Source organism: Notothenia rossii (assembly GCF_949606895.1).
Source record: "Notothenia rossii genome assembly, chromosome: 8".
NCBI classification, from domain to species: Eukaryota; Metazoa; Chordata; class Actinopteri; order Perciformes; family Nototheniidae; genus Notothenia; species Notothenia rossii.
In genome coordinates, this window is record NC_136906.1 from 20,131,998 (window position 1) to 20,192,337 (window position 60,340).

At 41.8% G+C, this 60,340-nt stretch overlaps 2 protein-coding genes across 4 annotated transcripts; both read right to left on the reverse strand.

The window, feature by feature from the left end:
* Positions 1–3,574: 3,574 nt before the first annotated feature.
* lrrc4ba (leucine rich repeat containing 4Ba) lies at positions 3,575–31,511 on the reverse strand. The gene is made up of 3 exons (XM_079643583.1): positions 31,330–31,511; positions 10,491–11,027; positions 3,575–7,730 (listed from the first exon to the last, which is right to left on the reverse strand). The coding sequence occupies exons 2-3, from the start codon at positions 10,734–10,736 to the stop codon at positions 5,796–5,798; spliced, it is 2,181 nt and encodes a 726-aa protein (XP_079499709.1). The 5' UTR covers positions 10,737–11,027; positions 31,330–31,511; the 3' UTR covers positions 3,575–5,795.
* A 7,347-nt stretch (positions 31,512–38,858) lies between these two features.
* Positions 38,859–55,219, reverse strand: med25 (mediator complex subunit 25). 3 transcript variants are annotated; one of them, XM_079645938.1, is made up of 20 exons: positions 55,067–55,219; positions 53,523–53,659; positions 53,397–53,442; positions 53,164–53,288; positions 52,952–53,050; positions 52,115–52,235; positions 51,345–51,501; positions 50,504–50,628; positions 50,279–50,354; positions 49,395–49,648; positions 48,676–48,777; positions 46,640–46,722; positions 46,487–46,544; positions 46,292–46,399; positions 45,409–45,585; positions 40,948–41,055; positions 40,674–40,745; positions 39,914–40,084; positions 39,686–39,806; positions 38,859–39,392 (listed from the first exon to the last, which is right to left on the reverse strand). In XM_079645938.1, exons 2-20 carry the CDS (start codon positions 53,645–53,647, stop codon positions 39,289–39,291), a joined length of 2,232 nt encoding a protein of 743 aa, XP_079502064.1. In that variant the 5' UTR covers positions 53,648–53,659; positions 55,067–55,219; the 3' UTR covers positions 38,859–39,288. The 3 variants fall into 3 exon arrangements, with proteins under 3 accessions (XP_079502064.1, XP_079502063.1, XP_079502065.1); XM_079645937.1 differs by having other exon boundaries at positions 46,640–46,725; XM_079645939.1 differs by lacking the exon at positions 40,674–40,745 and having other exon boundaries at positions 46,640–46,725.
* Between the last annotated feature and the right edge of the window lie 5,121 nt (positions 55,220–60,340).

The window sequence follows — 60,340 nt, forward strand, 5'->3', positions numbered from 1 at the left end:
TACTATTTCAATGACTCTGTGGATTTTCCTCAGTTTTCTTCTGAGCAGCAGCTTCCAGGCCCACTGACCCACAGCTGAGTGACACAGAGGAGATAGTCATCTGGGATGAGACACCACTCATTATTCTCACGTCACAGCCCACACACACTGACAAGGCCCCTCAGCCCCACATAGCTCAAAGCTCGCAAGACGGCCAAAACGGACATCTTGTGACCAGCGACACAGTTACCAAGGCAACACGGAGCGAAGCCATGTGCTAACTTTCTGGCCATTCTCAAATGAAGGACACCTACACAGTACATAATCCCACATGTGTGAACTGAAGCACAATGGCAGCGGTTGAGAGGTTGTGTTAACCTCCACTGCACTGAGCTGCAACTTGTTTAAGAACCTCAATCTATAAATCACTCAGTCAGTCAGTGTTGGGAATGGTGTGTGTGTGTGTGTGTGTGTGTGTGTGTGTGTGTGTGTGTGTGTGTGTGTGTGTGTGTGTGTGTGTGTGTGTGTGTGTGTGTGTGTGTGTGTGTGTGTGTGTGTGTGTGTGTGTGTGTGTGTGTGTGTGTGTGGTAATGTTTGACAAGTGACACAGAAACATTTCTCATCTCCCCACCATGCAACATTGCAGTGGAATAATGATTTATATTATTACAGAATGACCAAGGTATCTAAAAACTGGTGCCATCAAATCGACCTAAGACCAGCATGATGGTAAAAACTAGCCTGTCTCTTCCAAACATCCCACAACAGAGAAACAGAGAATAGTGAGGCAGGGGGGGGGGGGGGGGGGGGGGGGGGGGGGGGGGGCTTGGTGACACAGTGGCACACAAAACAGTGCTGCACTTAACAGAATCACGGCCATCATGTGAGGAGACAAGCTGCTACGTTTGGCTTTGCTCTCACGCTCTATCCTTGATGGCTGTGTGAAAAATAATAGCAATAACGATGCATATAAATTACATCGGTTTGATGCTCTTGGCCTCTGCTGCGGAGAGAGAAAATTAGCACTGGAGCCTAAGCACATGCATCATTGACACCATATGTATCAATAATGCATCGAGCTCTGCTGTCGCTTCACTGCTATTTTTAAAAGGGGGGGTGGTAGCAGAAAATAAATTAAGCAGTGTCAAGCTCACACAGAGCTTGTAGCGCTGAGGTTAACATGTGTGAGACACAGCCCTCAGGGAATGGTGCAAGTGTGGCCACAATGAGACACTGAACCTGAATGGCCTTCATATCCATGCTCACAAAAAACTCCATAAAGAACACCATAGGAGAGCAGCAGCCAATCCTTTCGTGTGCATCGTTATGATTATGACTAAAAGTAACATCACTGTCAAGGCAATTAACAATAAATACAGCCACTGGAAATGCACATTAAAAATCACTTAAGCTTCACCAACAGGTGTTACTCTTGAATATCGCTGAGCCGGGGCTAAACAATACAAAACAAATGGTAATAATCAAAATGGGAATGCTCACCTTGATAAGCTAGCTTAGTAGGTACAATAAATAGAAGCTGCCATTAAACGCGACCCTTGAACCTCAATTTGTTGTGGCAGATTGACAAAGACCTAAAAGAGGCTGGGGGCGTTCTCTTTAAATAAGACGTTGGTTGGCCTGATTGAACCGACCTTTTATCCGTTGGGTTTATCCCAATATGCACAGAGAGAAAAAAGAGGGATATAGAGAGAGAGAGAAAATGGGGAGCTGCTTAAGCAAAGGAAATAAAATCCAGTTTTTACTTTAAGTGTCAGTGAGAGGATCATAAAAGTAGCCTGAAGCAGAAGGAGACAGACAGATCCGGTTTAAACTGGGGATTTAAAATGGAGGTCTGACCATACCTCCTCCCTCTTTCCCTCCTTACACAACCTGGCTAGCATAAACACACCTGAACATGCACACACAGTGCACACACAGTTTGTGTGCACACACAGTGCACACACAGTGCACACACAGTGCACACACACACACACACACACACACACACACACACACACACACACACACACACACACACACACACACACACACACACACACACACACACACACACACACACACACACACACACACAGCACACACACACACACACACACACACACACACAAACTAAGCAATATTACATCGACAATGGTGTAACACCTTTTGCCATAAACAGCGTACTGCTTCAAATGGCCTGATTTCCTTGCCTTATACAACAGGCATTTATTAATCCAGAGGTACACAAGCATACACATTCACAAGCATACACACACACAAACTTATATTCCAGTGTTTTTCACCTATTCCCTGAATGGGTGAACGAGCGGGTCCCTTCCTACACCGTAAACACCAGCATTTCCATTAGAGTGTTGGGAGTGTGTTCAGTGCTCTGTGACTCAGACACTGCAGCACTGTGACTGTGTGTCTCAACCGCTGCTCTCTCTACCATCGAGCCTCAATAACATGGCCCTCTGGTTGTGCCACTTCACAGGAGCTATAGGGGCTACACAATGCTTTCTAAAGTGATGAGCTAATACAGGCGATATTCAGGCCACACAGTAACTGAGGAATTATGAGTAAATCGTTTTTTTAACAGTCCTTGTTTTCAGTCACTGAATAACTGACACACACACCAGTATGCCCACATGATAATTTCTTAATTATTTGCAAGCACAAAGGCAGATGAATATGTAAATCACTTGTGAGGGGAATATGGATCCCTTGTGCTGGAAAAGGAATATGTTAATGACCGATGCAGGGTATGAGTGTTAATCACAAGTGTAGGGTGCATAAATGTGTTTAGCAATGGTGTGGGGCCTATGCAAATTAAATGCATACGGTATAGTGGCATGTAAATCGCGCAATTCACTGACAGAAAGTCAGTGGAGTACGAAATATAGCTGCTGGTGTAAACAAATCAAATATATTTAGAGGAAACAAGGAAAATATCTTTGAGATGGATGAACGTGCACACATGGGTTAATTCTATACTGTCTGATCCCGTCTGTTTAGCATTCAAAACCAAAATCAAGACACTGTGATAAGGGCTGTCGCAGCAGCAACAGTTGCCAGGGAAACCTGATGGCAGGATGCTGAGGCTTGGGGAGGTTGGAGGGTGGGAGGGAGGGGGGTGTTTTATGTTAGGACATGGGGTACAATGCTCAGGTTGATTTGCTACCATTGAAGGAACACTGCCCTGCTCTTCGAAATACTGCACCTAAAAAGAACATGACTGACAAGGGGCAGTGGGGTGCCTTATGAGGCGCTGATGCTGACGCCATTGGCGCACTTGTCTGAGTGTGTAGTCATGGCAACGAGGTGTTTACACAGCGCAATCGCACTCTGAACACTGTGATGGCGATGACATTCAGGAAAGCACAGACAAGTGTGAGTGAGCCTGTAAACCAGAGCAGGGCCCTTCCTGTCCCCCTGTGCAAAAATAAAGAAAAAGGAACCAGTGCTGATCATTTCACATTCGCTACGTCTCATCTCAAGCTGTGCCAAAGGGATACAAACAGTGAAAGTACATTAAAGTTGATTTTAACAAAAGGAGAAAAAAATAGCCACCAAATTTCACAGACTTCAACTGCCATTGTATGTGCCAGGTTTTTTTAATTTTCAAAGTGACCTCTGCTAACAGAACATCTCTCATAATTATAACCAGTGTAATTAGCTAATTATAATAACAATAACAATATTACAATAAAGATATCACTTGAAAAACAGAAAAATAATCAAACTAGATAAAAACCCAAAATAAAAAACACTTATCATAATAATTTTGTTTTTTTTAAAAGAGATCTATAAGGTTCTATATTTTTTCATTGAATTGTCCTTTTTCTTTAGAAAAATGTATCCCACCACTGTATACTGTACTGTATGTCACCTCCACCTTCTAACTGAACGAGCTTAGCTTACCTTTAAAAATGCTTGGCAATGCCTGTCGTCCATTTAGCTCCCTGCTGCCATGAAATCCACTCATACACGATAACACTGAGATACAGTTGTGAAATAATCCCCTGCAAAGGAGCAGTCTTGATCAAAGGTTTGTGTCCTGTCTTTAATGGGTGATAACATTAGGGGTCCTGACTGCTTGAGAAATCAGAGCAGACGAGTCAGTATGGGCTGGACTGAGGAAGCCATTTTGAGGTCCAGGTTATTTCCTGCTGTTGCATGTGGAGTTCATTTAGTGGCACGTTGCGTCCATCCCACGGCCGTGCATTAGACAAAGTCCAACAGGATCAGTCACAAAACAGTGTCATATACAAATGAAAAAAATTATAATTTTCAGCTATTTGTAGGCACAAGTAGTAATAATAATATCCATATGAATGATAATAATGATAACATAATAACAATAATGTGTCGTATCATAACTACAATACATTATTTGTTAAAACCGAATTTTTAGCCAATCTTGAGTACATTTTTGGAGAGGGTCCTAAATTAGCATGTGTCAAATATTGTAGATAATGAAATGTGTTCATCATTAAATAATCAATGATATGACAAATAAAGCTAAAGCTTGTTATCATTATTACCATACTGATCATTATTATTATTGCTCTAGCTACATTGTATACGAAATGATGAAGTGCTGTAGTTTTTATATCTTAAACCGAAGACGTAAATACTTCTCTTCTCCAATGACCCTGTTTATGTAAATGCAACAAGAGAGGAAAACACTTTGTGTGGCTACAAAAAAGTCGAAACCAAAATAAATTCACTTTGCCAGGATTTTGTTTTAGCTCCCTCTGAGCAGATGCCACTCTCCTATACGTGTCCTTATGCAGCACAGTAGGAGCGGCCATCTTGTTCCAATTTTGGAAAAGTTGTTACGAAGCGCTACTACAACAGCTGTGTGTACTTATTTTTTTAATATATTCTTCAGACATTGTAGTTTTCAGTCAGAAGATTAATAAAGATTCTTTATAATTTATTTCTTTGAATGAAAATATATTTACGGTATATATAATATGTACTTTCAGTCCTTTTTTATCTCTCAAAGTCCTTTTTGCCATGAGATTCGACATTGTCCCATTATAACCCACTCTGTTTCGCTTATCTTTCAAAGAAGACATTAGCCAGTAAGGTGTAAAAGGGAAAAGAGTGAGAAAGTGAGAGTGAAACCGTCCCGAAAAAACAATAGTTTTTGATCTGTCTCCCTTTAAAAAACGAGCCTGATACATGCGTTTTGCACAGAATTGCTTCCTGGGAAGCACTAAATGCTGGGACTGTACCGCGCACCCAAACCATTGTTTGTTATTCAGTGGCTCTGCCAAGCACTAATCTGACAACATGTTCAATGGCCAATATTGTGTCTCCTTCCAAATATATACACTGTATGTGCCTGGAAATATATGAAGCAATCGGTCAAAAACCTAGAGAGGCTCATTGCCTGTGTATTATTCAAAGCTTTCCACTGTGGTGTGGATGCAAACGACACATTTGCTTGATCTTGGACTTTGGCAAAGACTATAGCAGGCTGCACAGAACACAGAATGATTCTGATGTTTGTGGTCAACATTATATCGTTTTTTGTCTAATTTATTTGAAAAATATGTGTGGATGCTTTTGCAGGGACTAGTGCTGATCTGCCATTGTACTCTGTCTCCTTCAGTCCTCCTGTTTGCTTCTCTCTGTCAACAGATTGACAAGACAAAGCAGTGACTATGTGTAATATAATCTTCTCTGGAATCTGTCCATGAGGACAGTAGGCTACTATCAGTCTCATATACTTGGTCTCACAGACTCTTTCTGTCTCACTGTCTATACCAGCATCTCCTGACCTCTTACTTTCACTCTCACTTTAATCAAATTTGAGTCTCTTGCACATTTTCCTTTGAGCTGCTCTTAAAAAGCAGTGGCTCATTCTGGCATTTTCCCATAAGGCCTTTCAGAGAACTGTGGAGACCCAACTGGGGCACAGGGGATGTCAGGGTGCCACCCATGGGTGCTCCTCCACTGGTTGGAACCTGGGAACAAGACATGGAGGTGTTCTGAGACTGGGAGCAAGGCAAGGGGTTGTTGTTGTTGTTGAGTCCCATGCCCGTGCCCATGCCCAGGCTCATCATGTTGTTGTTGAAGTGATGAGTTTTGTAGTAGTGGTTGAGGTGCTCCGATCGTGCCAGGTTGGGCAAGTTGACCATCTCTGGATGGTGCAGCCTGAGGCTCTGTCCCCCTCCTATTCCACTACTTCCACTCTGCGTCACTGTGGAGCCTCCTGAGATACCGCTGCCCCTACCACTGGCTCCGGCCCCAAGCTCATCCTCCACATTGATGATCTCGATGGCACGAGCAGGGCCATGGTGTTTATGCAGCTGGTGCTGCTTCCTCAGCTTGTAGAACACCACCAGCATCACCGCTGCCATGAATGTGATGGCTACAAAGCAGCCAATGATGATCTTTGTGGTCTTCATCACATCATCCAGGCCTGAGAAGCCTGGCTCAGTGATGGGCACAGTGAACGTGGGTCGGGTGGAACGAGGAGAGGAGGAAGACCAGCCTGCGGATAGGGAGGAGGCTGTGGTAGAAACACCTTCACGCCACAGGTGGCTCGAGGGTGTGGGGACATGGATTATTGTATGATTGATTTCTGTAGGATAATCTCCATCTACTGGGGTCTCCACTGTTTCCACTGTGACTGTTGTAAAGTATGTGTAGTTGACACTGGCATCAGCAGCAGTGACATTAAGGACAGCAGTTGCCGTGGTATTGCCAGCAGCATTGGTTACCATGCAGGTGTACTGGCCCGTGTCACGCAGGGTCACATTTGTGAAGTTAAGTGTGCCATCATGCAGGACAGATATCCGCACCTTGTAAGAGCCATGGGTCATTAGAGTGCCATTAGGGGTGATCCAGTTGACAGATGTTGTGGAGGTGCTTGTGCGACACTTGAGCTCAGCGGCCATACCCTCGGTAACATTGAGGTCTGTAGGTGGCTCCACAATGACCGGTGCATAGCAGGTGAAGTGGCTCTGGTCAAGCTCTCCAATGTACTTGCCCTTTAGGAATGGGGGAGCGTGGCAGCGGGCACAGCAGGTGGTGTTGCTCGGCACCGTCTCTTTCAACCACCAACTTAGCCAAAGGACGTCACAGTTGCAGATCCAGGGGTTATGGTTAAGGTGTACCCTCTCCAGCTGGTGAAGGGGTGTGAAGAGGTCATGAGGCAAGGAGTGCAAGGAGTTATGGGACAGGTTAAGCTCTTCTAGACTTTTTAGGTCATCGAAGGCGTTGCGCTCAATGACTGACACCTGTGAGTGCATAAGCCACAGCTTGCGGAGAGACACAAGGCCCTGGAAGGAACCGGGTCGGATGATCTCCAGTCGGTTTCCTGACAGCTCCAGCTCCTCCAAACGCACAAGGGCTGTCAGTTTGGGAATGTCCTTCAACCCGCACATGCCCAGATTAAGGTAGCGTAGATTGATGAGGCCAACAAAGGCTGCATCAGAGATGAAATCCAACTTCTTGAGCTCACCGAGGTCCAGGCGCCTAAGTGAGGGCACTCGGTGGAAGGCATAGCCTGGTAGAGTCTCAATGGGGTTGTTGCGCAGCCACAGCTCCCGCAACTTGCTAAGGTACTCAAAGGCGTGTGATGGCACCAATGTGAGGCGGTTGTCGAAGAGCTCCAGTGTGTTGAGGTTGGGGAGGCCATTGAATGCTCCAACTTCAATCTGACGGATCTGATTCTTTGAGAGCTGGAGAATCTCGAGGTGCCTCAAGTGCTTGAAAGTGTCTGACTTAATAACCTGAAGGGACAGAAAATCCTTAAGTTACTATACAAGTAGAATTATTTATGTAGATCACAAACATACAACTAAGTGTGTGTTACAAAGACAACTATGTGGTGACATTTGACATAGGAAGGTTTTGGAAGTAAAAAAGTGTACTATCAATTGTTTTTGTGACACACTCAGCATAACTTAACTTTCACTCTGTGGAATCAACCATATAAAGTGTTGTATGCTGTATAAGCTTGCCTAAAAGAAAAACATGTTAGCATATAAACATTGACAGAAATGAAGCTCTTATAGTGATAGATTATCTAGTAAACTAGGTAAAGACATCGAAAACACCAGAAAACCATGTGAAGAATAAAAAAAACATTGTCAATTAAAGATTTACTGGCAAAATAGACAACATCTATGTTAAATAAATTAACTGTGCAAATATGAATTATTAATTTCTCTGCTCATATCGGTTACAGTTGACCTTTCCACCCCACTGATTATTGCTGCTGTGTGCAGGGGAAGGTGGTCGTTTCAGACTCCCACTGCCTGCTGACAGCGACACCAGCCAGTTGAACATATGCATCTTACGGCCTTGGTTTTGACACTAAGGGTCACCCTGGACTCCATATTGGAGATCTCATGTTATGGACACAATAATATGTATCAGATGCTGGACTGAGAGTTATACTTCCATCATAAGAGTATGATGTATATACTTAAGGTTGATTGTGTTTTATTTTGTATTTCTTTTACTGTTTTTATTTTGTATCTTTTTATTCTTGTAAAGAACATTGTGATATTATTCTAAACTTAAAAATACATTACTTACTGAAAGAAGTCTGTACGGTAAAACCCAAATCCCTAACCGTGTCCCTTGTCTTGTCCCTTAGCTCTGGGTGAGTTTCAACCTATGGTTTCAACATGATAATAACTTCTGAGACCTCAAGATTGTGGCACTGCTAATCTTTTGGGGCATACAGATGGTGAGCAACTCTCACACTTTATTTGTAGTTTAATGCTTTTATTAAAAAAAGAAAAGCGCATGTTAAACACTAGACTTCAACTTTAAGAACTGTGTTAAACTACTGTAAGTCCTTTTATTGACCTTAATTCATTGCCTGCATGCTCCAGGCTCCAAATGCTTTTCACACTGTGACTCAGGGGACTTTCTACAGCCACAAATAATCCCTTGATAATTAGCTGATTGTCAGTGTTGACCAATACATGTTATTCTGCAGGGAGACATGATTACAAAAAAATTGTGCTACGGGCCCTGGACAGCACACACGAGCAATAATGGGACCAAACTGGAGCTCAGTAGGCAAATATTGCATGCATATATATCCATGCAAGAAAGCAAGACTAAAACCCCTTGAATCTCAAACTGTTTAAGATCATACAGTCTATGTTTGAGAATTGTTTGGCGAAAGCCCTCCGTAAGACACACGGATACAGGCCACTGCCTCTTCTGTATGTAGAGCAGGAGCGAAGAGCGGAGAGAGAGAGGGAGGGGTGGATATGTTAAGAGGGGGTGGGAGCTGTCAAGGCTTTACTCTCAGGGTACTCAGTGAAGGAAAAAATAAGCCAGAGAATCTAGGATGCCTTTAGGTGTTAAAACATTTTTAGATTTTTAATCATTTCAAGAGAGGCTGCAGGATACAACAAACCAAATCGGAAATTGTAGGCTCAAAACGAAACCCAACGAATATCCTGCCAATTTCTTAAATGTGTCTTTCATGTGAATAGTATCCCTCAAAAACTCACAAACCAAATCTTGTGGCATAATGTCCCTTTAGTGCTCTGTTAACATCACATAATGTTTAATAAGATGTGTTTTACGAGGAATAAAGGGACATAACTAAGACTGCTCTGTCCAACGAACGTGATGAAAGGTGCACTGGAGAATTTGAACAACGTTTACCATACTTGTCACTTGTCATTACAGAAAAAAGAAATGGTGGGCATTTATTTAAAAGAAGACATTGCAATATGAGGAGCGATCCAATTACTTCAAATGCTGCTGCAAAGAGTAAAATCGACCAACTCTGTTCATAAATGTAGAGATTTTCATTGCATTTGTGCTTTGTATTGATGGTCTGTGGGTAAACGCTCTCTCCAGCGTTGTCTAGGGACACTAGATAAATTGGTAATGCATACAAAAGGGGAAATGGTGTCATGAAAAAAAGTCTTGCCTTCAATTCATAAAATATTCCCTCAGTTCAGCTGGGGCTTGAATTTTCTTTTCTACCATTATCGCTTCAGCCTTTTCTCAGAATTAAAGTTTTGAAGAGAAAACTAACAAGTTAATCCTAATGTCCACAACTGGCTGCAAGAGCACACATTACCTCTGTATATAAGGGTTAAAGACACATTTATCATATGTCTCCGTGTGAACTTATTTATGCATGTGTGCTGTTTGAATCCGCTATCTAGGATTTATCTCTAACTTTATGAATAGCAACAATGATAACAGAGAAAAATATGTAAAATAATCTGTCGACATTTGCATGTTTTAGTTTGTCACTTCTGCTGTGATGCAATTCGTAATTATAAAAAAAACACAATTTAGATTACTTGTTGGGACTTACATTGATAATGCAACAAATATATGTATTTTCTCTGAATTAAAAGCTGGGTTTGTTGTGATAGCAACCTCTGTATATTATGTGCCCTAGTTGTATGTAATTACATACAACTATTTTCTTATGTATTGTCATGCCAAGTATCATGTTTACTGTGCTCAACAAAAATCAACAATGACAGTGAGACAATTTGTACCTGTATGGAGTTTTCCTGCAGGTTGAGGTATCGTGTGTTGACTGATATGCTTTCGGGCACCTCATCCAGGTTCTGCCTGGTGCAGATGACTCGGCTGGCCTGGTTGGAGCAGGTGCAGAGGGAGGGGCAGGCGGAGGCGGCTCGCACCAGCTCCGGCCCAGCGTGGAGGAGCCGCAGTAGCAGCTGGGCCAATAGAAAGAGGAGGGGGGAATGGCCGGGAAGGCAGGTCAGCGTGGCGATGCGCATGGCAACTGGGACATGACCCTGCTCTTTAATCCGAAGGTACAGGTGAGGTGACTCCACGCTTGTGGATCTGCGGGAATTTTTTTTATTTACCCTTTGGTCCTCCAGTGGCAATTTGTTCTTTCTAATTCATCATCCTCTGAGATGTTATTTGTCCTCTGCCAATCCCTGTGTTTTTTCCTTGTGTTTTTTGAACATAGAAACATGCAGATACACAGAGGTTTCTCCCTTTTTCCTGTGTTGTCTGGAGATTTGAGTGAGGATTTTTGTGAAGTGAGAAGAACCCAGGAGTTACTGTAGAAGAACAAAAGAGAGGGGAAAAGGGGGAGAGAGGGAGAGAGCAGATATTAGAGACAGAACACAGACTGTGCTACGTGTTTCCACAAACAAATGCGCATGGCTACCTATTTGTTCTAACAAATGAATAGAACAAATAATAGGTAGACATCTACAGTGGTTTATAATGGGAGGGTTGTCAAATAATCTTTGAAAAGCATTAGGACTTCTGTGTCACTGCTCATATCAAATCCCACATAATCCCTGAGCAGACGTTTTGTCAGAAATAAAACCCTCACCAAGGGCAGGTGAGCCGATTCCTGTAATGAATGGTTCAAGCTGGTGGTGCGGAAATAGGGAAATTATGACATTGTGTTTTTATCTTAGCATGCAAACATTAATAAATAAGAGACATTCATTTTGAAACATTGGTGTAATTGTTATCAATTGAGTACTATCACACGCAGTCAAGCAATGAATGGCTGCATTCAGGTTCCACTCTGGTTTCCAGGGCAGATATTTGTTTTTGAGTTTAGGTTTATGAATAAAGATATTGGAATTATTTATTTAGAAAACTTCTAATTAATGGATTAATTATACAGACAACAAAATGGTCATTGCAGTCCTTTATTCAGACAGATGCATAAGGACAATTATATAAAAGTATTATAAGAAGGAGCTGATAATTGTTATCTGAATTCAGTAATGGGTCTAATGACAGTTAATTAGTTTAATGATATGATATGAAATAAATACATTTGTGAATTTCTGACTAACACATGTTAAATACTTCCACATCAATGACTTTAATGATTCATTTATTCTCAAAATAGTCTTAGATAAATGTTCTCTTAAATAATTGTCTTATCACTTCAGCACTAATTAGGTTTGAAAAGATAAAATATGTACAGTATATAAATAGAAGGATAACCATAAAAATTAATGTTTGTCATCTGTAGAACAAAATGTAGAGAAACAAAGAACATAGTTTCTGAATCAATCAAAAAAGTATTTGGGGAGAAGAAGGAAGAGTGAGGAAACCCATGGATCAAATATTTCTGGGTTTAAAACGAGAATTCCCTGTTTACAAAGTCTGAAACAACATTACTGAGGGACTTGCATTCTTGGAAACAATTGGTTTCTTGCAATGGCCAATAATGGAAGAATAGAAGAAAAAAAGAACCTTCTGTTCAGTGAAAACAAGCTCGTCAGTGACAAGAAGCAACAGGGTTTATGGGACGTGTGGTCTTGATTTTGACAAGCATTTATAACACTCCCAGTGTGAGATAGAGGCTTGCACTCATCTCAGGAATGGCTTCATCTTGTAACGCTAATTATACCAGATATGACTATTTATACAGCCACAACATTGATGTTTGAGCATGCTTTCAACTTTTGGTTGAATCAAACTCATAAAAGCAAGTCCCAAACATTGAAGACAACAAGAGGCTGAATCGGTAAGCAGTTCCACTTTTTTTGTTGCAGTAGCATAGACGCGGTGGTTGGACCAAAATGCTAATTCCATTCCGGCGCGAGCACAGCCTTGCATGCTCTGGGGGCTGGAGAATGGTAGCGAATGGTGCAGTCTGCATTAACACTAATAGATGGCCGACTCAAGTCAGGCTCCACCAGCCGCTCTCTCCCTCTGCAGGTTATTTAGACCTGAGTAACCTTAATAAGGGCATCCAGCAATCTAGATACGGTTATTAATGATGATGGTTGTAATGATAGGACTTTGACACGCAAACTCATTTGACACGCTTTGCATCCGCACTTGGCACAGTAAGAAAGCGGGGAAGGGGTAAAGAGAGAGACGGAGAATGAGAAGAGGAGAAGGATTATTAATCTGATAGATGACTGTATGGCTGCAGGCAGAGAAGGGAATTATCAACACTACAGTAATAGATGAATACTGAACAGCTGCAGAGAGCGGACCCGAGAAAGAGAGAGATAGAGAGAAAGAAAGAAAGAGAGAGAGATATTGAGACAGATGGAGGGAAGGTTGAGTGAAAGGGATGATGAGGGATCAAGACCCAGAGCGAGGTATAAATAGTGGGAAGAGCAGAAAAGAGATCAGTAGTAAAAGAAAGATAAAAAAGTGGAAGAGGTAAAATACGGAGGGGAGAAGAAGAGACACATTAATATTAATAATCTCTTGCTCAGTGAGAGAGTAAGAGAGGAAGAGGGGAGGAAGGCTCAATAGAGAGATGAATATAAAACAGACAGAGATGGAGGGAGGGGAATGACAACACAGAGACGCATATAAAACAGAAAGCGACAGAGAGATGGAGGTAAGAGACAATACAGCAGGAGGAATATGAAACAGGTGGATATATAGACAGAGAGGGAGGGGGGAGAGCTGGGGCGGGGTAGGTGGGGGCGAGATTGATCAATAATGCGTACGCAGTAGTTCAATTACATTAAAACACACACAAGGACACTGTGATAAATCATATCGGCAGCAGCATCTTGGATCAGACCGAACAGGACACCATCAGGACCAGCAGCCTGCAACGGCTCCTCATCCGGATCCCGACACAGATGGCGGCACCGACGGATTAAGAGTCAGTAAAGTGTTATTTTTGGATCGACTCTCACCTTTTAATGTTTTTTAATTTCTACCCAACTTTCTTTTTTTTGTATTTACCAGCGAGAACTAAGTGCTAGAGCTATTTCAGGTAGACAGCATCTGAGCAGAGTGGAAAGGTGAAAGAAGAAAAAAAAAAGTGAGCAGGTGGAAGCAGAGGCTGAGGGGAGGATGGTGCTCAGATGCTGAGGGGAGGTGACGAGCGAGGGTCCACAGAGGAGACGTAGACTAGTTGGATGTGACAGCTGGTTAGAGGCGGGTTGATTGTGTTCGGCCTCACTGCTGTCACTTTCCACATGTACACAAGTCTCACCTGTAACTGTTCCTCCTTCTCCTCTTTCTGAACTTCCTCTCTCTATTTCCCTTGATATCTTCCTCCACCTATCTCCCATCTCCTTCTATAAATGGAGGAACACTCCTCATCTCTCCAAACACTTTGTGCACCCCCGACACTCCTCTCCTCCCAGCTGCCTTACACCTTTTTCCACCCTACTAAAACTTGTTTCCTGGACCTCCAATGCCCCCCCCCCTCCCCTACACGACACACTGTAGGTTTGAATCGAGGGGGTAAATGCAGCAATTACCTCGCAGTTTGATGAAAGTTCATGTCCATGATGCATATTAACCTTTAGCCCCACCCCCCTCGTTCTCTTTTCAACCACACACCCACCCACCCACCCACCCACCCCCACCCCCACCCCCACACACACACACACACACACACACACACACACACACACACACACACACACACACACACACACACACACACACACACACACACACACTTCCTTTCCCCCTTTTGCTCTCTCTCTGCATTCAAATCTTAGCCGACTGAGTTACCATGGTTACCTATTCACCACAGTATCCCACTCTGTCCAGCTGTATACCAATTCCACATCCACCCCTCTCCACCGCTTCCTCCCCCGTCATTAGCACCCTATACACACTCGTATACAAATGGCACGGACCAAACATGAGTGTGAATGACATCAACTATCCAAAAAACCTTGAGGCTTGATTGCAGCAGGCCTTTACTCTTTTTAGCGCTGACGATGATGATCCCGTGACCCGCAGTGGTTTACAGTGAAGGTGAATTCACTTTAATTTGTCCTGTGTGTCGCCACAAATGACAAGTGCCCACAAATCACCAGTGCAAAGGTCAAGGTCATCTCTCCTCGGTGATGATTAAGGGCCAAAATAAAAGGTAAGTACACTGAGATTGTGGCTAGTACAAAACATTTATTTCAGTAATTTAAAAGAATAAATATAATTAAAGAGCTAAACAAATGTGTTTGTAAGAGTCGGCTCCTTAAACGACTTGAACTAAGCAACAAGTTTTCCAAAAATATATAATTACACAAACACAGACTTTACTATTGGCAGGACAAAGGATATAGATGGAAATTATTCTTTAAAAATAAACAACGCTACAGTAAGTACTGGGTTAGGTTAGAATGAAGTTTTTAAATAAAGAAGGTGACAACTTCCTGCAGGGGTTACACTTTAATATAACTGATCATATTTGCATATTTGTGTGAAATTAAATAAGTTGTTGTTTTATTTGTGTGTGTGGAAAAACTTAATGAAACAGATAAAAACATTTTTAATATTTCTTAATACATGTTAGAACAGAGTATAACTTTGAATCTAGCTTATTTTGTCACAAAAATGGCTGTTATACAAACTATTAACTAAACCATGTTTCCTATGTTTCCATTAAATAGGTACAAAAATAAATTGTTGTATTATATTCCATCATAGACCTCTTAAGTATGCATTTACTTTTAAACAGTTAACTATCACGGCCTTGATTTCATTTGAGCTCAGATTGTTTTCAAATGGTCTCCACTGCATTACCACAGTCATATATATATATATAATCATGTTATAATAGTTCAAATAATATTTTAATATTTAATTGTATATACATATTCATGGTTTTCTCCCCTTTAATTGTCGACCAAGAATGTTCCCAGTACTCCTGTAAAATGTTCCCTTGAGCTTCAAAGAGTAGCTTCGAAGTTGAATAAAACATTTTCCCACACTGTTGGACAGCATTACATATACAGTATATTCTCTGTTCTATAAGATATTAAATTCAAGACCACTTTTTTAAAGCTGTATGATTCCATCAAATAAAAAATTCTAGACGCCCCATGAATACTTTTACACATACAGTACTTCACCGTAACTCAGTCTGACATATTTTATATCTTTAGGGTCTTGACTAGAATTTAAAATCAACTTGTGTGCATCTATGCAATGCTTGGTTGCCCTGTATGCTTAACTTGCCAAAGGCTCTTTAGGGTTGAAGAGGGTAAAAGACCCCATCTTTATGTTTTTTATCCTAGCTGCTGTGATGTATCCTGGGAGTTTTATTTCATAAAGATTTATGTCAGCCTTTAAAGGTAGGGTAATTAAGTTTGGATAATGTTATCCTCCGGTACATCTCTATCTGCGACCACAGAACCATAATGTCAGAGTGGGGAAAAGAAGCAGAGTTACTGCACAGCAGATGGTTGGATGTAAACTTCTCGAACACATACAAAGAATGAGAGAAAGGCGAGAGAGAAAGATGTGCTGACAGTCGAACAAGCGTCAAGTCGAACAGACAAGAGTACGCTCTTTCTCTCCGGTGTCCTGTCTGCACATCAGCATGGAGGCACATCAATAATGACACAGCACACGGCAAGATGGCAGCTCATGTATCCAACGTAGAGAAATGCTCATCATGTCGATGTGTGCGTTGGGAATAGAGTCATGACCTTTCCTGATCGCGGTGACATCTCAGAAATCAGGGTTGTGGCTGTGAGGCTTTAAGACAGGGGAATATCTGCTCTCTCACACCCCAATTTCTGAGACATGTAAGTCATTTAAAATAATAACCAAAGACAGATTTTATACAACCACGGCAGAGAGCAAGTTTACTGTATCACAGCTGCTGATACTTCTGTTATATGTGCCAAACATGGTGATTTCTGGCAGCTGATATTCAGTCAATTTACTGAATCAATTCAATCAAATCACTTTTAAAAATCAGCTAGCACTGATCCATGATGGACCATATCAATATTGATCAACAACAAAAGCTTAAGCTCTTAATCTTGGCTCAATTAAATGATCAAACTCCACAGAAAGCAGTTAGATATTTGTTATTATCTTGTGTTTCAGTGAGTTTTAGTACTGTAGCTGCTGTTCCAGAGATTTTACCACTATAAAAAAAAGGAACTCTGAGGGAAATTGGCTCTTTTGGTCTAAACAGCATCAATGAAGTGGGTGTCATGAAGAGGGCAAGGGTAAGAACACAGATCCACCTCCTGTTCATTCCAACCCTCTCACACTTTAGTATGAATGCCAATAGCAAAGAGAGGATGTCTCTAAAAAAAACTGACACAGGCTTGGCACCTCGAGGCATCGCTAGGGGGTGAAGTCTCGGGGGGAAAGTGAATTCCTTGTTTCGAAAAGAGGATCATCCCCCTCTTTGGGAAGACTCTTTTGAACTCTATTCGTAGGACTGCAACACATTTGGGGGGTTATATTATTGGTCATCCCACTGTATCCAATGTGTTTAGTTTTAAACACTATGTAAGTGATAAAAGGTATAACAACTTTGAATAGTCATTGATTTCAAATGCATTCAGCAATGTTGAAAATGATTAAAATACACGTCTTTAATTATCCCAGTCATGTGTATAAGCACTGAAAATACTGGATCTCAGTCATCTGGTATTGCATAGTGCTAAAAGTTCCCCATCACTCACAAGTAAGTGTAAGTTAACTAAAGCTCTGGTTGTGTCTGCATGAACTCTTGGAAGAATATATCGCCCTCTTTAGCCAATAAATGCACATTAAAGGGGCTCGGAATATGGAAGTTAGGGTTAACAAGAGGGTTTGGGAGAAATAAATAAGGTGATATGTTGGCAAGACTAGATTGACTGAAATGTTAAATTACATTTGATGGTGAATAAAAAGGATAACATATGAACAGTTTTCTTTAAATTAAGCTATACTAAAATATTAACACTTTTCTTTGACAAAGATGAAAATAAAAAGGTCAGAATTTCAGTCAACTAAAAACTAAAGTTATGAGGCTTAATATTATAAATATGATGATGAAATAACAAGAACATCTGACACAGCATTAAGACAAAAAAAAGCAGTCAATATTCACACTATTTATACAGGAATATTAAACTAGGTTTAGCTATGATATACGATAAGTTACTGGTCATACCAGACCAAGTGAGGCTGTATCGTTATTCCCTCGAGGGAATATAATTCACCAATGGAGCATTGAATTCAACTTTTTATTTCTACAATTTGTCCTTTCTTTTGTGAAAAGTCGCATAGTGTCACTTTGAAACTTCATAGAGCTAAGGTGAACCTCGGAGTCGAGTTAAAATTCACAGTGGGTTCATCATTACGTCATGTGATCCAATGTTAATAAAGCCAATAAAATATTGATGATTGCCGCTTTTAGTTTCAACATTTGTCAAATACCACTGAATTACAATCAAAACTCAGTCACTTTTCGTAGTGCTAAAAGTTTACTTTCCCTATGTGATAAATGTTAAAGTGGCGGCCGGCCCATAGGGGCGCCAGGTGCGCTGCCCCCATCTTCCAACATTAAAAATATATATATATATATTTAGGCCTATATATTTCAAAAATATTTTTTATTTTTTTATTTTTAATAAACAAGGTAAATATTATATAATTGGTATCAGTCAAATGTATAATCTACAATAAAATCTCGTTTAAAATTGTGTTACGATGTCTAAAGTTACTGATAAGTCACATGTTTCCTGCCTTGCCTTGCCCGGCGTTTATCATTACCCTCTCTCGTCTGGGCGCTATGCACAGCGCCCAGACGAGAGTGCAGCAGAAGCCAACTGTTGCTATCTTTAAACTATGCCGCCAAAACATAATTTCAGCCAATCAGCGTCATCAAATCTGATGGTCACAGGGCGCCTACGTCAGCGCCCGGTGCAGTCTGTGAGTTGTTTGGACTCGTATCCAAGGAGACAAAACAGGAGGCTGTCATTCACTCTGGAAGCTATCATTAATAGAAGCTAATGAAAACTCAGTTTTTGACATAAAAATGGAATTATGGATTATCAATACTTTTTTCAAAGTTACAGACACATTGGATTAACCTATGGATTAACCTTCAGCTGCTTTTTTCTCGTTTTTGATCAGAATAACAGCAAAAGGTGAGCATATCTCCGTGTTTTGATACCTAAAGCTACGTCGTGTGATGTCTGTATTTGCGTCCCCTGTCGCGAATTCTGATCGCTCAGTGATGATACTTATACTTCTAGAATCTGTGGAACCTCAGCTTGTTAGCTAAGCTTGTTTGTGTATATCCGATAAGTATATCGATTGATTTATACCTAGAGCGCGTCAGCATTTTTTCGCTCAGGGCTCATTTTTTCGCTCAGGGCTCATTTAGACGCTTATTGTGAGACTTGTGTTTTGTTTCGGTAAACATGGTTCATATCGTCAGTTAGCTTAGTTTCTTCCTGTTAAATTAGTAGGACACATTAATAGTTTATTACATTTTAAGAAGCCCGGAGACACAGTTTTGTGAAAAAAAAACGGGGGAAAAAAGCCCCTTAACAGGTTAAATGGGAATTAAATCATTTTAAGTAATTTTGAGTGTTTCCAAAGCCCCGGTGTTCTGCAGTTTGTGTGGGCCTACTGTACTGTTGCACAGTTTATGCTGTAGAAACTATGTCCAGGACAAGGTGTTTGGAAGTTTTGGAAGATTCATAGCTACAGTAACCACACTGAAGATTATGGAGGTATTGATCAGTCTTCTCATATTCCTTCCCCCCCCCCTCTAACATCACCAGAAGTCATAATTTAAGGGGTCTTTTCTCAAAAAAATTCGGACCCCCTTAGTATTGTTTGGTCACCATTTCCACAGCCCCATCTAAAATATTTTCCACCAGCCGCCACTGGCATGCAATATCCAACAGTTTACCAGGAGACGTGGACGTTTTCAGATTTCTCATAATTCAAAAGGCATTTGACCAGCAGACAAATGTCCTCTAAATACCACATCAGCTCAATCATAATTTATGAAAGTGATTCAGATTTCCAAAGAGGCCGGCCCCTCCAGTGAACTGCATTTGAGCACAAGGCGTCAAACCAAATCAGTCTCATCTCACTGCTTCTTATTAGAAGGGAATATGATGGACCACAATACAATCAAGTACGATGCTGCAGTGAGGTCTTTCACTTTCCCAGACGTTCATTTCTCCAGGCCTTTGAGGGCCGAAGAGGAGCTGCTCTATCACAAGTGTGATCTCCACTATCGCACAGCTCTTATGGAACAGACACATTTAGGATATGATAAATCAGTGCTAATACCGTCCCTCAGTGTCTGCTAGTTAAAATAACTTCAAATGTTTTATTTGGCAGGGGTTCCTCACTTAGCTTGCAATATCTGGTTTATCCCAACCTCAGCAAAAGAGCAGCTCATGCAGAATAATATAGGAGACTAACCTAAACTAAATATGAAGCCACCTAAGCAAACATGTTTCAATAATTCAAATAATAGCATTTTATTTGTTTCAGCATAATTTGACAGTCATCCAGCCATAGATACAGTTTCCCCTTAATCAGCCCATGATAATCCCATCCAGACCTTCTCCAATCTGCCACAAACCAGCATTAATGTTTATCCCATTCTGCTCATAGCCTCATTTTTCCTTCACACTCAGCCCTGTCCTGGTCCCAGGGTAGTCTATCACACTTAAAGCTTACACTCTTCACAGGCACTTATAAACATTTAAAGCATTTGACTAACCGCCAGGCAAAATTGACTTTGGGATGAAAGACATGGGGGCTTTTAAAAAATGAAAAGGGAAACTCTGCGTCGAGAAACAGAAGCCCTAATTTAATGGAAAACCAAAAAGAAAGCATTTATATTCTGCAGAGGTAGCCGAGTCACGCAGAGGGTTTTCTCTTTTTAATGATCTTTTGGGGGTTGGGGGGGGGGGGGGGGGGGGGGACTACAGGGTTTATGATAGAAGGTGCATGTGAATAGTTTTCAAATGGGCGTTGGAGGGGAGGCCACTGTGTCGTATTGTGGAGGATGGGACCGAGGTAGTCCCTCGCTTCCTTCCTTCTATCTGTGTCTCCTCCCCACTGTTTACCCTCCAACCCAGTCTCATAGCATTTCGTGTTCACCAACACGATTTTTAATCTAATGATTCGTGTTCACCAACACGATTTCCCCCTTTTTTTCGTGTTGCACAGCACGATTTTAAAAGCAATGTATTTCTATTGGTAGTCTCACGACATTACGTGTTATAGGAAGACCGGAAGTCAGAGTTGACGCGTTACAGTTTGACCCACACACACACACACACACACACACACACACACACACACACACACACACACACACACACACACACACACACACACACACACACACACACACACACACACACACACACACACACACACACACACACACACACACACACACACACACACACACACACACACACACACCAATGTGACTAATAGCATATTAACGTCCTTTGTGTTGCCTCAGTTATACCTGATTCATGTCTGGCTCCCAGGGGAAGGATCCCCCCCAGGTTATTGAAATATTCAGACGTTAGATGTTAGTACAGGTGAATCAATGATGCCAGTCAATAACTCCCCCTCCACAGGGATTTAAGGACAGGGTTGTGTAATACCAGCATGCTAACAAATGAAGGTGAAAACATCACTATTGTACTTGATATTGATTTTTTTCTTCTAGTGTACACAGTGATTTCCCAGCAAGTATAAGTTTAACACACTGAGTCTACCTACCCATTGCCTCTGATAGCCGATATCATTTAGTGGCTGGTATGTTGCAATGAGGCACACAAGGGAGTTGGGGTCGAGGGTTTAGGGTCAAAACATGTTCCTTAGTATTGTTAAGGTAATAAACCTGCAGTTTAAGGACGTGAATCACTTTGAAGCAGAGATAAGTATCTGCAAATATGTCACACGGACAAACATGGCATTTCCTTTCTGCATCCTGATATACGTTTTACGGTTTTGTTATAAGGCCCGAGTCCTTTAAAAAGTATATGGAACAGATTAAGTTCACAATTCAATAATTGTTCACTTTGCTAAATAATAAAACTATACTTCAATTTAACCCCAGCTGCAGTTAGTTAAAAATTAGGGAAATAAATACAAAAACAAAGTGTTTTCTTTTATAATATACTGCATGATTGGGATCCTAACTGTTCAAGAACAGGAACCATTATATTTTGGGGAATATATTTTTCAGATTTTGAACAAAATAAATCAAAGCTACTGAATACAAATACTACTGTATGATTTCCATATATTACATTACATTGCATGTTACTTGTTAGATGCTTTTATCCAAAGCGACTTACATATTGGGCAATCCCCACAGGAGCAATTTGGGGTGAAGTGTCTTGACCAGGGGCACAACGACATGTTGACTGCAGTGGGGTTTGAACCTGTGACCCCCTGATCCGAATACCAAGGCTCTATCCCAGGGCCGGCCCTTGGCATAGGCAGTATAGGCGAATGCTAAGGGCGCACCAATCAATGGGGGGCGCCGAAAAGAAAAAAAAAGAAAAAAAAAAAAGCTAGAAATTAAAAAAATATTTTTATTTTTTATTTCATAACAACACAATTTCCCGATTTTGGATCAACAAAGTACATCTTATTATCTTATACTAACAGAACTACGCCTATATTGCGTACAGCGCCCATACACTATGGCGCACTCCCCCCCCCCCAAATCAAGTTGAACCGCCCCAGCCCCAGTAAAAACCAGAGGTTTATGTGAAATAGTTATTTTTTTGAAATCATGGTTTTAGTGTGCAATTATAGGTTTTCATTTTGTATTTGTGTTAATTTAAAATAAATCAAACTCCCAAAAAACGTATACAGCTTTTATTAACATTGGAATTTACTGTGTAAGCGGCCGCGGGGGGAGAGCTTTAGAGAGCTCTCTCCTGAAAGACTGAGAGGCTCTGATAACCTCAGCTCAGTGAGGTAAAGTCACACCTTTAAATGATCATTATAGTTATACAAAAATAAGAGAATAGATTTTCATCTATTCCCTGCTGCTGCTGCGCCTGTTAAAATCTTGCCTAGGGCAGCAAATTGGTCAGGGCCGGCCCTGCTCTATCCACTGCGATGCACGCCACCCTGGCGTATATAACTTTGCAAGTAATTTTTTCTGAAACTGGATTCAGTAATGGCCCTGTAAATATAAATCTATAATGTAGTAATTTAAATACAATGTTGATGTCTTATAACGCCTTGTTACCAGTTGAGCTAATCTCTTATTTTGTGCTCCTCAGAACAGAAGGTCAATTGAGCTTATGATATTGTGATAAACAATTAATTAGACAGAAACTCCTCCTCATTTCCACTCTGTTTACTTATTAAGCTTCTTAATGTCATCTCATGACAGGACATCCAGCCTTAGATGCATTTACACTACCACGCTTTTTTGGCTTTAACAAACTGTTCAGTCTTATTATTGGAACATTATTACAATATGCGCTTATTTTTAGAAAACAGCACAACAGCCTGATGAGGTTTCTTAAACTGGAGCATTCAGTGTTCCACATTTTAATCACCACTCATCCTTGTCAAATAGGATATACTGCAGCCCCCTCTGCACTGTTTCTGTCTCCTACCTCGTCCTCCCACTCAAAGTGTCCAAAGACGCACCGTTGCTCTCATTAGGATGCAGGATGCGGAGACAAGCCATGATCTATTCAGAATTGCTCCTACAGGAGCGGGGACCTCCTCCCTTTTAGAGGGGGCCAAGAGTTGCAGATTAAAAGTCACTGTGTTCATCACCCTGCTAAAGCACTCTCATTAACAGACATTACATTACCTACCCCACATGTTCAAATCCCTAACTGGGGGCTTCATACTGCTTGTCATTATGCTGGGATAAAAGTCTTTTTAATGTTAACATCTTCCCATTCACTACGCCTGCTCTCAACTTCAAATGAAATCCACTTATTACTGTCCATTCAGTGGGCATTGCCTGGTTGTGACGCCGATTTTGTGAACAATTAATCCGTATTTAATGTTGTTAAGTGTGTTGATACTCTCAATTCCTGTGAGCTGAGGGGGAAGCCAGCAGCTAATCAAAATGTCTCTCAGCCATTTACAAAGCAATGTAAACGGCACAATTTTTGGGTTGCTCTAAAACCTTTTACCAGTGTTTCTGAGCTGAGCGTTTGTTGCTCCCAGCTGTTTTGGAGAGGAGGACTTGGTTCAGCCTTTTTTCATTTCATGCTGCCCTCGCTTTCCTTTTTTCGTGCTAGGGAGAAAGACTGAGAGTGTGTGTGTGTGTGTGTGTGTGTGTGTGTGTGTGTGTGTGTGTGTGTGTGTGTGTGTGTGTGTGTGTGTGTGTGTGTGTGTGTGTGTGTGTGTGTGTGTGTGTGTGTGTGTGTGTGTGTGTGTGTGTGTGTGTGTGTGTGTGTGTGTGTGTGTGTGGAGGTCGAACTGTAACGCGTCAACTCTGACTCCATGTGATTGTTTGTGTTTGCATCCTGTGAAGGGGTCAGACTGAACTTCAGTCAGTGTGTGTCTCATTATAAAAGTTACATGTCTGAGAGTAAAATATACAGGACTTGGTGTTTAAGTCTACATACCTTGTTTTAAAAATGTTTCCCTTAGAACCAGTAGATGCATATTTGATATAGGTCAGGTTTACTTAAAGATTAAATGGATTACTTTCAGAAAGTTTCAGTACATGAGGGGAATCTTTGTATATATCATACTGAAATCAATGTAAACTATTGAACAGAGAATGTTTTGCAGCCACACGAAGATCATGGGGCTTTGGGTCATTACAGCCATGGCAACTACTCCAACAGGAGCTTTAAAATACAAATATTTAACTAAAACAAATTGTTTGTGCAATGCTCATTTTAAATATTCAGCACTATTTTAGACTTCAGTTAAAATGTTTTCAGACTCTCTTCAGAAGAATTTAAAGAAACTCTGCTTCAACAACTCTGTGCAACAGCAACACTTCAGAGTTGCAGGTGGCATTTTTAAAGTTAACAAGTCAAGTCTCTCTAACTTTCATCAGGAACACACAATCAACTGCTCTACCTGGGCAAAGTGCACACACATTTCTTTTGGTCAGAATGAGTAAAGACATTGCAATCATAAGTTTACAACTCAAGGTCAAGGTCATCAATTTAGGATGGCACGAATGGAGCTATGGCCCTCCCTCACACTACTCATTTTAGAGAAATTAGTAGTTTCAACGTACTGAAAAAAGTAATGGAAACCCTTGTGTATAAATAACACAGTTACGCATCTGTAAATCATAAGTGTTTAAAAGAGAGGCATTTCAAAGAAGAATGATAATATCAATGACATTGTAACTGCTAACAGAGGACTGGCTTATCTATAGCCAGTTGAGTAGCACTGTTTTCTTCAAGGTTGTAACTTCCTGGTCGAATGTACTTACTGTAAGTCGCTTTTGATAAAAGCGTCAGCTAAATGCAATGTAATGTTATGTAATGTAATGATGTAGTAACATATTGTTGTGACAGTCATATTGCCGTACATGATGGTATATTGCATTGAATGGACCAGATAACATTAAAGATATGCAGAAGAAAAAGTACAGCAACATCAGCACTACTCTGCAGTGAACAGTAACTGATCTTACACTGTAACAGAGCTTCGTTTTTAATTAGGATTTCAGAATTGAAAAAGATGGAATAAACATTTAGAGTGTGGTGCAACATGTGGAATAGAGGGGGATACGCTCAAATGATGTTTCCAACTGTCTGTGCATATCTAGCTCCATGACTGTACACAGCACCTGACGCTTTTATGTTTGAATGGCTGTCTTTTCACAAACAAACAAATGGCGTGATAAGCAACACTCTCTTGGCCCAATCCATTCCTGCCTCGCCCCAGCCTTCTCTATGAGTGACACACTGACTAATACACAGACAGATAAACACTCACACTGACAAACACGATAAGGCTTTGACCACGGAACACTGACATGGACTGACTGATGGACGTCTCCATGGAGACCAGTCACCAAGACTGACACAATGTCTCTCGCATCCGAGCGCTGTGCCAACTAAATCAGAGAGGTGAGGGAGAGAAAAGAAAAAGAGAGCAAAGGAGAGATAAAGAGTGGAAACACACTGTGCGGCAGCAGAGTGATTACAAAGCAGCGCTGAAATATTCCAGAAGATCTGGTCTAAAGGGCCACGTGATCGTCTCCCCTGCCCCTCGATCTGCTTCTCTCACACCTCAGTCGCAACCCATCACTCACACCTCTCCATCACTTTTTTCTTTTTGATACACCTCTCCTTTTCTTTCTCCTCTGCATCTGTTCCTCTCTTTTCCCCCTTTTCGTTCCAATACCTTGTTTATTTCCACATCTCACCTCCTCTGCTGATTTCTCCTCCCTTCTCCTCTCTGCGGGTTCTTCTCTCCTCCCCTCTCTCCTTTTCTCTCTCTCTCTCTCCCTTTCTCCCACGCTGTGCGAAATGGAAGCTCTCAGAGACCTGAGGTTGCCATAGTAACCTGCCATAGTAACCACTCACCATCTTGCGTGTCTCCGTCACGTCGGCGGGGGTTCGTGGCATCCTTGGCCCTGTTCCGAAGCTCCCAAAACTAATGTAACGGGAAAGTTCCTGGATCTAATCTGTGCGTACCTCACCGAACCTACAAATGACAACCTCTCTGAAGGATTCAGACTGATTCCTGACAGAACAATTGTTAAACGCAGGTCAGTTTGATGTATTATTAGACATAGGTCACCACAGTCACAAAGCTGAGAGGGAAAGTGTCTCTGAAGGCTCAAAAATACGTTTTTTTTTAATCATTTCTAACTTTCTCAATTAAAAAAAGAATAGATCAGATCATGACTCACTTGGGGTACAGGCAAATAGTACACCATACTGTACCAGTAAAAAGCCTTTATTTCAATAGTTTACACAGGGAAATTTGAGCCTGGGCGCCTCACCGCTGCACCGCCCAATTCAAAGCTACCACAAGAGAAAAGTGCAAGAGGGGCAAAATATATAAATAAACTAGTACAACTGAGTCAACACTCTACCGCGGAGAGTCCAGGGAATGGGAAAACAAACAGTGGAGGCATGTGCAGGTTCACATGATGGCACTGAGAGTATTCGTTCTAACCATACAGCTAAATCTGTGATGTAGCTATGGCGCCTAGCTTCGCTAACTTCCTCCACTGTGTCTCCAGGGACTGCTTGCATGTATCGTCACCCTCCTCTGAAACCCCCATCTTACCATGACATCACCACTGCTGCCCCTAAAAAATATGATTAACTCGAACCAGGAAAAAAAAAAGGACATTTGATTACGTATCATCTTGTGCGACAAGCCGTGGCAACCAAACCTGTCTGTGTCAGGCTTGAATCACAAGTGGAAAAATCAACAAGGAAATTAAAAAAAAACCTGTTAAGCATCACACTTTGGTCATTAAGGGTGTAATTTCATGTTTACTGCGATATGTTTCTTGCTATGTACATCATCAATATGTATACTGTCATCATCAGCATCAGTATGCTACTACTGTTGTGCCTCCAGCCAGCGCAGTCAGTCAGTGAGGCAGACAGAGGAGCCAGACTCTGCAATGCTGTATTGAGCTCTTATGCTATCACTGACCCGAAACAAACTCCCTCAAGACTCTGTGCCTAGATGCAGCCAAGCCAACAGTGGCAGCAAAGCATGGTCACTGAGGCTTGACCGCTTTCATTACCCAATCACATTTACTAATACTTAATCTAACCAGGGGAAGATAATATCGCTACTCTTTGCCAAACTCAATATCAGACACGCAGGGCTGACCGCTCTCTCTGGCCAGCTCATTTCAAACGGCATAAAGCACCCCGACTGTTTCAGTCTCTCTCGTTACTGATGACTCGCGAGCAGGCAGCTTTCTTTCGACCTTCTTCACAAACGCATGATCAGATATTTTTCGCCAAACTCCGCCAGACAGCTCTCCCACGGCGCATTCAGGAGCTCATGAGGAGGGAGTGGAAAGGACTCGCCTCAGTCAATTTTTCCAGCATCCCGCTCCACTGTAGGTCATGATGAGAATCAATTCCTCTAGGGAAATCTCACCATTTCTAATTATGTCAATTCAATGGATTATGGCATTCATTTTTGTGTCATTAACCATTGCCATTCCTCAAACTATTATTTAATAATTAATGCCCGGACAGTCATCATGATCCCCGAAGGGCCAACACCCAGGCCTGGGCGGGAGACTCAATCAAGCCAATCACTGCTAATTATATCCACCGCGCCGTCATAGGCAGCTTAGCATTTCTGCTGTGGACGGGTCAGTGCTCATGCATCGCCAGCCCCCCAGGTAACTGAGATTATAATTTTGCCATATCATGCGCACAAACAGAAACTCAGATCTCCGTCCCCGCGGGTCTGGCATGGCGTGAGCACGTGGCGACCGGCAGGGACAGGGATGGGATCCCAGTGTCTCAAAAGTGAGCTTGTCATGCTGCATTATTCAAAAGGAACTGCTGGAGGTTTTTCCCACAATTTTCAGCCTCTCATTGTTGATCAGTGACTCTCTCTTCACCCTTCAACCTGTGTACACCAGCAAGTCTTGCCGCCATCAATCATCGACACCCTTGCCCTGTGAAGAGATCAGCGGCCAGCTTGCCCTGATTAGAGCAGTTTTAGTGTCATCTATAATCTCCGTTTCTCTCCGGCTCTTCCATTAACAGAAATTAGTGTTTGTGCATGAACTCAAGCATGCACAAATGCACACTCATACAGACACCAAATTTAGGGCAACTGTTACTCTCTTCGCATTCTAATGTAGCAGCAGAGACGTCCCTCAGAATTAATGCAGTCTTTTGTCCTTTAAGGTACAGTAAGGGGACAAGGAAAGGCAAGCTACACTTTAACCAGATCACAAGCATTCTGGCTTCATTTGATTCACAAATCAGTGACATTGGGAAATATTTTAGGGGGTAATCGTTTTTATACTGGACTCCTGTCGTGCCCTTTCCCACCCCGTGTGTTTGTTTTGAGAGGATTTGTTGTTACTTTTCCACATCTCCTCTGGATATAATCTGCAATGGCTCCATGATTCCAACTGTGCTGGAGCGGTGGGGGGCTGGGCATTATCTCAAAGTCACACCTTCCCTCTAGGCCAGGTGTGCAGGTGTAATTTACCATGTCCCTGTTAACCTGCTTGCTTGTTTTCATCAAGCTCATCGGCCATGCATAAGTGGTGTGCCTCGGAAATTAAAGAGCAGCCTGGCCTGATTCCTCAAATGACTTGAATCGCTCAGCCGGTGCTTCATTTGCAACACAGTAAGGAAACAGCAGCACCCACTTTTGTGGGACACATGTGACTATGTGTTCAAATTAATGGTTGACAGTTAAAATGTGTAAACGGTGATCAGAAGCTTTCCTTGCTTATTATCCTCAGAATCCTGAAAAATATCAGATATCCTTCATTTATTTATTCTGCTGACAGGTTGAAAAGTAATTGATGGGACATGCTTAATTGGGAAAAGGAGGCTGGATGATTTGAATTTACTTACAGGGAAAAAGTTGGATTTAAGTAAAGGACTTTCCTCTGGCCGACCACAAAGAAGAGCTTGAAGCCATCAGTGAAACAGCCTAAACAGGGAGCCTGTTACAGGGGCAGACTTGAAGGGGGAATAACCGGAATAAAACATTCTAGCACCCATTGACTAATCTGTGTTGACTTCCATTTGAATAATTGAACCATTTTATTTAAATGTATTTAAGGTCAAGAGGTGTCATGCCTTTGGTCCTTCAAGACTTAAGGAGATTTGACCTGAGTTGAGCATGTTTTCCTTCTATTTCCAGGAGTTTACTAATTTAGTACAGAAAAGAAAACACAACAAACAAGTGTGCAATTTTCTGGATTTCCTTTGAATTACCAGATTCTCAGGAAATGTCTCAACATTTCAACTTGGGTAACTCCTTAGTTGGGGAGTGGGAGGATGACAGCCGCAAAGTTCAAGACGAACAAATGTCACTGACATTTTTGCCTCGCTTTTGCAGCAGTGAGATGTCTTGATATTTGGAAGAGCTGCCCTGAGCTCGAGGACCTTGCTTTTAAATGTGATATCATGTGACAAGCCACTCATGAAGCCGGGGCCTTGAAGTGACTGGTGCTGTTGCATTCAGTATATGATCAGCTGGTAGAGACACTTCACTTCCTCACTATTTAGCATAAAACCGAGAATATAAAGGATAACATACAAATCTTTACAGGAAACATAAAAAGCTTACTATCCTCTTAAAGTTTTACTTCTGTAGCCCTTTTTTGGATCTATTGGAAAGAATATTCTCAGACGCAAGGGCTCATAAACCGTATGTGTCATGGTCACTGAGCTACGATGGTGGGGAAGTTTACAGGTAAGCGTTAAATGTAGTATCTGTGTGTGTATAAAAATCACAGAACATAAAATGCAAGCAGCCAAATAGCAGTGATTAATTGGTATGTGGGGATAAGGAAATCTGTATAATGACACAGGCCATCTGACAGCTATGTGTTAAACAAAAATGTCTTACATCAGTCCAACATTTCCTATATATAAATGATCCTTGATATTCTCCCTTCCTCTCATGCAAATCTACCGAAACTTGAAGTGTTGGAGGGGTCTCTCAGTGCTCCCCCCCCCCCAATCCCTCCTTGTTAGACCCCATACACACAGCAGCTCAACATTACCCCCTACATTTGTCTTGTCTAATCCTGCCCCAGTGCCCCATTTCACCTTCCAACACCCCATTAATAACTTATTCTCTCTCTCATAAACTCAGGAGATCATCCAGCTGGTCCACAGCACACACACTGCCAGCAATCTCCCCCCGCCAGTCCCAGCCGCTCGGATTGCTCTGAAACACTTCACATTAGCATTCAAATCCTCTCATAACCGTATCATTGTGTTGCAGATAGAGGCAGTAGATCTTCATTCATCAGTCCTAATCTATCTGCTCCTTGTTCTCAGCCGAAAGGGGCCCCAGGCTCTGACTCAGAGCTTAACCCACCGCGAATAAGCCGCAAGGTGCCTGCGCATTTTCTTCCAAATCTGGGGTCATCAACAGGGGCCAGCGGGGGGAAATGAACCCCAACACACAAATTAACACTGCAATGGGGTCCGATTAGACCAGTTTAATTGAGTATATTTAAGTGAAAGCGGCACGTTAACCGGATCAAGTAGCCCTGTCAACAGCTTGTGCTACAGTTAATGCTCCTCTTATCGCCAAGGTTAGATTAACTTGTATTGCCAAACAAATATGAGATAAACAAAAAGAATAACAAACAGTCGATAAAAGAAAAGTTTTAACTGTGCATATGGGCTTGGATAATCCAAATCAATTTATTTCCCCAATTTTTTCTCACACATGTCTCTCTCGTCATACATGTAATTCGTGGATATGAGCCATGCAGTCAGTGAAGAGGCCTGTTCCAGAATACACATGAGGAGAGTTCACATAACATATGAGGTCATGAATGCGTATTTCCATTACAACGCATTTAGTAGTTTGTTGCGCTTGCAAAATGCACAAACTGTCCGCATGCGCGCGCACAAACACAAGCCAGACAAACAACAAAATCAGAGCTCCTGAATTTGCATCTTCACTGTCTGTCTGTATGTCATCGAAAGCAACAGTGAGTGAGGAGGGACTCACCTTTATTTTAGGATGCAGCGATCAAGTCCTGAAACACATCTCGCTCAGCACGCGCCGGCCGGGTACTCCGAGAGCTCTCACCTTCCCTCAAATAACAGCTATTCCACTGCAGAGCCGCCGCCGACGCTGTCTTCTTCTCTGCTCTCCCTCCCTCTCCCTCTTCTCCCTCCTCTGTCTCCCTCACTGTTTCACCTATCTCTCTCTTTCTCTCTCTCAGATTGATTCACCCCTTCCAAGTGCTGCGCTGCCACCGCTGGTAATGAGAATTGTCTCAGAAATCTTCAGGTGGATGGAACCACTGGCCGACGGCAAGGGGACGTCACGCTGCTGCTGCTGCTGCTGCATCAAATATGGAACTTTTTTGTATTGATATATTGTTATATATATTTGTCTTTAATACTTGCAAAGATAATGCAATGGTTTCTGTTGCAATCTGCAGACATATCACCATGCACGTTGCACACAAGACCCAGACAGCACTTGGCAAAGGCTTGATTATTAATCACCTCAAATAAGATGACAGACAAATGCATCTAATAATCAAACGATTGATCTTTTTAAATTATTTTAACTCAAATTAGAGATGTTTTTCTACAGTGCATTATTGCTTTTCAATGCTCAAAATGTCATGTGTTCTTCGTTTCTCTCGTTTTTCTTTTGTAGACTTCAATCCAGAGGCACAGACACATGTGTCCATATGGTCATATAATCTCTATAATATGATGATGGTGGTGTTTACAGCTTGTTACAGGAACATTTGCTGCTTGGCTGGTTCCCTTGGCAACGTTCAAGCACACACAGTGCTGAGCCCCACCTGTACAGCACTGCCTCATTGGATTGGAGTCCTATACCTGCCATTGCAGCTCCCATCATATATACGGTATGTATACAGAACATACAAGTATGATTGATATGCAGAGATGCAGGTAGTGACGGCAGAGGAGAGGACAGAGACTGGATTTTTCAGAGACCAAACCAAAAGAGAAAATATGTGATCTTAAAAGCATCTTAGCTGACTCCCCATGAGATAACAGGAGGGGGTTAATTAAAGGGGGAGTGAGGTAAGGTTTAAGGTCAGGTTAAGGTCACAGGTGTGATCAGGGTATAGTTGTCGTTCACCTCAGCAGGATATTAACATGAGGAAGTGAGAGAGTGGTCAACTGTCGGTCAGATAGCTGACGGAAAGAGGAGGGAGGAAAGAAAAAATGTGTGTGTTGGGGGTGTAGGGCTTTTTCAAACGGGTGATTAGTGCTGGATTGATAACGTTCTATATCGGGACTCAAAGGATCGCTCTTTCTTACATCCTTGTACCTCAACGCCAGCTCTCCATCACAGGCACGTGTTCTCACACACATACTCCTCACACACGTGTCTTCCTTTCTCACACTCACAATCACACACACTCACACGATGGGAAACACGGTAATAACTGACCCGTACATATTCAGCCTCGATGCAGCAACAGGGTGGCCAACCTGTATCTCTTTATTATACGAGGCAAAATGCACACTCTGCACGGCCTTGGATGCCCTTTTCCACTTTATGCTCAATATGTTTTCACTAACTTGACCCCCCCAAAGCCCCCCACTCTGCAGTGAGTGGCTAGCAGTGTCCACAGCCTGTCCCAGTCTTCTGTAATTCTAACAACGGCTCTCGCTCAGTGCTTTTGCATTGCGTCTTCCTCTCTCTCTCTCTCTCTCTCTCTCTCTCTCTCCCCTCCCTTGCTGCCTCCCTCCCTCTCTCTCTCTCTATTAAATTTCCAGTCACACAACAGTGCAGTGGATATCCCTCCCTCCCTCTCTCTAACTCTCACACACTCTCAACCACCACATCCCTGCCTCCTTCTCTCCCTCCCTCTGTAGTCTGTGGAGTTGTTGTCGTCGTCCTGGATCTCTCCCTATCGCTCGGTCTTGATATTGACAGTTCTCTGCCTCCTTTACTTTGAACCTCTCAATCTCGCTCACGCTTGATACAAGGCTGCTCCCTTTTCACCTCTAGTTGTCTAATCCCTCCTACCCCCTTTGCCTCATTATTTAAAAGAGCCCCCTCACATTTCCTCCCCAACCCACTCTGTTTGTATCTGTGTACTGCAGTGCTGCTCAGGCTATACGCTGTGGAGAATTACCTCCCCTCCTCTCTCCTCCTTAACTGTGGTGGGTGTGCAGGTCTCGCACCGCCAGGCCAGCCTTTAACTGACTGATTGAGTGGACACCACAGGCCGATGAATGAATAAAGATGGGAGCCACTGTGAGGATTAATGCGTCTCACATGAAGACAGAAAGCTTGCCGTCTAGTATTTCTGCCCCTGCCCTGTGGATGAGGCTGCTCTCTCCGCCTGTGCTCTGCCTTGTGTTGCTGTGTGTTATGCTGTGCTGGCATATTGGCTGAGAGACGTTCAGGCGCTCTCTTTGCCCTGGGTTATGTTCAGGTCCCGGGGCCTCGGTGGGTGAAACCTCTGCTATCGCCATGCTGTGCTAGAACGCCGTGATGAGAGGAAGTGGGGCAAATACGTTGTGCTGTTGAGAACATGCCACCTGCCTTTCTCCTCCTGCCGTTTCTGCATCTCCCCCCTCCTTGCTCACGTGCTATCTCAAGTCTGAACTCTCCACAGCCTCCGAGGCCCTAACTGAGCCCTGATCCGTATCTGATGGTGAAACAGCACGCCAGGGTTGAACGCTCCAACGCTTGTGTACACCCTAAAACGTTGTGTTTTCCCCAACAGAGAGAGAAGCTCTTCTAAACGAAGAGTAAACCAAGCTTGTATCTCCTCCACTAAAGCCAATACTCCTCCCTTATCAGAAACAACCTTATCTGGCAACTGCATCCATTAGGCCTGATAGCACCATTGATCCTCCTCAACCAAAGCCAAGTGGACCTCAACCAGTTTCGGAAAACAAATCCAATTTGAGGTGTTAAATGCTCCTCTGAACCCGCACCCTCGTCCTTAGTCTTTCCATGGGCTGACTAAACTCTTCTACCTCCACAACCGTGGAAAAGAGGCAGACAGGTTAGGTGGGGCAAGTAGCGGAAAAATAAACCTATCAAACTAACTATATAGTGGGGAAAGCCTTGGTGAAAAGGTGCGTTTTGAGGGCTTTTTTGAAAGTGTCCAGGGTTGGGGCGCTGCGGATTTCGGGGGGGAGAGAGTTCCAGAGGGTGGGGGATGCTACACTGAAAACTCTGTCACCAAAAGTCCGCAACCTGGTGCGGGGGGTTGAGAGGAGATCCTGTCCAGACGATCGTAGCTTCCGGGATGGAGTGTGGTGGCGGAAAAGGTCAGACAGGTATTGGGGGACGAGGGCATGGAGGGATTTGTAGGTCAGAAGAAGGAGTTTATACGTGATACGGTGCTTGACTGGGAGCCAGTGGAGGTGGATGAGGGTGGGGGTGATGTGCTGCCAGGGCTTGGTGTGAGTGAGCACCCTGGCAGCCGAGTTCTACACATACCGGAGCCTGTCCAGGGCTTTACTGGGAACCCCGAACAGGACTCCGTTGCAGTAGTCCAACCGGGAGGAGACGAATGCATGGATGAGGGTCTCGGCCACGGAATCGGAGAGTGATGGTCGTATCATCTGCGATCCACTTGAAACGGGTCCGTGACCCACCAGTTGAGAACCACTGGTATAGACGGTTCGTCAACATGAGGCCGACACGGAAACGCGGATAACGATAACGGCTCCCAAGGTGGGTAGATCTGCGGACAAAAAGCTCTGGGGGGCCAAACCATGGATGTATAATAAGAACCAAAGGGCCAAACGGCTCCATGTGTACACCCTATACGTTCATTTCCTGATAACGATGACGCCATAGCCCCGCCTCTCCCCACCTCTGCTACTCACTCCCGCGTCACCTGCGTCATTACTGATGTGTTTCGCCAACAACAACAACAACAATGGCGGATCACAGGGTTGCTTTCGTGCTCCAGACGCTACTGACCATGATACAGATGTTAGTGCAAACATCTACAGCTCCTCTACCACCACAACCATCAGCAACAAGTGGACATGGAGAACTACATGAACTACATGTTGCTAAATCCACCGCGGAGAATAAACAGAACGGCAACCAGGCAACCATGGCAACCATGCTCGGGGGGGCTTATTCGCTGCATTTGGTGTATTTTTGGGCGGAAGTACAGCGCCACTTACAAGCCCGGCATATGTACTACAGCGTCTCCAACGGGTCGAGCGGTCTCGTGTGGACGGACACGTTTCCGGTGCCGATTCCGTCTGGACAGAATACTTTTTTGAAATCTCCGTGTGGACGGGGCCATATTCTCTTTGTGGTGAGGCTTAATAATAAGAATGTCTCTTCTATCCCTCGCTCCTGTCAACACTTCCTCCAACAGGGCGTAAAACAAACTCTGCCACCAGGCCTATAAACCCCATTATGCTGAGCAGCACTTCTGCCATCAGGCTGTATAATCTTCATTTCTTGCCTATAGTCTCCCCTAACTGGCCCTCTAACTGGTCCACTGCCTCTGTCCTCATGCGAGGAACAACAAACAAAATGCCATACAACCAAAATGCCATACAACCAACACGCAGGAGCATTTTAATTTCAGGCCACTGTTGCTCTGACCTAAACAATTCCACAGTAAAGAGCAGCCAAACAGCTCAGTCTTTGGTCAAATGTGTGTTCAGGGATGTAATGGGAAAGTTTGGGGGCACATTTGTTATGCAAATGTCATAAATACTATTCATACGTAAGGACACACTCTTAAGCTGGATGCTTAATGCATGACAGGAGGTATTTTGTTCAACTTTCTTATTTTACAGCCATTTCATTTAGTGATTTCCATCTCTGTGCTGCATTTTTCCACTACTACTTTAAAGAATACCTCAATGTTGTTGAATTATGTGCTACAGGTTTAAATATTTAAGTTAGAGCAACAGTTTTGCTGTATTGCATTTGGTTTCAGAGGAGAAATCATTGGGGTAAAATTGGTCACCAATAGAAGTCATAGAAATGTCAACCTTACAATGCAGATGCAGGGGGGAGACAATAAGCTTTGGTGTAAAAGGCAGAATGGTTCAACTTTTTTTTTGTGAATTTTCACTGTCTCGTGCTTGGCAATTATCATTAGAGTTCCACCAAACCCATGCAGCTAATAATGGTCAGATCAGAGTTAATGGTATCACAAGCGGCTTGAGTTCAAATTTGAATTGCATGACCACATCAATTTCCTCCTGAAGAAAAATAAAGCGTGCCTTGATCTTCACACAATTATGAGAAATGTATACAGTAGGATCAGGACACTTGGAGATGTTTATGACATAACACAAACCCTTAAAATGTGTAAATTCTATAGCTAATTTGGGGGAAAGTAAGGTAGCCTACTTCTGAGAGTCGTTAAACATTTATGGCACACTTGGGTAAACATAGTGAGTTGTGGAATATCTAAGTTGCATCTTGATTACTAAATTAATTCTATTTGAATTAACAAATGTTTTATATTCACTCAAAACATTACTAAGATGCTCTTCTTCTTAATCAGACTTTAAGGAATCATTTTGAAATAAAGGACTGATATTTGTAAAAAATACTACATTTTGATAAAGTCGCTACTCACAGCCAACTATCTTCAGCTCTCCGAGTGTATAGACCCTGATGGCTTTGATGGCTCATATCAACAGCCTCGCATCCCCATACTCTCACAGCAACCCCCACATGATACCCTAGGGGACACCATCTCCACAAGTCCACAAAGCACATGTAGACAGCTGCCTCCACAATGGAGGCTCAGAACATCGCCCACTCAGTCACAATTTCTTCAGCCTACCCAGAAAGGAATGAAAATTCTTGTCTGAAAACGCGCGTTGAAGCCAACCTGAACTGGGACCAGCCAGACATTCCCAGTTCCCCCTCACTACACTTCACAGGTCTGTCTGTCATTCCTGATATCAATATCAAGAACATTATCTCACAATCATGTTTTTCTTGGTATTCATACATTTTTGTAAGCCATAATTTTAAGACTTAAAGTAACAGCTTTGAAGTAAAGCCTCAACTTGTCTTCATTAAATCGCTCAGACGTTAATATTTCTAGCCTATGTTGGAGTAGACAGTATCTCATCCAGTTATAGTGGCAGCCCTATGAGAGTCCAGTGCCGGGGATTCAAAAATGGGTCAAAGGTTGACACTTTCGACAAACATTAAACACACTGTCGTTTATTTCTATCCTGTCAAGTTATATGAATGTATTTCAGAACATTAAGGATTTCTACTTGTAAAAAGTGTGTTTTTTGATCAGACCACAGGTTAATTCATTGAGTTTTTGAGATGTATAAATAAAATGTGGACCTTATGTACACAGTTTCACCATGAAGACTAATAACATGGGCCAGTTAAATACAGTATAATTGATCCAACTGGAACCAGAATTTTACTTATAGAGCGTCATACAAATAATGAAATTAATATAGCCTATGATGCTAGGGTGTAATTAAAAAAAAAAGAGTTTAAATATAATTCATTAAATATTGATTTCAAAAAGAAATATCATGAAGTATATTTGCTGAAAGACCGTCTTGAATGGAGGTCAGTTTAGACCTCAATTTATTTACAACAGTTCATCACATGGACCTGTGAACACTGTTTTCTGTTAATAAAAGAGATACTGCAAAACTTATGAGCTCAGACAGGCGCTAATAGCTGGATAGTGAGATAGAGGGAGATAGATGGAGAGAGGGAGAGAGTGAGTGAGAGAGAGGAAGATAAAGTGAAGCTAAGCCGGGCTCCGAGGGCCAGCCAGTGATTAAGTGATGGGAGGGATGAACACCAGCCACTGAGGGACTAGTGTCTATCTGTTTGAGTCCATGTGAAAGCGGGGTTGAGGAAAAAGCTCAGAAACAAGAACCCACTGTCACGGTATCTTAGCAACCGTCTCTGTCTCCCAGGTGACAGGGACTGACATCACTTCCTGTTGGTGAATGTGTGTGCATGTGTGTGAATACACAGTGTCCAAGTAAAAAAAAAGAAAAACCCACAAACCTATAAGTAAATGTGTCATGAACGTTAGAGTGAGGTTGAGCAAAGTTCCCTTGTTTCTCTCCTCGTGCACGGACATCTCGGCTCTGTCTCTTCAGCAGCACCCATCAGTCACCATCAGGTACAAGGATAGAGTTTGTTAATTTGAACTAGCATGGATCGTGTGTGAATGTGAAAGCACCTTTCAAAAGGCAGACTGTGGGCATCTTGGAGTCTGAGCCATGTGCGCATGCGATCAGCCTGATTGTACGTTATGCCAAGAGAAACATGGCCAACTGATGCCATCTGGTAGGACTACTTGGCACGAGGGGACTCTCTATGGTTCCATGACATATTGGAGTAGTTAAAATTAACACTGTGACACTATTTGGCAGAAAAAGATACTGAACCATCTATTACTGTGACTATTTCAGTCTCTCTCTTACCTTAAGGGTCCCAGCAGCATTCCCACAGGGGGGAGGAGGCAGGACTGGCTGAACATCAGGAATGTGCATCAAGAGGAAAGAACTCTTCACAATGATGCCACTTCTTCAAAGAGCTATACTTCATCATTTTATTTTCATGAGACAACTTTATCAAAAATAAGAAAAAGTAAAATCTCAAAGAAAAAAAAATAACACTTTCATATTGTAATGATAATATTCTAAAAAAAACATGTATAGAAAAGCAGAGTTTCCAGAAGCATCACATAATTTACTGTTTCAGATGGTTTGGCATCTTTAAGTGAGAAGCATGGAGGATTAGCATGCTGTTGGTTTGACCATTTCCATGAAAAACGTTCATTATATGCCCCTAATTAAATTCAGCTTTTCAGTCCTGTAAAAGAAAAAACTTAGAACTATTCACGATCCCTTAACTTTGTTGAACATTTATAGCAATACAAATAACAGAGCGGATGAATGTGTCCAAATTGGAAAATTGATGCAGAGTTTCAACAAAAATGTCAGTTCCTGACTCCACAATGTTCAATCAGATAAGGTCCATGAGGATTTCATCATCCATTGCACTGGAAACTAGGGGCATCCCGGGCTGGGGGGCCGCGCCTCTCTGACCTCCAGACATCAGCATCTGACCTGCACACAGGTTGGAATGGGGGGAAGAGGAACAGATGTTTAAATTTGGGATTCCGTAAACTTTTTCAGAAATGATCATTTCTGAAAAGAATACTAAAAGTATTGAAATGGCATCAAGTGGTTTTGAACATCAAAAAACTAAACTACCAAGACTTGGTCAATTTTAGAATGTTTGGCTATGAACCTCATTACCCTTTAAAGAATACATTTTCAGGCCTATATTTTAAACTTAGATTTTCACTTGAGTCCCTGATGTCTGAACTCTTTCCACCTCTGTGGGGGTGCTTGCTGACCTGGCAAGGGCTGCCTCCACTGGCTCTGCATTTGAGCCCCCCCTCCTGGTGTCGGATGGACCAACTGCTGCCCTAAGCCCTGGTGAGACATCATGCCTTGCATGTGAGACACCCCACCCTGCTGCAAGGACACAGAGACAGAAAAGTGACATTAACCTCCAAAAGACGCAAGACTTCCAGGAGAGAAGTTACAGTATGAGACATCCTGTGGCTGCTGTGCACTCTTACTGGCTGCTGTTGGTTGAGGAGGAGGCTGCGGAGCTGCGGGTTGGCTCCTGGGTTTGAGAGGCGGAGGATGGGACCCTGGGCTTGGGCCTGTCCGCCTTGTGCCACCTGGTTGGGTGGAGCACCTCCGACTGACGGCTGTTGGTTGGTTGGTCCGGTTGCTCTCATAGCCATCTGAAGGGCATTTTAAAATGTTGTATTCCTCACATGTATTATGAATATGAATAAACCATCATGGGCTGCTGGTTTTGTGCTCTTCACCTCATGCACACTGCAAAGAGTTATGATACATTTAAATATAAAAACATGTGCATGCATGTTATCAATAGAATCTGTGCTTCCCAGTGCCGTGCATTAATTGGACAGGAGCAGGTAAAGTCAACACATGCTGTCCACACGCCAGATGCTGAGTATTGGGAGTAAAGGGATATGTATTTCTGTTTGTATGTACAACACCAGGTTCTGATGAGGAAACAGGATGCACACAAGACCTACATTCTGTTTAATATCATTACAATACATTTTGAAAAGCAGCCTACTGACTGGTCATGTTTATATACCTTTTATCAGCCAAATAAAAACAAGGACAGATAAAGGACATGGAGAAATGGGCAATGTGCTGGTACATGTGTTACAGGCTAACCTTCAATGACTGAAGATTAATTATAACTAAGAAGTATATAATACTTTAAAACCCTTACCATTTCAATGTATTGCCTATGGAAACCCTAAAAACATGGTGTTTATATGTTGGGGGTCTCACCATGTTGTTCTGCCTCTGCTGCTCCTCCATCATAGAGACCTGACTAACAGGGGGCATGCCCACCACCACAGACTGGACCCAGCACAGATCAGAGCGGAGGAAGGGGTGGTGGAAGTGTGAATAAAAAAGGAGGACAGTAGAGGAAAGGGTTACCAGTAAGGCATGCAGAAATCAGCGGGCACCTGTGCAGTAAAGGTTTCAACAACAGGCAGCGTGAAAAGAAAACTAGTGCGAAACCTGGGCAGACATGCCAGCACAGAATGCGTTCATTTACCTGCTGCTGAACGTTGCCGTGGGAGACTGGAATTGGGCCAGGAGGTCTGTTGAGGAAGTTCTGGTTGGGGGCGACCTGACCAGGCTGCATCGGACCTGCACCACCCAACTGTTGCATAGAAATGGAGAGAAAGGTATGTAGGTCGCTCTGGATTAAAGCATTATCTAAATTAAATGTAAATGCATTGTAAGAAAGTGAAACAGCAGCAAGCATAAGAAACATTTCAGAACCTTTATTTATCGTCTCAGTTTGCATGCCCTTCATTCTCACAGCCAGTCACCTTTAATCTTATTTTATCTTAAAGTTGTCCAGAACAAATGCATTGTTTTTTCTATTGTTTATGTTAAGAGCTTAATGTGACTACACAACTTATTGAGTAGGGGAGAGCAATAAGGTAATTTCACACATTCATAAGCAATAAATAAATACTCATAAGACGTATACATGAAATACTTTACAGCTAGCTGCAAATGTTCTCATACTAGCCGCAGAGAAATCCCTTCTTTAATCAAGTTCAATGTGAGTGATGGGGGACTAAATCCTTGTTTTGTGCAAAATTGAATTCTGTTGTTCAGCAGAAGCGAATATGAGGCTTGAGCTTCCTGAGTTGGACAAATGAAGTGGGCATCTTCTGAGGTTAAAGTCTTTTCAGTACAAACGTTGCTGTGAATTCTTGCAGAAAACAGTGTATTTTGTCCAACATCACTTACACATAACTCTTTCATGATGGCTTGTCCGGATTTATTTTTTTAAACCAACTAGCAAATAATGTTAACCTGTCCTTTATGAAGTGTATAACCAACAATCCTCTTATCAACCCTCTGATCTAAACATATATATGTTGGACAGACTTACGTCATAAAGTCTGATATCCGGATATTCTTGTATTGTCATAATCAATCACAATCTGTCTTTTTTCGTCAACATTGTTATGCCATGCAAAGGCTGTTACCAAACATAATCAACACACATATTTATGTTGTGCACGAGTGTGCAGATGGAAGTAAAAACAAACATAGTTTGGATACGATGATGCACCATGGATACTAATCGTTAAACACCACCTGCTTAGGTGTTTGGAGTTCTCATTTTAAACAAACTCAATCTTGATGAATAAAGTGGTTAGGACAGTCGGGAGGGGGATAATGTAAGATAAAGTATCCAGTCAGAGTGAACTCTGAAGAGAAAGACAGGAAGCAACCTGTTACAGCGCCATTTTCTGCCTACACAGCTGCAAGGTAGGTTCTGATCACTCAGAAACATAACAGCTTTAACTGAAGATACACTGAGCACATTTCATTACACTTCTGTACTTAAAACAGCAATTTGACACCCAATGTACCTAAAGGGGATGGGTTACTGTAACCTGAACAGATACTAAAGCTGTCAGATAAATGCAGAGGAGAGAAAAAGTACCATACTTTTTTCTGGAAGCTAGTCAAAGTAAAAGGTAACATAAAGAGAAAATACTCTATTAAAGTCAATGTTCCTCGAATTTGTATTTCAGTACAGTACTTAAATACTCAACATTTGAAACCGACTCAGTGCTCCGGGGTTTGTGTTGCTGCGGTGGCTTTTGTTAGCACACTGAGGGAGAGACTAGAGAGATGAGCACAAATTATTAACTACAGACTCAGAAATGTATTGGAGAGATATCTTCATCTTGCATAATCAGATTTACCCTGAGTGTGCTAATGTACAGTGTGTTTTTCAACCAATGATAGTGCAACACATACATGTAGGTATTTTGAGGGAACGTACAGAACGGTTGCGGTTTTTTCTCCCGTTTAGGATTTATCTTCTGTCTTTAACCCACAAACCTGTCAAATCCCGGATTAGGGCTCGCATCCCTTTGCAGAGAGAAATATGAAATGTTTTCTTGTGTAAAAAGAAAAAACAACAATCTGGTTTCCAAAGAATGCAACTCCAGGGCTTTGCACAGAAAAACCTTAACTACTGGTCCAAATTGAAATTGTAATTACGTTAAGATTGCCGTAGCGCTTCCCTATTAGCAATGCAGCACTGAATATGTTACTCAACAGCCAGAAAGAAAAAAAACCTTCATTTCAATTTCATGTCCTCTGCTTTTCTCTAAATGCACCGATTCTCACACACACACACACACACACACACACACACACACACACACACACACACACACACACACACACACACACACACACACACACACACACACACACACACACACACACACACACACACACACACACACACACACACACACACACACACACACACACACACACACACACACACACACACACACACACACACACACACACACACACACGTTACATATAGAGCTCACGCGCTTTTGCAAAGAAATAAAATTAGTAGGGTGAGTAAACAAGCGCTATCACTGCTGATGAGAGCAGGCTGCAAAGAGAAATTGAATTTAACTCATGTAAACCAGATAACAAGATTCATTTGGAAATGGAGACATGCTGAGTTCCTGCGACTGGATGCTGCATTGTTTCAGAGCGATGCAGCATCCCTCCTCAACGGATGCAATAAGTTGGAGTGGAGCCCTGTGATGGAAAAGCCCGCTAATACAAAAGACACATTTTAAATCACCCTGTCTGCAGGGATGAGGATGAGCAGAGAGGGAAAGTGACATTTCTATGTAATGTGGACAAGGCAGCAGCATTTGTAACCTGTAATGAACTCAGTGACGAGAATTGGTCTACCTTTAGAGGGAGGTTGAAAAGAGGGACCCTTCCTCTAGATTTTCCTGCCCTGAAAGATTGGCAGACACTTCTGCCTCTCCATTCCTTCTCCTACAGTGAGTCTCATGAAATGTTAAGATCTCAACACCCTAAACAAAAAAATGATAATATCTGTCCGAGTTGAGCTTAGTTTTAAAGGTCCCATCATATGCTTTTCTGCTTATTACCCTTCCCCTTGTGTGTTATGTAGCTTTTTCTGCATGTAAATGGTCTGCAGAGTGTAAAACCCTCAAAGTACACCCTGTAGCGAATAGAACTCTAACACAGAAAAGACCTGTCTATGCTGCCCCAGAACGCCTCGTTGGAGATTTTTATTTTTCCATTTTTTTCTTCCGGGAAAGGTTGACGTCACTCTAGACCAAATGGACCAATTGGTCCAAATGGAACAATCCGCGGAGCTCCGCACACACACACTCTCACTGAGCCTTATCTTTTCTCAGCGGAGCTCAGGCTGTGAGTGTGTGGCGAACAGCCTGGCTGTGAGTGTGTGAGTGTGAGTGTGAGTGTGAGTGTGAGTGAGAGAGTGTGAGTGTGTGTGCTCAGGCTGAGCTCCGCGGTGTCTCGCTGTCTCGCAAACTAGGGCTGAAAGATTAATCAATTTTAAATCGAAATCGCGATTTTAAATGATGCGATTATGAAATCGCAAAGCCTGTACAGTAATACAGCTCACACTGTCCGCTCCTCAAGCCTCAAAGGGCGGAGCAGCGAGCTCCGCAACGTCCCGCCAACACGACACCCAGACCCCACGCAGCATTCTCATTGGTTTGTCATTACTGGTGTCATTTTCTGGTTGCTAACAAACGCCATTGTAACACATAATCAATGATGTTCCGTTGTAACGGTGGTTGACTAATCAGAACAGAGTGGGCGAGCTGACCAATCAGAGCACAGTGGGCTCATAGGGGGGAGGGGCAGGAGCTCCAACAAGACGTGTAGGACAGAGAGTGAATACACATACTATACAGAGATGCTGTATGAGAAACCAATGTGATTTTGGAACATTGAACAATGTAAATCTATTCTATTAGACCTCAACAATGGAATTTTGATCAGGAGAAATTGCCAGGTCATGGGACCTTTAAACCAAATCTTACAACCTTAAACATTATCAAAAGATGACAGTGAAACTACAGTGCAGATTCAGTTTCTAGGAATGTTTTAACCCACACGTTAACATTAATGTACTTTTGGACTGACCGGAAGCTGTATCCAGTTATCTTTTTACATCCATGGTATAACCACTAAAGACACTGCCCTATGTATCAACAAGAGCTTAAATGTTGTGAAGATCTATGCATGTTAACACAGTATATTTACAAAAAGCAATAACATAACACAGTACACCATATACAGTGTTACAGAGACAATTTAGTTAGGAATGCAATCAATTCAACATAAAGACTGCAGATGAATTGCACCTATATCTCCCTTGGAGTGATAATGAGGTGGGAGTGAAACGGTCATCTAATGTTGCAGTAGGAATTTGGCTAATGCTAGCCCCATTAGCCTCCACCAGAGTGAGAGACGTGAGTGGCTGCTGTGAAAGATACTGGGCAAGCTAAATGAAATGTCAATAACAATGCACCTTAATGCTGTAAACAATGCACCTCAATTCCCTGGAGCTGCTCTATAATGCCTTCTCATTATCACCTCCTTTTGGTCTCCCCACTCCACACTGAAAGCTTCCTCTCTTTCTGCTCGTATCACTACTCACCGCTCTGTGCTGCTGGACCTGCTTGTGGTTGGTGATGACTTGCCGGATGCCATTGACGAAGCCGCTCTGGTCGTTGGGAATGAGGCCCATGAATATTCTCTTTTTGGACGAGTAGAGCAGCATCAGCACCCTCACTTCACAGGGAGAAGTGGTGTGGGGGAAGTGAACGCACCCCGCCTGTAGGGAGGGTGGTAGGACAGATTAAAACCTTGACACTTGACTACTTTGTATATAGACTTTTGCATTACTTTTTATATTTTACTATATATGTTACATTGTTGGAGGAGCTCAGGTCAGAAGAATGTAATTGACATTTCTACACCGTAGCTTTGTGCATATGACAATAAAACCTTTGATCTTTTTGAATTTGGAAAACAGTGATAATTATCGATAGGCTAAGGTTTGGGGACATAGCCTATTATTGAGCTCCTTTACCCAATCAAACATATCGGTTTCATGAATTAAATGCAAAAGATTTCAATCCTTCATAAGGATCAGGCAACAAGGCAGAGCTCAGCTGAATACTATTAATGCCTCTTCTATTTGTCAATGGTACTAACTGGGTTACAATGCACCACACTGAACAAAATCCTTGTGCTAGCCTTCTGGAAGAAATTCAAAACTGAACAATAAATATGTGTGTCTGATCTGTATGTTTAAAATCATAACATCTGGCGCAAAAGTGAATGATGTATGGCCTGGGTCCCCCTCTAGAGTCCTGCACATAGCACTGCATCATGTTCAGAGCAACTGCTGGACAGAGGTGGGAGCTGCACTCAGTTCCCACTCATGGAAAATGTATTGAGGAATACTGAATGATGGATACGATTTGGGACAGGGAGAGAACAAGTACTCTCAACTAATTTAGTTTTGGACAACTTACAAAGCCGTTGGCCATAATGCGGTACAGGCCTTTCAACGACTCCATGTCTTTGTTGGTGAAGAGAAACTGAACCATTCGAGAGTTTCTGAACAGGTGACCTAAGGTTGTCTACAGAAAGAGAGTAATTAGTAATGCAACATTCATAAACAAAACTGAAGTTATATGTACTAAACAAAGGTTAAAAGGTGTTCTCACCAGGAGTTGTTGTGGAATCAGCTGCATGATGAGTTTCTGTGGCCACTGCTCTGTGTTTCTGTTAAGAGACAGAATGGCATCTGTTAACTCTGTGCACAAAACAAACCACCCTTTACTAGAGATACAGTCCTAAATGTTTGATTGGCTACTCACAGATTTTCCCCTTGGTTAACGTGCACCTGACATGGCAGAGAACGCGTCAGTTTGGTGGTTGAATCCATCGAAGCGGCTTTAGGCTTCTGCAGGAAAGGGGTGGTGAGACGACACAAAAAGAGAAGAAAAAGTTAGTCAGTTAGCCTGAAGAAAATAAATATATCTTATAACACATTAAAGTTGGATTCACACCTCCAGAATTTATTAGGGGACTGGATGTTGCATTAAAATGTAACAGTTCTTGAGAAAGCCTACGCCAAAGTGCTGGACTCCAAATGACTGTCCAACCTCAGATTCAGACGTTATCGTGGCCAACATCTTTTCTTTTTCAAAACTAATTAAACGGATATTGGAAAGTTATTTTTTTCTCCATGAAATGTTTTTATTTGGCGAAAAGCTTATAACTTCATAGGCCCTAAGGCGGTCTGAGGATGCCTCCAAACTGTCTCTTTCTGGAGGTGCTCTGGGAGTGAGCAGCTGCTGAAGACACCAGGGAAGACCCAGGAGGCGCGGGGGGGGGATTACATCTTCCAGCTGGCCTCAGAGCGGGCGGAGGATAGTGCTGAGGAGGGGGACATGTGGGCTGCACTGCTCACCCTTCTGTCACAGTGACCGCAATCAGGACAAGCAATTAAACAAAATGGATGAATGGATGGATGTTAAAGACCGGCAGATAACCTGTGCTTAGTAAAGTGTCAATAATGAAAGAAAAAATAACTACTTTATAAGCACATCAATGCTGCAATCCCACAGGGGGAAAACAGCCAGCCACTTCATCTTCAGGACATCAATGAAGGATCAATGATGAATCCATCACATATGAGTCAGGCCTACTGTAGTCCCTGTTGATAGTGTATTGTGCCTGGCTTTCTCTGAGGACAAATGGCTTATATATCTTCAGGGATTGCTAAATCGAGAAGTGAAAAGGAGCCTGAGATGTGGATACTAACAAAACCATTGTATTAATCTACTTTAAATGAGTGACTGATGAAACAAACCATTTTGTAACGTTAACCTATAATTTAGACAATGAAAGCTTTTACGAATGAATAGATTGAAATTCAGCCAAACAGGATGAACGATATTGATAAAGTACTGAATGCAAGCTGCAGCCAATTGTACTGGCATTCCCCTGAGAGAGTTTTTAAACAACCAAAAATGAGTGATAGTGGTGATTAATATTTCTCAACATTACAGATCACTCCATAGGAGAATCACTTACAGAGCAGGTCTAATAGAGGTAGATAAAAACAGATTAAGGGTAATGCTTCATACTCCACTTTGCAACTGTTCATGCTCACAGGCAAGATCAAGAGTTTCCTGAGCCTCTACTCTTATTTCTGTCCATTTAACTGACTTAGATAATTTTGACAAACAGAAGAGGGAGGATGAGACTATAGTCGATAGAGGCCATTGATCCGAGTCGCTCCACAAACACAAACACTTGAAGGCCTGAAGGGGTTCGCATAAAAGCCATTAACATCCATTTCCCTGGCTCAGCACATCAACTGCAAACTAAATTGATTGACCTTGAGCAAAGGCAATAGTAATTGGACAGTAAGATAATGGGCAATTCATCGTACGGTTCAATTATCAATGACAGGAGGTTATTAAAGCTCACAACAGTGATAGTTCCTAGACAGTGGTGATTTGTCGGCAGGACAGCCGCTCCCCAATCCAGTTCGAACAGTTTATAACTGGGCTATAAGGTCAGCAGAGTTATCTAAAACACCAGTACTCTGTGAAATATGCTCGTTCTCTCTTGTTAGATTTAGATGAGTAATTCACATCGTCACCATGTGGTTACCAGGTCAGAGAAGAGTCTAAGAAGGTAATATGTCTGCGCTAAGAAACCCCTGCAGACGCTTCCCCAGATTGTGCGCAGGAAGACCAAATGTTTATTGAAAATGACCCAAAGAATGACTCTAAATACATCGCAGGGAGTGATGAGAACCACTTTCAAAGGTTTCTAATATATTGAGCTTAATCCTCAGGGCACAAAACATTCAGGAGTCACAGCTTTTTCTTGGTATTACCTCTTGCCACTCCAGAACACCGGTCCATGCTACAATCTTATTGGCCACACTTTGCTGCTGTCCGATTGGGTTTGAATTGCCTTGAGGTACAGAAACACCAGGCTGTCAAGATAAAAAGAAGGAGGGGGGGGGGGGGGGGGGGGCAATTGTTGATTGAAAGTATAACAAAAAAAACACATTTTTCAAAAAGTGAATAATGTTTGTTCTGATGATTAAACTGGAAGGTTATTAGATTAGGCAATTTAGTTTCAAACAACATACAATTCAAAATGATAACAATAAGTACTACTAGAAAGAAGAATGACTCAATGAGGAAAAAACAACACTGAATGTACCCAGAATGATTTTCGAGGGAGAATGAAACATCTTCAGGGTTTGATATGAACCAACATTTAAAATTCATTCTGATACGAGACTTCAGACAGTGCGTTGTTCTGAGCTCGGGGCTGCTGACGATACAGCATCACAAACTAAAGACTTGGTTGTATGATGTCTATATTGAGCAGGGACATTTACATGTAGAAATATTAATATTATTTAAACATTAAAAAGTGTTTACAAGAGAGAAAGGATACCAAATAAAATCTTCAGCTGGCTGCTACCGGAACTTAATAGCCCGTAATCTAGGTCTTGGCTTAATTTATTTTAAGATGCTAAACATTAAGTGTATTAAAAAAACCTGAAGTTATTATTTGTTCATCTTGATTATCATGACCTACCATGTTGGGCTGTGCAGAAGGCACGATGGGCTGGTTGACGGGGGGCTGCTGCTGGGGCGGGGCCTGTGGCAGCTGGGGTTGTCCTGGAGGAGGGACAGGCTGCTGCTGATTGGGAGGTACTTGTTGCTGTGGCATCATGGGCAGTGTTGATGTAGTGACGGTTGCAATGCTGGGCACATTGAGCTTCACCCCAGCCACTGATGGGAGGGTTGGCTGCTGGGCGAATGGAGGACCTTGATTGACCATCCCTGGGACTGGAGGGGAAAAGTAAGAACAGATATATCACATGTAAAGCATGAACAGCTTGAAAAATTGGAACCCTTGCACTGATTTCGGATGGCTTCTAATCTTTACATATCTAAAGAGCCCGTTGTTATTATTATTACAAAAACACTCTGCTATATAACGTGTGCAATATTAATAATAATGTGCAATATTAACGTGCAATTAAGTATCCGCCACCATGTTTTCTGCACTATTCAATATACAATTATTTTACAGTTTATATTAATTATTTGACCTTCTATGTTTCTTGTAGTTATTTAATTAGCTCTTTTCACTGCACTGTTAGTTCAGAGATTTATTATCATGCTGCTGTGTTTATTGTATCTTTGTATCTCTGGAACAACAATTTCCTTCGGGATAAATAAAGTCCTATCTTATCTTATTATGGGTCCCTCCATGTGAGAATAAGTAGTAGATAGCACACATCTAATTTTAAAAAAAGTACAGTAACACAATCTTTAGAAAATTGTTTTCCAGAAAGAGTTACAGTAATCTGTACTGTAGAAACCTACACAGTCACACATACAATATGCAGACAAAGAACCGCCACTAAAATCTTGGCAAACAAGAATCATTCAAAGAGTCTACCGGTAACTCACAGCGACTTTTCTGATTGTTGGCTGCCTCCACGGCCATCTGTGCCGCCACCTGAGCAGCAGTCATGGGGGTCGGATTCTGTCAGCAAGCAGATTAAAAAAAGACAATGCTTGGTAAAACGTTTTAGGGAAAAGAACATTAACACCACTGTTTGAAACTCAGCCAAAACCAGGCGACAGAAATGAGACTCCAGGGAATCTAGCGCTGTGCGGCTGCTTGCCCGTTACCTGATAAGGGTGGGTCGGGTTAATGGGTGGAGGCGGCTGAGAAGCCCCTCCAAGAGGCTGAATGGGAGCCAATGGCTGAGGAGGGAGGACAGGTTTGAGCGGCCCAGGGCCTCCACCTGAGGAAACTGGAGAGAGGGATGGATTTTTACAATGAGATGGAATTATAGGAATGCTTCAATGTAGGAGTAAGATAAGGCTTCACTGAGAGTGAAGGATAAGACATATTTAACAAGGATTTCACACCTACTCACAGAAAGTTGTAGGAGTAACATTTAGAAAAAGCTTTTATGAATGCTGAAGCTACCGTCAACTAAAGAATGCCTTAGCATGACCAATCAAATCGTCTTACAGTGGGATTTTATAAAATAACACACGGATATAGTACACAAGTATCTTACAACCATATCTATAGTGATGTAATTTCACCTTTTCTTTGTAATTTAGTTATTCTTCAATATTTGCGATATTAGCTGCTAGATTTCCAAGTTTCTGCTAGTTGCTAAGTTCATCTTATGTTAAATGCTTGGCAAGTAGTTTACATTAAAAATTATTTTATCAGGGGTGAGATCAGTCAAAAATGAGAAGTGTGAACGCTGTAGCTGTTGGGTTTTGTCTCTGGGTTTTTAACAATATAATGGTGTTAATGGGAATGAAGTGCTTTACTTGTGAATCACAAAAAAACTCTGCTCATTCAAATGCACAGATTAAAATTGGAGGGTCAAAAGAACATTACATCAACCATGCAACAAATATTGTTCAACATATCCTCACAATGTAATTCTTTTTCATTCAGAACACATTCAATTGAATGCAGAGGCCCATACACAAACAGGTTTCTCACCAGGAAGAGAGATGCCTCTGACTAAGACCATGTGGAAGGGGTCCTGACTGTAGTCTGGATGGGGGTCACCAGCGCCTCCTACTGGAGAAGCCCGCTCAAACAGAGACCGGAGAGCAGGCAGTTTCCGTGGAGCCACAACAGAGAAGTGGATTCCTCTCTGAGAAATATAAAAATCACACAATTTTGTTTAGCTATGTTTATGAAATGTAAACATCACTGATATAACCCTATCCATAAAACACTAAAATACTAAAACAATAACGTTTGATATAAGTCCCTTTTTTAGACAGTGTAAGTGTAGCCTTTTACATGTTCATCATTTAACTGTAAGTCTAATGATAATTATTTGTTGCAATATTTCAATATTTAGAGTCTTTTATTTTGAAGTCCAAGCTCACGTCTCGTTATGCTGTTCTCGAGTTAGAGCGAGAACGAGACAAAAACTGAGAGTAAGATGCACAGACACTTTTACAGCTCTGTTAGTTTAAGTTTATTCTTATAAAGTTATAAGGACTGAAGAATACTTCCCTCTGTTTTCAGAGCATGCAGCTAACAAGGTATGTTGTTGTGTTTGTATTTATTTTACGTGTATTACCTTGCTAAACTCATCTCACATGCTGTGTATTTTATTGTGTGTCTAACACGATACTATGTTTGTCATTTATACTGTTTGTTTATGTGTAGTTTTCACGGTGGATTCGAAGAGGAATAAACCCGTTGTGTCTGCCTGTGCTTCGAGGGAATCACAGACAGTTTAGGTGGTAACTCACATCTCTGATGATTTTGACCAAGTTATCTGCCGTGCAGCCGGTGTAGCTGACACTCTCCACAGCAGGAAGCAGGTATGGAGGAGAGTTACACAGCAGAACACACACCTTGTGGGTTTGACCTCTGGCAAAGAAGAAAAAGAGAAAGCAAAAAGAGTTAGCATTTGTAGTTGGAGTAAATCCCATAGTGTGTCACTCTCTAGATCAGGGGTTCCCAACCTTTTTTCCCAAGAGCCCCCCCCAAATGACTCCTGTTGGAAGTTTTTATTAAAATTAATTAATCAATTTGTTTTTATATTTTATTGTAATGTAGAGACAAGGCTTTTAGCGACAATTATGTATTGCGTTACAATTATATGTACAAAAATAAAAAAATAAAAAAAGTCTAAATATCATATTTGGCCTCAAATCATCGGAGGCCTGGTGCCCCCCCTGCGATCAACCCCAGGTTGGGAACCACAGCTCTAGAGGTCATCAGATGATTTACAGGTGATTTTGGGAGGCTTTATTACTCGCTTTTGGTTGTTGCCATTAAAGAATATCAATATGTATTGAACAGGGAGACCTTTCAATGAACTGTCTCACTGAGCCAGCACTTTAGTATTATCAAGTAAAACATAATACAATTGTCCTTTAAGAAGTCTTTAACCTTGATCGCTCCCACAGATGTCTTTACTTCATAATGACTACCTTCCAAACTGTAATACACTAAGACTTAAATAATTTTAAAGGAGCAATCGTTTAGTAATGATCCTTCCATTAGTGGGAAATGATTCTACTTTAGAAATGTGTAAACTGTTCGAAGGAATTAGAGAGCAGTGTGCAAAAAGGCTGCTTTACATTTGCTCCCTCATCTTCTTAAAGTCATCAAACAGCTGCAAGGCCACCGAGAGTCCCTCTGCTATCAGACTGCAGCTTTCTGCTCCACCTCCCATGAACCTGTGTGGACAAACAGCATCATATTTACGATTAGGAAGATAATGCTGTCACATTTATCTCTGTGACGATAAACAATGTAAACTTTTGATATCAAGTAAACATGTTAAAGTTACTGGATGCTGTCGATCCATGAGACAAACTCAAAGGCAGAGCTGGTTGGTGCGTGACACTGCACGTATGACTCTGGAGCGCAGTCTACTGTGTTGAACACTACAAGACCGTACTGTGTCCCTCCATACTACAAGGACAAAAGAAAAACAAGCAATGCAATTAACAAGCATTTTGTCTCACAAGGGTTGCCAATGAACCCATTTTCAATGTATCATAAAAAGAGGGAAACACTCACATCTCCACCAAAATCTGTTTCGGCTGGGGGCCCTCCATTGAAATATCTATAGGGAATAAAATAAAGCATTTAGACATGAAAACCGGAATAATAAAGGAATCAGTTAGCAAATCTTCGCAATCTTACTCAATAGCTGGAAGTATATAATTTTTCCGGAGAGATTCAAAGTAAGGTCCGAGGTTCGCCGTCCCTTCTATAACAAACACCACATCAGCCACCTGATTGGTCCCAGGCTTTGTGGATGGCTCCATGAGACCATGGATCTGGGCAAGAGGAGGAGGCAGATTTAACATTTACAATGAAAGAAGAAAAAGCTATCATTTATATTCTAAGTTCAGGTTGTCTCAAAAAGGAGACCGCAGTGAGATAAGCAGCACGACTCAACAAGCATTCGATATTCATTACTATTAATTGCATGGGAAATCTGGAACTAAATTAGGAAGGACTATTCTCTGGAAGGGAGAAAGGAAAACCATTTTTTTATCAATTCCATCCACTCTTAAATCTGACAATATTCACATGTTACTCTTCACTGCAGTGCAAAAATGAGAACGAACCATTTCTACGGTTGTGTTTGTCCTCAAAAGTGTGCTTCCCTGGGCCATAAGCATTTTTAACTCCAATGTACAATATGATGACTTTAAAATCTTCTGGCTCTAATTGAATAATTACAATTGTTTTCTAGTGCAATCATTGCAATCATACGAATGCAAAGATAACATATATTACATTGTTAATAGCGCATTAATCACATTTACATAACAAAGACCTGGAGTTAGTCTGCAGAGCAAAACTGGATGCCTTCAGAAATACAAATCTTTACAGTTTTGAAAGAGAATTTGAACAACAATCACAGTAGACTCTAGATTCATACAGTATGTTATAATTCAACCTCAACTGCAAGCTTTAATTATTTTACGAGTTTAACAACATTTGGTAACTAAAGATCCACGTTTAACTCAACGACGATCAATACATGATAAATACAGGTTCAACTAAGATTATTAATAACAACATGATCATGACAGCAGGTAATTCTCAATAGTTTAATATAATACATGAGGTTACTGTATGTATGATAATATAGATTAAACTGAAGCATCGACACTCTATAATTCCATCACACAAACATACCAGTGGAAAATTAAATTGTATTTTACTTAGAATCTAAGAGGCATAGGCTGCTTTAAGAACAGAGCTCTGAATGCTTGTCTGCTGAAGTTGTTTTATTTTGGAGTTGTTTCCTGTTCCTTTTAACTTAGCAGGAGTCGAGCTCCTTGTTTGGTTGTATTCGGTACAATATCAATAAATACTTTTTAAAAAGGGTAAAGTTGTATCAACCTATAATATTTTTTTACGATTAAATTATGTTTGTTTGAACCCCAAAAAAGAAAGATAGCTGAAGTAACAACAGGACCAGGGCTAAGCTAGCCTTGCTAACATGTTAATATTGTTCTAACCTTACTCGCAGCATAGGAATCATCGTTTATTTATATTATAGGCCTTTTTCAGTGCAACGGAAAGCAACATCACTTTGCACAGCGCTTCATTCTCAGAGTTAGCTGTGTAACATTAGGTACGTCAGTGAGCGATATAAGCACAATGGTTAAAATAACCTTAACTAGCCAGCGATGTATCTATACATGCATGTGGTGTAGAAGCGGACTGACCTGGTGTTGTACTGAAACCAGTCGAATCGCAGTTTTGCTTAGCTAAACACACATATATCGTTTGATAAGTTTGAATTAGCTCTCACATCACGGCATGCTAACATTTAACCTATTTGTTGTATTTTTGACGGAAGTGACAAAGAAAGAATCCGCCCACAAAATGTGACGTCACGAAGTCTTGCTCGTCCTTTTTTTCAGACGGTCCGTGGCGGAGTGCTGCCTCCTACAGTTCAAAATATTAAAAAAACAGATTACTTATTTTATGTGTAAAGGCAGCATCCATGGATGTAGACACTAGACGGACCATCAGCATTCGTCCTTTTTTTCTTGATCATGTACGGTAAGTTTGTATAGCACCTTTCCATACCAAGGCAATTCCAAGTGCTTTACATGAGATATATAAATGAAGATAGTTGAATTGAATGAAAAAGGGAATAAACAAGGGCACAGTAAAGCAAAAATAAATACAATAAATTATGACCATAATATTTTAGGGTTTAAAACAACAAAAAGAATATACAATGAAAGATGTTAATGTGGAAATTGAGAAACTAATTATTCTATTAATCTAGATAGAACATCATTGGCATTCAAAGTAGTTACAGTGCTTAAAAAACTGAATTGACTGTGAAGGGCAAAGAAATAAGGGCTCATAGGATTACCTGATGTTTGGGAGGTTTAGTGCTTTAAAAAAAATGTTAAATATGTTTTGACACCCAACAAGTCAGTGCTAAGAACTGAGAACTCAAATGGTGTGTTCCACTGATCAAGTTTTTATTGAGACCCGTAAAAAAAAAAAACATTAGCAGTCATGCACTCATTTAATTAAGATACAAAATATAAATGTGCAACCCCATTTTATTAAATGTAGATGACAGCCTGAATTAATTCGCGAAACTGGTAGCTTTCTTTTGGTTCTTGTGCATAAACTTCAGATTTGAGATTCAACGTGTTTAATTCCCGCATGTGGCTGCACTAGCTGACTACAAAGGCACCTACAGAATTAGATGCCCACATTAAAAGGGAATGAAGCTTTGAGGCGTGGGATTATCATTGAAGGTTATCTTTTAACCTCACTCTTTGAAAGTGCTCTGCCAGTTAGTCATGAGAAAGGTCATCTGTTATCGCATCGGCCTAAATCCCTCCAAAGGAGGCGGCTGTGGCTCAGTGGATAGTGTGCTGGACTTTGAATCAGGTGGTAGCAAGTTCAAACCCCACTGCAGTCAGCATGTTGTTGTGTCCCTGGGCAAGACACTTCACCCCAAATTGCTCTTGTGGGGATTGTCCACAGTACTGAATGTAGGTAAGTCGCTTTGGATAAAAGTGTTTAACAAATGGAATGCATTGTAATGGCCATCCTGAAGTATACAGAGCTGTGTGCTTTCTTTGAGAGTAAATCTACACGATACTTCACATTATCATCCATTTAAATCTATTGTAAATTAAAGATCATGTTCAGATTTGTCTTGTAAAAAACAACACTTGGTTACAGCTTTAACTGTGGAGCTAAGACTGGTCTGATGCCAAGTCTGGAGGGGAGATATTTTAATCATAAACACAGACATAATCCTTGCGTTATGTAGCCAGCAGCAGGAAGGATGCTATATGGTCATGCCTAGAATTCACTGAATATTGACATTGCATACAGCCATTCAGTTTATGTCTGAAACATGCAGTGTTTGAGTATACGTTTCTATGTGTCCATAAGAAAGTCATGCTAGAAAAAGAAAAATCGCACAAGTAGAATAAGGACTCTTGAGAAACATGATGGGATGTAGCTTGTCAACCATAAAGGCATTTTTACATTTCTTAAGAGATGACCTATATGTCAAGGTAGAGTTTGAAACTTCATGACGTAGTTATTTAAGACAAACAAACAATTATATTGTGAACAATTAAGCATGTAAGGCTTTTGATATGTTATATTCTCTTTATGTTATGGCAGCCAGTCTTTGCAGATGCATTAGGTGGATTTTAGGCCAAACTATCCATTACAAAGAAAATATAGTTAATTCCTCTTATGTTTGAAAAATAGCTCTCTGCAGTAACACTGGATACTTTAAAGTGCTATATAACCGTATCTCCAGAAGGTGTCAGCAAATATCTATATACAGTAAGTACAGTAGGTGCCTGTTTATCACAGAGACAAGGAAACAGATTGTTACTCAAAGGGCTTTGAGATTGTTTACCGAGTATTTATATGTTGTATATATTTAGACTAAGTGAAGCTAATAACCATGAGATAATGTATTTCCCTTAACTTTAAATATATCGTCTAACGTCTATCGTCTTATGATATTTAAATCACATAACATTTTTGTGATTTGTTACTGAGTTACTGACCTGGTTGTCAGGTGTAGCTGGTTAACATGTTTCCCTATCCTAGTTATTTCCCTAAATCCTTCTTTCTCAACACTTGCTCATCCTTTGCAAAACCTCAGAGCTCAAAATAGAAACATAGCATAACTACAGAGGTAACCAGCATGCCCTACAGTCAGATTAGATTAGATTAGATCGAGCTTTTTTGTCTCCCTGTGACGAAGGGAACTTCGTCACTATGGACTGACGGCTTTGGGTCGGGTGATATTGCAATTAATTAGCGTGATTGCACAGGACAGTTAACATTGTATTGGTAGTTGCACATAATTTATACGAATTATTGAATTAGTATTTTTTTAACTGATTAAACCGTATTTATTGAAATGTCATCTGGATGCTGGTAAGGATGACAGCAGTTGAGTGTAATCAGGGTGCAAATAATATGTTGAATGTCTGTGGCTGATGATTGTGTGCACCTGGAGCCCTAGGTTGTCAATGTCTCCTCCCCCCTCACCTGTGTTTAATTGCTCCCCCTCACCTGTGTCTAATTAGTCTGTATATTTAAGTGCTGTTTCTTGTTGTGCTGAGTGTGTCTGTGTGAGATCCTTGTGGCTGCAGGATATGAGGAAGGAGAACAGCATGATTGAGGCTGTGAACTTTGTACACATATTTGAATAAATGCCCACGTCGGGTTATATTTTTGGACGTTCTGCCTCTGCCTCCTTGCTTGGTCTGGGCCGCTCAACGGTCAGCTTCACACTCCCTTAGGAGAAATTTGTCTTGGGCATCGGGATAATAAACATAAAACATTTAGGACAATCAGTCATACAGAACAGAGATCACATAGATCAGCACAATGCACCACGTCTAACCTGTAGTCGTAACATCGGTGCACTGTTTCTGGGTTCAACAACAACCTCTAGTCCCCTGTGGCCCTTCAGCTCAGCACAGCGCTCAACAAAAGGCTTCAGAGCTCATCAAACTCAAAACCTCCCTCAGTAACAACGGGCAACAAGCTGTGTGCTCAAGCAGCTTTTACATTCGGGCATCACTAAGCAGGAATGCTTCCAACGACCAAAGAGAAGTTCTGCCCAAGGCTTCCCCCGGTTGGAAAATGCTTTTTTTATTCTCACTGAGCTACATGGCTAAATTAAACAGACATTTATGTGTGTTTGTGTGTGTGTGACTGTGCATGCGTAGTAGGCACCCTTTCACTTTGCAACTCTGGCTTTCTGCTTCTCTGAAGGATATACTGTGTGTCTCGCTCCTTTGAACTTCAACACACACATAGCCAGCAGTTGCCAAGCAATTACAGAAAACCTGCTCTGCAGGAGCACCTTTTGGAAAACCAAACCATGTTTTCACTTTTTTTTTCTATTTTGTTTTTGTTTGGTCAGAGAATTACATAATAAAATATGAATGAGAAATATGGTCGGTGCCTCTGAGCTCCATGTCTGCGGGGTCCAGGTGGCGAGGTATGACAATTCGTCTCCTGACCGCGGTACCCAGCTGGGACGCTGAGGGCCAGATGGTCCGCTCACAACAGGTAATCACAGCCAGCATGCTGATGCACTGACATCCTCACAAATGGGTTACCAGAACTACCCAGAGCATTTGGGACGCTGTGATAGTATCCCCTCCCCTGGCCGTCTCTCGGGCCTTTTCTATCGAGTCTGGCACCGGTGCTGTGTATTTTGTAAATAAATCCACATTCATAAATTCCCCTGTAGCTGTACTTATTCCAGGCCATGAGTGCATATAATGTCAAATGATGTTTCACAAAAGTTTCTTTTTGTAAAGTGAATATCATTTAGTCCTTTCATGAAAGTAATTTATAGCAAAGGTCAGATGGGGCCCAGCTCCTGTATTAAAACTCCGCTCCCCTGCAGAGGCAAGCTACTTTAATAATCCTACTCCTTGAGGTTTCCACTTGCATGAATTCATTGAATTAATTATTTTGAAAGGTTTTGGTTATTATTTATAGTCTCGAAATAAAAAGTTTAAAACTGTATAGGCCTACGTGGCATTGTAAGTGTTTTTCCAAAAAGGTTGGCGTGTCTGTGCGCAGCACTTTCAAGATGATGATGATGATGATGATGATGGGAAAACAAAAGTTTCTCAAGAGTCACGAAAGGTAGGCTATCATCATGCAGGTAGTGCAGGTAGGGTCATTGTAATGTGAATGTTACATAAATATGGCCTACATGCCGATGGAAGATAATTGTCATCCTAAAGTATCACCAAAAGCTATTGTCTTTTGTAATGCAGTGGAAATCATTATCATTATGGATAATAATCAGAAACACTATATTAGCAATAAGAGGTAATGCCCTTCTGTCAGCTTACTTTAAATAAATCCCTCCAGTACAAACAGCTCTATAATGCACACACCTCCCCCAGTCTCTAACTTGCTCCCCCTCCCTCTCTGCCTCTTTCAGCTCACTGAACTGAGTGAAATGTCTTTCCGACTAAATGATTTTTTTTTTTTGCACGGTGGGAACGTTGCCATAGAGACAGCAGCCCCCCATCCCATCCCTCTTTCCACCTTTCTCTCTCTCTCTCAACAGTCTACACTACAGCATTAAAGCTGTACTAATTGGTGCGTTGTCACGTGTGTATGTGCACGTGTGTGTGTGTGTGTGTGTGTGTGTGTGTGTGTGTGTGTGTGTGTGTGTGTTTCTCACTCTTCGTGAACCGTCAACAACACTGTCAGTGTGCTGCAGGTGCCCCATGATGAGTGCGTCTATACAGAACTATCCTCCTCTACATCCTGGCTGTCTCCACTTCTGCTCATACACACCCCGCATGCAGCTTCACTCTCTTGTCCAGGTTTTCCCATTTGCGTCCTCCTCCTCCACTCTAGCATCTCCCGCTCTTCATCCTCCTTCATCTGTTTAATCCTCTCCTACTCCTCCCTCTCTTCCATTCCCCTGCTCAGTCTTCCTCCTCTGCTGA

Coding starts and splice junctions, on each gene's coding strand:
- lrrc4ba (XM_079643583.1), bottom strand. CDS start 10,736: ATGCGCATCGCCACGCTGACCTGCCTTCCCGGCCATTCCCCCCTCCTC. Junction 7,731..10,490: donor TGCAGGAAAACTCCATACAG/GTACAAATTGTC, acceptor CTGTCCCTTCAG/GTTATTAAGTCAGACACTTT.
- med25 (XM_079645937.1), bottom strand. CDS start 53,647: ATGGAGCCATCCACAAAGCCTGGGACCAATCAGGTGGCTGATGTGGTG. Junction 51,502..52,114: donor TGGTCAAAATCATCAGAGAT/GTGAGTTACCAC, acceptor TATATTTCTCAG/AGAGGAATCCACTTCTCTGT. Junction 46,726..48,675: donor GTGTTCTGGAGTGGCAAGAG/GTAATACCAAGA, acceptor CCTTTCCTGCAG/AAGCCTAAAGCCGCTTCGAT.